General features: G+C 39.7%; 1 protein-coding gene across 2 annotated transcripts; it reads right to left on the bottom strand.

Moving 5' to 3' along the window:
- Positions 1–13,548: 13,548 nt before the first annotated feature.
- On the bottom strand, positions 13,549–65,583 carry LOC116710734 (anoctamin-1-like). 2 transcript variants are annotated; one of them, XM_032549927.1, is made up of 25 exons: positions 65,178–65,583; positions 60,387–60,716; positions 54,851–54,949; positions 50,750–50,901; positions 42,873–42,927; positions 42,400–42,448; positions 40,623–40,678; positions 40,183–40,224; positions 35,717–35,781; positions 34,085–34,219; positions 28,450–28,610; positions 28,260–28,342; positions 27,467–27,478; positions 25,671–25,745; positions 25,186–25,254; positions 24,869–25,070; positions 24,494–24,605; positions 24,337–24,394; positions 23,819–23,919; positions 22,925–23,067; positions 22,042–22,194; positions 19,162–19,214; positions 16,787–16,971; positions 15,133–15,238; positions 13,549–14,184 (listed from the first exon to the last, which is right to left on the bottom strand). In XM_032549927.1, exons 1-25 carry the CDS (start codon positions 65,271–65,273, stop codon positions 13,927–13,929), a joined length of 2,850 nt encoding a protein of 949 aa, XP_032405818.1. In that variant the 5' UTR covers positions 65,274–65,583; the 3' UTR covers positions 13,549–13,926. The 2 variants fall into 2 exon arrangements, with proteins under 2 accessions (XP_032405818.1, XP_032405828.1); XM_032549937.1 differs by lacking the exon at positions 27,467–27,478.
- Between the last annotated feature and the right edge of the window lie 6,506 nt (positions 65,584–72,089).

Raw genomic sequence — 72,089 nt, 5'->3', positions numbered from 1 at the left:
GCTTTAGGCAGATGTTAGATCACACAAAAGACCTTGGATGGGCTTCAGCAGGGCCTTTCTTGTATTTACAGAACATTTACATTTCATGAATTAGTCTGACCTTATTATCCAGATCAGCTTCCACGAGTTCAGCAGGAATGAGCTTAAGTCACCAACATTACAAGCTTACAGTACAGGGAGTTAAACTCTACATCACCGTGTCTCTATTCAAATCACTCTGACAAATTGAGAAAAAATGTATTGTTTGAAGAAAAAAAACAAAAAAAAAACAGGTCAAAAGTGAGTTTCAGGATTTCTTTAAAAAATGGCCAGGAGTGTTGATACACTACCGGAATTATGATGCTAGACTGATTACCAAAAAGTAGCTTTTTAAAAAGATTAAATAAATCATAGATCTACTGAACTCCATGGGGACATTTTGTTGTTTTCTCAAGCTGCAATGAATCCTGTTTTAAATCACATTTCACATTAAATCTCAATGTTGTGACTCGGGGATTAAATGGATTGCAAAGTTGTTCTTTGCTTCTTTTATAATTGTGCTAAAACTTGTAACTTACAATAGTTTTTATTTAAATGCATAAAATTGAATAACTGAAAAAAAGAATGACATACAGAAAGCAAGCCAAAGCAGCTGAGAATATACCTCAGGGTTTCAGAAGAGGGTTGATGTTTTGTATGAAATATGATGCACAACACAACCAACACCAAAGACAAAGATAGTGATATTTTAAGCTTACATGTGAGTTCAGAATTTGAAAACGTACAACATGATTATTATGTGGTAAGCTGTAAAAGGTCAGGAGAATTGTTGTCTGAGGCCAGTCCTCCACATATGGATGTAAAAGTTACGTCCAGTCAAGTCTGAATGAATGACACTTATGAAAAAAACTCAAGTTCAACTAAGTACTCAAAAGCTAGATCTGTTATCCCAATCCATTGTTGATGACAAGGATGGCCCACCTTTCACCCTTTCTTCCCCTTTTCTTACTAGTTGTTAACATTATCTTGATCTGATATCTATATTTTACTTTTATCTTTTCTTTAACATTCTAAATGCAGTTGAAACACTGAAGAAATCCACAGTGATAACTGCCAAGTGCAGTTTCACACAAGAGTCTATCTTGTATGAAACTATCTATCTATCTATCTATCTGTCTGTCTGTCTGTCTGTCTGTCTGTCTGTCTGTCTGTCTGTCTGTCTGTCTGTCTGTCTGTCTGTCTGTCTGTCTGTCTGTCTGTCTTACATAAAATGGACATTCAATGTATTTTATCCAGATTCAGTGTGGCAGATAGACAAAAGAGTTCATAATAATGATCTGGAAGAAAAATGTTATAAGGTTTAAAATTATTTTTGAAATATCAAAATCAGCATGTAAATGTATCCTGGTTTTAAAAGCATTTTCCACTGCAGTTAAATCTGTAAGTCATTTGTGGTTTTGCCCATTGTTTTATTTTTCCTATTCTTTTTCAAATTGTTGTAGCTCAGTCACATTGGATGAAGAACATCTATTGTCAGCCATTTTGTGTCTGGATTTTGACTGGGTCATTCTGACATGGGACTATGCTTTGAACTCAACCATCTATTGTAGCTCTGGCTGTATGGTCAGGGTGGTTCTCCTGCTGGTAGGTGAACCTCCATCCCATCCTTAGGTCTTCTAAAGTCTAACAGGTTTGCATCCAGGATTGTACTGGATTTTGCTCCATCCACTTCTCATCAGTACTGATCTGCTAATAAATCCCTGTTAGAGAAAAGCATCCAAACTGCAGGTTGCTGCCACCACCATGTTTAACTATGGAGACAGTATGTTCAGGGTAGTCTTATAGTGTTCTTTCAACATAAGATGGTTTTCTCCTTGCTATTCTTTATAAAGGCCACATTTATCAAGTGCACTTCTTGTATATATCCTGTCAACAGATTCTTCCACTTGAACAGCGGATTTCTGCATTAGCTGACACTTTGGAGGAGCTGCCATCTTCTCCATGGTTTTCTTCCTGGCCTGTCTGCTGTGTTTAGAAGCCTTTGCTCTCTAATATTATCTAACAAACCTCTGAGGCCTTTATAGAACAGCTGGTAACTCATTCTGAGATTCAGTTATACATAGATGGATTCTGTTTAGTTAGATATTATTGAACTAGATTTTATTTTTGGAGTGTCTGGATACAGGAGGCTGGATATAAATGCATATAAGACTTTTCTTTTCAGAAACTTTTCTTTTTTGTGAAAAAAAATTAAACTATGTAAGACTCTCCTTCCACTTCATAGTCATGCATCACTTTGTGTGGAATGTGGAAAACCTTTGAACGTATAAATACTTTTACAAGATCTATATAAATCTAGAGCTGGCATAAACAAATACAATTTTAAATAAAGACACTCGTGTTTTAATTGTATAACTAATCAGGTCATCATTACAAGCTAACACAGCTAAATGGGACACCTTGCTTTACTGTGTCAAGGTTAGAGAAGGACAAAGAATGAAATCCATAATTTCCTCTGTGTCCCACCCCCCGCAGCCTTTTTCAATCTACTCATTCCTAAAAATAGTCTTGCATCCCCATGGCACAATCACAAAATGTCTGCCTGTTAATGAATGGCACTGGTGCTGATGATGTTTGCCCTCTCGCACTGAAGCAGCATGATGGCTTCATGCAAGTGAAAAAGCAATTAGTTCATGGCAGCAGATGAGCAGCTCCTGCAAGGCGGCTCCTGATGATGAAGTGCTGACATGGTGTGATGGCAGCATGAGGAGGCCGAGTGTCCTGCAGAGGGACAGAGGACAGCTGAAGGGTAGTTGGAGCAGAAGCTGGTCCCTTGGTTTTAGTGTGTAAATTTCTGTCCATCCATTTTCTTACACTCTTATCCCGTTGGGGTCTGGAGGGATGCCAGCTGTCAACAGGCCAGAAAGATGTATAAATTTGTCAAATGTATGTTTTACCTCTTTCTTAAGCTTTTTTGAAATTGATTCTCTCTAACAGAGGTTATGTGTTGGTGGATCATCGAGTTTACAGTGAATCTAATTTATTAATTGTTGACTGAAATCTCTTTAGATAGTCTAGCTATTTACAGTTCAACTCCAGTGTTGATAGTTGATAGTGCCTATCTCAAACTGTGTTGCAATTCTCAAACTGCAATACTGGGGCTTTGGAAGGTTTTCTTCTCATTTCAAATAAGATCATTTCTAATGGTATTAGAGAGCTGTGTTGTAAATCCAAACTTGTTGTGCACATGTCTCATTTTATATTTTAAATTACAACATAGTAAGCCAAAAACAGTGTAGTGGGCAAACGAGAATGTGGAGTTCATCAGAAAAGGAAGTGCTTTAATATTAATACGCAAAAAATGAACTTCACTGATTGTTAGTAAAACAAAGCAAATGGTGCAGTTGGCAGAGGACAGGGCGAGCTGTGAAAGATCATTTGTGATGTCATTATCGGGGTATTTAAACAAATATATCATGATATCATTTTTTGGCAATGTTACCCACCTCTAGCGTGGCCCCCCTCCTGCCATCTAACTTCTCACTTCTTCTGTTCTTTTTTTCTTTGTTTGTTTGTTTATGTTTTTGGAGGAGCAGCAAATAACTTACTGGTGTATAATCACCAGCACTAGGCATGAAGTGTGGTTTAGCCTATGACTCTATGACAGGGGTAAGCAACCCCTGTCATAGAGCCATATTGGACAAAAAAAAAAAGAAACAAATCTGTCTGGAGCCTCAACAAATTTAAAGCCTTATATAAGGTTTATAATGAACGCAAAACAGTCTTTAAGTGTTTATATTAGCCTATTATCAAAATGACTGTGTATACATAATTAGCATTCATGATTAAACGTTTATTTTCCCTGCAGTGCGTCCGGGAAGGAATGACGCACCAGGTGACTACTCTGTTGCATGATGGTGCTTTACAATTTTAATGTATTATGTTTCGTTGCATTGATAAAATTAAAGAAATGCAAAAAAGAAACCAGATTTTTGATGTCATTTTTATTATGAAGATCGACAGGGACAGGGTCATTTCCCTGTCTTTGTAAATAATCACCGTTAAGTGTGTGATCGAAAAAACAACAAAACAGAACTTGCATAACGTGCTCCTTCTCTGGGCAACAAACGGAGTGCAATAAAACGCAAAATGCAGTTATAAAAATAAAGAAGTAGCCTTTTGAAAAGGTAAAGTATATAAAATTAAATTAATACAGTTTAAGTTTGATTTCTGTGCAAATGCCAAGCAAGTCAGTGCAAGGATTCAGGTAATCCTTCTGCAATGGCAATGAATGCAAATGTTTCGGTCCAAGAATTGCAGAATCTCTCCTCAGCTATTTTTCTCTTTTCCCCTTTGCTCTCCATGGCCCACCACACACCCATCAGGTTGTTTACAGCAGCCACCAGCCTGGCACCCCGCCCAGCTGAAGGAAACATCACAGGCTATGATGCAAATCTTTGTTGACAGAAATGTTGAAATTTAATACTTATTCTACACATTTTTATAGCATTGGAAAACGTTAAGAATAATTGTGTCATGTTTGTCCTACAGAAACCATATTAAAACAAAAAAATATATTTCCCACCCCCATCTTGTTCCATTTTTAAAAATTTTTGAAAAAGCTCTAGAGAGCCACTAGGGCAGCGCTAAAGAGCTCTAGACCCCCGGCCTATGAGTTGCATCGCAGCGCAGCTTAGGAGGAAAATCCAGCAGAGCAGTGGTATCAGTTTGGAGTATTGGCTTGTTTTTACAAGTATGAGTACTTGATGCTGGCATTTGCCCCAATACCGATACTCATATCAGTATCGGGACACCACTAATTTATTTTTACATTTCAATTAATGTGGTAACATACAAGGTCAATTATTTCTTAAAGTTGAGGAATTGAGCTGTGCCTTTAAGAGGAGCTGTTCCTTCTTCTTCTGGCCCTCTTTTTTTTAAGAGGGTCAGAGAACAGTTTTGCTCTGTTGAATGAAGTCTGAATAAAGGTCTGGACAGCTATGCTATTCCCTCTCAGTGTGCTGCTAGTTCTCCACCCATCACTTAATATTTTGTGGTAACACATATTTACCCCACATCATAATGTTACACTAGTTTGAAGAATGGGTTAGAATGGGTTTCCATGGTGGAGCAGCTGCATCCAAGCCATACATTACCAAGAGCATTGCAAAGCATTGGATGCAGTGGTGTAAAGCACGCTGCCACTGGACTCTAGAGCAGTGGAGGGGCGTTCACTGGAGTGACTAATTGCACTTCTCCATCTGGCAATCAGATGGGCGAGTCAGGGTTTGGCGGTTGCCACGAGAACAGCTCTTTTCTGACTGCATTGTGCCAAGTGTAAAGTTTGGTGGAGGGGACATCAAAAAAGTTAAATAATTTATACAAATTCAGTTTAGCTTAATCTACTTGACAAATTTAAGTTCACTTCACTTAGATTTTCTTTTTCATGTAGCAAAATAAGTAAGTACTTTAAACAGAGAACAGCCTTGCTTGATAAACATAAATAAATTATGCAAATAGCTGCATTTTTTAAAGTAGATGGGGCAGAATATTTTTAGTTAAATGCAATTTAAATGCAGTTTTAGCCTTGATTTAAAGGGGCAATATTGTGTTTTCCAGGTACATCGTGTAATTTTATATTATGTAACTATGTTCAATTCAGTTGTTAAAAATAATTCTGAATGTATCACTAATGACTGAAAAGAAATTTGACTTTGCAATGTAAGATCTTGAAATTGTACCTCTTCTCTTGAAGAAGCTTGTATCTGTTCTGACATGCCACCTTCAGCTCATCATCACAATATCTTTCCTTTATGCCATTTACAACTGTTCTTAGGAGCATTGGACTGACAAGCAGTTGGTATGATGAACTCAGCAGACTCACAGCTCCATTAGGTGTTTGTGAATTGCTGCTGTCACTTGTCTGGTAGAGCTGAGAAGGGAAGGCACAGGGCAAGGGACCTCTGTGAAGATGAAGCCCGGAGAAGAGTTGTGGAAATAGCGGTGTTTTGAGAGAGCAAGCGCTTAGGCACCCCCAAATGGATTTCTGCTACTAGAAATCCAAAAATACTGCTCTACTGCATGATATAAAGCTCAAAAATTTTGATTTTTACATAATACCTACCCTCTAAAGCAGGGGTCTCAAACTCGCGGCCCGCAGGCCAACTGCAGCCCTCGGGGCGATAGTTTGTGGCCCCCACCTTAATATGAAAGTTTAATGTTAGTGCGGCCCGCGAGTTTGATATAATTGGCACTTTTCAGTGTTGTGTGCGGAGCTGAACGAACTTACCAATCACGGTGGAGTATATGCTCTCGGGGGCGGACATCGGCCGGGCCTATTTGCATTTTATTTTTTATTTTTTTAAAGGTTTTATTGGCTCTAGTGGCCTTTATTTGATAGTGAATTGACAGGAAAGTGGGTAATGAGTAATGAGAGAAGGGGGAAGACATGCGGCAAAGGTCGCCAGGCCGGAAATCAAACCTGCGACAGCTGCGACGAGACTAAGGCCTCCTTGTGTGGGTTGTGCTTAACCCCCTGCGCCACCACAGCACATCCCTATTTGCATTTTCTATTTGTCATTATTTGCATGCGGTACATGCGCAATTTCCGCGGCCGCTCCCGCTTCACTTGCTTTCAGCATCCCAGTCTAGACCCCGGAAGTTGCTGATCAGTGTAACATAATTAAGGTTAGGCGGCTGTAACGCTTGGGTTGTGTTTAAAGGGAGGAGAGGAGGCGGCAGATTCGTCAGGACGGTTCAAAACTCACAACCCCACTGGTACTGGGAATTCACAGTGTTGTCCTTTAATAAATACGCTCTTCACCAACCTTACAAGCCCGTGTTGAACTGCTGCTATATTATCAGACATGAAATTGAGCAGCGTCCCAAACAACCCGTAACATTACTAAAAAGTTAGGGAGCTAACATGTCCGTCCAGCACGTTTCTCCCACGCTCTCTACAGAGAATCGTGGCGCATACTTCTGACATCATTAGCAATACTAGAGTATCTTAAGAGACACTACACAATTACGGCTGTTACAGGGCCTGACTACGGCCAAATATGGTAATAGGCAATCAGAAAGTTTCGGCTGAGGAGACCGTGTGTGTGAATGCGGCCCAGCCTCACCCAGACTCTACTCCAGCGGCCCCCGGGTGAATTGAGTTTGAGACCCATGCTTTAAAAGCAAGGATGGTGAACCAGTTCAGCATTAAGGGCCATACAAACTCATCATCACAGTAAAGAGCCACACAACAATTTCGAGATTAGCCTGACAGTGTTTTTTTTTTTTACAACTGTCATTAGACTTGATTTGCACTAAGTTATAGATACTAAAAGCAACTCCTTCACATGTTCCATATAAAAACTGTTATATGGAACTGTTATTTTGTTCCATATAACACAGTGTAAACCTTTTATGGATGCAAACTCGACTGAGAAAACCACCTGTCTAGGATTGTATTTAAACGTAATCAATACAAATTTATTGATGGAACCTGACTTAATGTCGTGTTCTGATTTTTGATTCTATGTTGCATTGTGTTCTGTGTTTGATATGATGCAATGCACTTTGAAATGCCTTGTTGCTGAAATGTGCTATACAAATAAAATTTGATTGATTGATTGATTGATTGATTGATTGATTGATTGATTGATTGATTGATTGATTGATTGATTGATTGATGTGTCTCAGTGAACAGTCATTCACAGACAAACATAAAACTTTTTAGCTCTGTCTGCCAAACCTTGTGGATATGGTGTCTCACGCAGGACATTTTTGTCATTGTGGTGACCTATACTGTTGGCATATTTTATACTGTAATTTAAACATTATTCAGTATTCAGTATTCAGTAAGATTATCACTGGCCCCCTTTTAGCTCTCTTTAAAAACTCCCTGGATTCACCCCTGCTCTTATTTCTTAATAATCATATACAAACATATTCAAGCATTAATACAAATTAAACCTCACTCAAATATTGTTATTTAACAGATAAGTCTCTATTTTTTCAAAATTTTCTTACTTTCTTTCTGGGTTTTTTTTGTTGTTCAAAAAAATCGCTCCATATCTGAAATCTGTGAACCTGCCACTCTGAGCGTCACTGCAATGCTCACAGCATTGGTTGTGTTCATGTGAGAACCGGTTTGTTATTTCCCTCAGTGCCATCAGAACCTGCTGCTCAAACTCTGACTTCCTTCTATCTTATCATTTAAGCAGCAGCAGTTTGCTCTGCTTCACTCCCACCTCTGCGCCACAATTTTCTGAGCTTGTATGTGGTGCAAAGTGCACCGACATGAAATTATGCAGCCGACAGAAATACCTGTTGAGGAAAGCTGCTAACATGGAAGCAGATTTCATTCTTAAATGATTGAGCTTCCGTCTCTCACCTAAAGTCTCTCCTCTTAGACCAACAATTTTGGACTTTGGAAAACTTGTATTCTTAAAATTGATATTAAATATCTGTATGTCTAAATATGTTGTAAAACTTTGGGATGAAAATGATGGCAATAATCTGGATTTTAACAATTAATTTTATTTCAAACATATTTTATTAATTCCAAAAATAAATGTTGTAGTAATTCATAATATACAATATTCTCCTGAGTTGTTGTAAAAGTTGGTGGGATCTGCTGTAGCGGTGTAACAGGATTGAACCTCTATTAGACCACTGGACCCTAAATACAAGTAGCAATTTAGACACCCTACAGGCATCATTGACATCAGTCTTTATGAGTGGTTACTGAAACAGGAGCAGCTGGAAAAGGATTTTACAGCATTTCTAAACAGGATCGCCTGACTGTCACATGACTTGTAGAAAAAGAATCATCACTGTCATGGACAGCAGATCATTGGCCCTGCAATTGCCGCTGCTGTCAGAGGTCTGCTGCATTTCTGTAAATGACGGGGGATTAATGCTGTGCTTTTCACTCATTTATAGTTGCTGAAAGCAAAGACAGCAACCACTTGACCTCGGCTGACAAAAACACTTGTCAGTACTACACTAGAGCTCCCCTTCCCTAACTCATTATAGATCTTTACTCCTCCTCCATATCTTCCCCTCTTTAACCTCTTGTTTTTCTAACTGCTTCTGTCGCCTCTGCTGCACCTTTCCCCTTCCAACTATTTCTTCAGTTCTAACTTCCTCTATTTCTTCCTTTATTTCTTACGCATCTCCTCTTTAGGTCTCACAACCACATATTTGACGCTGGCAGTTTGCAGGTAATTATAGGTAATCATCTAAACGGACAGTAATTACTTGGGGAGGGGGAGTGCATTTGCCTTCGATTTATCTTTTCTATATTTTCTATTGATGCTTTGAATTTGACTTGCTTTGGACAGTCCTTAATTTAGCAACACTGTACTTAATAGCTGTGCTCACTCTCACTCTGACTCTCTGTCATGCACACAGTGACCAGCTTTCAACCTTAAATTCTTTCTTGAACAATTTATTTATGCTAACAGAAGCACAAGTTTGGAGCGTAAAGCTTGAGTTTCTAATAAATTGCTTCACCTATTAAAACACCATCACACAAAGGAGAGATGTAACTGTCCACCAATGATGCTACTATTACATCAGACATGGTGTGCACAGACGTTAGGTGCTCAAGAGCAGTGTGAGATTTATTACAGACACAGATTGTACATTATGTATTTTTACCTCGAGCAAATCAATAGGCATAGGTTTTTAATGTCGATTTTTAACAATTAAAAAACAATCAACTCAAAACAAAGATGGATTTTAAGTGCATTTTCAAAAATTTTTATGATTAATAAAACAGCAAAATTATTATAGATTGACTAAAAGATAAAATACGACTCACAATCAGCGTTTAGCTGAACTTTGAGTCGAATTTGAAATTTACTTTGCCCCTTTTTTGCTCTTTTTATATTATGAGCTTCGTGTATTTTTCTTGAGTACATCATTCTGTAATTTCATCACAAAATATCGTCTGCACTACATATCCTTATTGTGACCCAGGTGTAAATTCTAGTTTCCATCCCCTCAGCTTCTCCGGTTCTTCCTCTCTCTAACGCCTCTATCTCTCTATCAAATCTCTCGATAGTTCTAATATAACATCACTAACTCTCAAGAGACTACTGAACAGCCAATTGCTGTTGAGTATTAGGGTCACATGTGCTACCTAAGCGTATCTGTTAGGTATATTAACTGGAGGGGGGAAATATGAAAGATTAGGACCCGTTGGGAGGAGCAGAGCTGCAGGTCAGTTAAATGTGCTGAATTCTAGGAGTCTACTACCATGAACCGAGATGAGAAGAAAAAACCCGTTTGTGTGAGATATAAACTGCAGCTCTGGTGAGTGTTTCTGTGTGTAATTTAGCAGTTAGCTGATGTCACTGAGTGTTTGTTTGTGTAGCTGCTAGATTACTATGTAAATCCAGACGCTCATACTAGCTTTGAACAACCCATATGTGAACAATAATTATTGAGCATTTGTTTAGATTTTTTTTTTTCACATTACATGTTAACTAATTTATATGGTGCATATTTATTGGCTCTCTCATGGATGTAATTTATATTGAACTTTATATTTATTGAATATGCATATTAATTGGAAATGATTGTTGGAATTAACTATAGTGCAAAGAGTGCCATTTATTGAATTTGTGTGCACACTGGAATGATTGGACTATATTTATTTATTTGGAAAAATGGTCCTGTTTTATTATTCAGGCCAGGTTTGATGGCAAGCTGAAGGTCCAGGCCTAGAGCCCAAGAAAGATTGCACTTTTGGTGTGTGAAGACTTCTGATTTTCCTGCCAGGCTAGTAGGAGGCTCCTTGCAGCTAATGAACAATTTTGTCCCCACTCTGACCTGACTTTTGTCAGCCCATGACCTGCACCAAGCACTTTATAATTAACTTGCTTGGGACCTCTAACCAACCCCAGCTTGGGGTGGGTGAACTGAAGGGTGTGGGTTCATTAATTATGGAACTGTGGGATTGATAAATTTTTTGTTTTTTCTCTGTTCCACATTTTTATATGGCCATTTGGATGTTTCTTTTCACTGTATTGTAAATATGTATATAATTTTCCTCACTATAAATACAAGGCACTCGCAACTGCAAACATCCAGTCTCTCGCTGCTCCTTCATGAGTCGCATCTTATCTTCTGAGAAATTAGCCCATTTGATCTCTTTATTCACCAACCATTGATGTATATTGCAGTATATTATCTTTACAAATATGCTACATTATGTTGTAACAAAGAAGGCCACTCTGACAAATCTAGTTGGTAGGTCACATTAGATGAGTTGTCTTCACAAACCTGAGTAACCACTAACTATTCTACAGCTTACATCAACTACACCCAGAAAAAGAAAGTATTTATGGTACGATGTACTTTTTGAGTGAATACAAGTGTATTATATGCGCTCACCAAAATGAACAAAGGATGCTTGAGCTCCTCTCCCCAGCTGTGTGTCTGTGTGTGTGAGCAGCAGCCAGTGCAGGCAATGCCTCCCCTTCAGTGAATCAGCAAATGTGAGAGTCAGCAATTGGCTCCAAACTGCTGATCATTGTAGAGAAATCAATACGTTGTATAGAAACATTTTTCTGAACGGTGGGTGAGGTCATGGCTAGTTTCACATCGGTACCTCACTCACAGAAAGAGAGCTGTCTGCTCTGCTAGTGAAAATCTCAATCTAATCAATCAAAATGCATTGTAAAACTGATTTTCTTTCTACTTCTGTGTGACTGAAGTGAAACTGAGAAGACTGTGTGAATGTAGACCCTGGTGGCTCCAAAATAATTGAAAATCCTGACAGGAGAGAGAAACTTATTTATGAAGTAGCAAGCATAAGAAAGCTTCTCTGAAAACATGACACAATGCTACAACTACTACTATCTCCACTCGCAAAGTTTGTGGCACTTAAAGTCAGATTGTGGAAAAAATTTATTCATCAACATACCATCTTCACTTCCGAATAGGACATGGATTTCTCTACAAGTAGAAACCTAAACTGTTTCTAGGAATGATGACCACTGCTAGAAGTGAAAAGATGGCTGGATTCTCCTTGATATCATACAAATATGGGACAAAAACAAGAGCGATATTTTTACATATATCTATCAACCTACGACTTAGTAGTTTTGGTATATAAAAATGATTAAGAACAAAGTCAGTTCTAAATCAAATTCACATGAGTCAAATTGAAAGTGTCTTGGAGCCATTTTTCTTAACATCCTGTACCATTAACATGGACATTTTACCAAATGGCCACTATTTGGTAAAATACTTTTTTCTTACTTGAGTAATTTCTTGGATACTTTTTAAGTGCTATTTTTACTTGATTAAAATTTTTGGATTCTCTGTGGGTAATTCATGCTTCATAGCTTCTGCCATGTAAGTTGTTTCCTTGACTTTTATAGTTAATTGTTGTGGTCCCCTTGCTGAATATTAATTTCCTTTGGATTTTTTTTCATATTATGATCTGCTGTGTTTTTACTTCAGTTCAGATCTTACTATATTCTGTTCAGTCCCCTGTATTACTGAAAATGTCTTGCCATATAAATTATTCATTTGTATTTAGTTATTGCATATTCATGCATTTTGATCCTTGTACATTTCTATTTAGATTTCTTAGATGAGTTTTATCCTTTCTTGGTTTATCCTTTTCCTCTACAGCTTTTATCATGTCCTTAGTATTCCATGTATTTTTATTGTATTCACACTCACCAGTAATCTTCACTAATGCTATTCACCAAACAATGTGGACAGGTTTTCAAAAACCATGTAAAATATCAAAATCAATGGTGGCTAAGGTCAAATAAAATGTATCTGTCTGTCATCCTGATCTGACATTGGCACACTTTACAAAGTTTTTTACTAAGACTACCAGTTGGGATCTCACCTCTGTTTGACCAAACAGCTTAAAATTTCGCACACTTTTTAGATGAATCCTGACTACAAAACACAATAAATATTATTCAGTTTTGAGCGTTCCCTCAAAATTCAGTGTTTTTAAAAAAAAAAATCAAATTAATAACTAAGCAACATGGGCAATTGTTTTATTTTTAAAAAAAAACAACAACTTTAGATTATGGCACATTTCAAATTTAGTTCATTTTCTGGCACGGTCATCTGTAAATTGAACCTGAAGAAACTTAAACAAAAAATAAAGCATGAATGAATTAAATGAATGAATTGAAGTTTTGACCCTTGATTCCTGGCAGAAGACATGGTGCTGTGAATTGCAGTAAGATGAATGGAACAAGGCAGAATAAATCAATGCTTCATCTTAACAAATTGAGTGAGATATGGCTGAGTGAAAATGTCAATAAATCAGTATAGTTTCTGAAAACTCAGACCAGAATGTCTGGCATCAGCCATGCAACAGTCAGCCGCTGTTTACTTGTTTTTGTGCTGAGCTGAGCTCATATCATCTTCACCTGTCTAGATTAGTAAATGCATTGGGTTGCTGCCATTTGAGTCACTGCTATTTGAAAGTATTTGAAGTAATAAAGTGGCTAATAGATCTATAAAATTAAAACAATTACACTGTCAAAAGTTGTAGTACCAACTACAAAGGCAAATCCTTTTCAACACATACAAGATTAAACATGTTATTTTATTATTTGTAAATTTTATACAAATTGGGATATCTTCATGAGCATTAATAGATTTATATGCAAATGTTCTTTATGTTATTATGCATGCACAGTTGAATAAAAATATAATGAGCGAAGAAAAGCTGAGGAAACAGTTATGGACTGACATTTTCTATCATAAAACTTTCTTAAATGCAGCACATGGAGAACAGCTTGCTTTTCTCACACCTGATAGACCAGCCGCTCTTAAAGATGTTGGAATGTTTTAGACGTCAACAGAAACAGTGACTTCAGGATGACCTGAGTGATTAATGAAAAAATATACTCTCTGTAAGCTTTGACTTGCTAAGACTGATTAATGAAGACATCCTTGCTACACTCAGAATTGTTTGGTGCCATTGGGTTGCTCTTTTGAGAACAGAGGGGCCGTTGTGCTGTTGTTGTTGTTGTTGCTTCTTCTGTAGGTTTCCTTGATGCTTGATGACCCCCCTCTCTCAAGTATATTGATCATTCCTTGTTCTTGTCTCATGAAGAGTTCAACCAGCAGAATTTTCTCCTTGTGGATCTGTTGGCTGATATCTTTGGGGATGTCCGGGATTAGCCAGTCAACAATGTCATTCATCAGCATCACCACATTCTGGCAAAGAATAATGAAAGTAATTAATTAAATAATCAAGCAAAATATAAGAACAGACAAAGATAACCTGTGTAAATAGAAAATCGTTTCTTTTTTTTTTTGCATTCTGTGTAAAATAGTCAGCCAAACCAAACTGGCCATAACCAGAAAATGTAACTTTCCACTAAAACTAAACTACACTGTAAAATCTAATTAATTCACCTTACTTTAAAAGATTATACAAACTAATTGCCTAAAAAAAAAAAAAGTAAAGTAAGCTTAAGGTTAGTGAATAAGAAAACTTCATTTATTTTAAGCGAGCAGTACTAAATCAAGTAGTACAGCTGAGACAAATATTTTAGTTAATAGAAGAATTACAACATATTTAGGCCTACTTTTGTTTAACCATCTACAGTCAGATTGTGGAAAAAAATTATTCATCAACATTGAATGCTGATGAATAAACATTCAATGTTTATTAGATGGTTTTGTTTAATCATCTACACAAAAGTAGAAGTCAAAAGTAGAATTCATTAAGTGCTGCAGGTCCTATAGAAGCAATGAGCTGGGTGAAGTAGATAAAAACAGGACCTAAAAACAGCTTTTTTAAAATCATGTTCAGATGTTAGAATTTGTGATCTGAAACATTTAATGTGCCAAAAAAAGCAAAAATAGAAGACGTGTACATTTTTCACAGCACTGTAAAGTCACAGAAAAAAGAAAGTTTGCCTTTCAGTAGGAGGCTTTGGATGTTGGGACATAAACAATAACAGTGTGGAATCTGTCAGTTTATGTGCACATTTTATATCCATCCAATATTTCTACTGCTGACATTATTTTGTTTTAGATTTTATATGTTATGATCTATTTTCTTAGGTGTTTGCAAATAAATTTTTAAAATAAATGAGATATCATGAGCATTGTTCTGATAAATATAGAAAAGAAAAAAATCCTGCTTTCTCTTGTTACCTGAAAAACAATGACAAAGGCAAGTCGTACAGCCAGCACCGCCCAGAATTCTTTAGAGATCTCATATGGTGTTAGAGACCAGGGAGGCTCTCTGTAATCCTTATACCTGTGAGACACAAATAGTAACAGTCCGGTATAATCAGTGCAACCTACTGTTTAAAAAAGACAACATCTGTAACCCCAATTCATTCACCTGTCAAAGCTTTATGGAAGAGCAGTGATGAAAAAGCCACTGTTGGGAAAACTCAGATCAAGGCTGGACTGAAGTCTGCCTTGATCTGATTGGTGGAGTCAAGTCTTCACACAATTATTGTTTTTATTAATCACCAACTACAGTTCTCTTGTTTGTTCCAAAATGTCAGTAAACCCCATACATGAACCTTTAAGAAACTAAAAGTGAGGTTTTCTGTTTCTATGAAAATATCTATGTGCAAAATTATTGGGAAAATAATATTGTGCAGAATGATTATGCAGCTAAATGACACACATTTTCCCATCTCACATATTTAGTTTCATCTGTTTAAATAAGAATTCAAAATTTACCAATTTTGGTAAAATCACAACATTTCTGATGTGAAAAAAGAACACTGAGCAACTAAAATAACCTCTAATTTTTTTCAATAACAATGATCTGCCTCCCATTAATGGAGGTTGTTAATTTCTTGATGTGTTGATGAACTTTCTGTGCAGCAACATCCATACCAAGTTCATGGCCTTTTACTCCACTGCACTAAAGGAGAATAGTAATGCACACTGGCTGGTTAAAACAACTTATTTAACCTTGGAAACAATTAAAAGCAACCATCTGATTCATGCTGCAGTATAATTGAAGTATTGGTTAATGTATACATTGTTCCCATAAGTCAAACTGGAAGTGATCCACACCATTTTAGTAGGCAAGTGCATGCTCAATGCATAATGGACCCATTTCTTCAAGACCAATGAAAGCAAAATACTGTATGTGGATGATCTTGGCCAATGTGCAAGAGAAAGAAACAAACAGAATGGCTGCTGTCAGGATCGACCTGTATAAGACAGAGAGGGAAAACTTGTACAATATCGACAAGCTGCCTCTGATCTCATACTACGATATAGATGGAGTGTGTACATCATGGAGGAGCTAAGCAGCCTGAAATCCATAGACTCATACAATCAGTGTTTCAACAGCATTGCAAAGAACATCCAAACTCTTCACATGAATAACATGGTTCTAACGACTGGCACAGTGAGTACATGTGGTAACATCCACATAGGCTACATGTTAATCTTAGTTTGCAGATAAAAGCCACATTAGCTACGCTAATTTTGCTAGTTCAGCAGTAATTACTACAGTACCACAAAGGTGGGTAGAGTACTCAAAAATTGTAATCGAGTAATAGTTGTAATGTACTTATATTGTTCATAAGTTAGATGGGAACGAGGTGGGAGCTAGTTCTAAGTGTGTGGCTTGTTTATTGTTGTCATAGCAACTGCCTGCCAAGCTGACTGTCAGTTACAAAGTTTACAAAAGTGTGACATCACATGACTGGTTAGTTATTCCCGAACTAGCCAGTAGACACATCCTGAGAAATAGTTACTCAATTTCAGAAGAAAAAATAGTGAAGGGAATTGGTGGATGTAAACAGTGAAGAGACAAAACAAGACTGATGCTCACCTGCAAACTTCAATGGGATAGCCATAAGGCATTGGATCCATAGTTTCTTTGCCATGCTCAAAGTGACTGACATTAAAGTAGGACAGCGTATGGTTGACAAATCCATGCAAGGAGCCATCAGGGCTGTACATATACTGGTAGACCATCCGAGGGATGAAGTCTGATGTGAAGGAGATGACAAATGCCTAGCAGAGAGGTGGAAGATAAAAATTTTGTCACACCAGGGGAATTTAATGTAACAGTGGCCTATGCAACTTCAGTTACCCATGGGCTGTCATATAAACTTCCATTCGATTCAATTCAGTTTTATTTATATCATGCCAATTCACAGCAAATGCCTTGAGACATTTTACAGAAAATAATTTCTATTCAACATACATAGATTCCAATTGAACCCAGTTATCAATTAATCAAATTGAGCTTATTAATTGAAACACAAGTAATTGAAAACACTTCAAACAAAACCCAGCAGAGCATCAAGTCATTGACTTGCAGCATTCACTCCTCCTGGACAAGGCTGTAGCGACGGCAATCACTTGGTTTGTGGTGTTGACTTTAGAGCAAAATGTAGCAACAGTAAAGAAGAAAACCTCCATCAGCCATCACCAACTGAGAGTAGTTTATAAATGTTACTTGAAAGCCATATAAACACACTGGAGACTAGACTTGAAGTTACCCAATACAATGTATTTCATTCTGCAAATCATATCACTATATGAGTCCCCCCTGAGTCACTCCAGCATCATCAGTCTATAGCTTGTGACACACAACAGGATGCTGATGGAGTGACAGAAACTGGCCTCAGCCTCTTCTGTTTCTTTCTGTTTTGCCTTCTAAATGTGCCGCCACAGCCTCACTTCTCTTCCTCTTCTTCTTTCTGGCTGTTGACCCCGTCCAAATCCTTTCCTTCCATCGCCAGAAATGTAACATTAGTTGTTCTTCAGCTTCATGTACTATATACTTGCCAGTTGATGGCTTATGAGATGCACCTTTTATCTGTTTCAGAAAACTGGATGATTCTTGGTTGATCTAATGCTTCACACATTTACCTTCACCTACTGTGAAGGTAAGCTCCGGTAAGCAGCTTTCACCTGGGAGCAATTTACCAGTTCAGGACAGATTTAGAAAAAAAGTCTAAAAGAAATATCCAGATATATGATTATCATATTATGACAACTTGTTGTTGAGGTCAAGAATATTAAACAGAGATCGATACAATACATTTTGATCAACATGACGGAAAAACTGAAAGTGTAGGAAAAGGCAGAGAATGGTACATAGTAACTTAAATGATGTACAAACGCATTTGCAAGTTGTTGAAAGGAGCAGGAAACTTTTTGTTGTGCACAAGTGACAATTTGATTTGAAGATTGAATAAGTAGTTTTGAGAATTTCAGTTGTGTTCTGAGAAGTGCACCAAAGCGACTGAGAAAAACTGTAATGAAGAACTGAATATTTAACTTTCCTGATTGTTTTAATGGCTGCATATAAACCAGTGATTTGAGAAGTCTAAAGTAATAAACAGTACAGAGATGCTAATCATGGCAGCATGGTCACCATGCGCCACAAATAAACACAAACTAAGCTGAATGTTGCGCAATTCTGCTTGCCAGTTGATGGAACAGTCCATTCCATAACAGCTGGTGTAAAATGCTTAACCTTAATGCCATAACTATTCAATAGGATAGCGTGCAACATCTGTATCATATATACACTAGAAATTTCACAATTAAAATGGTCTAAATGCTGGCTGGCTGAGAATCACTTGACTAAGATTGACAAATATAATTGTTGAAGTAAAGTAAAAGGTGGACAAAGTAGACAAGGGGACAGTTGTAAGTGACATAGTAATTAAACATGAACACAACATTAAAAGGCAAACATGAGAAGTTCAAGAAATACCAGAGACTCCGACAGCAAAGGGAGACGTTGTGGTCTCAGTTTTTGCCAGTGATCATTGGAGCACTCAGGTCTGTGACACCCGAACTGGGACAGCGGCTTCAGCACATTCCCAGTCACTGAGATGTCTGTCGAAGATACTGGGGAGAGCAACCCCCCCCCGTCCCACGTGCCATGACAGTCCACAGCTGCTTGCTCTAGTGGCTTTTCCAGGAAACCAAAGACTTCAAGAATCTAGTCTCTTAAAAAGAGATTTCTGATCTTGTAGCAGTAATCTATAATAAAAATTCTCAGTTCTGCCACTCAAATTACCTTTGGCTTAATTTTTGCCTACTTTGGCATCCATCTTCTTCCTCCTCCTTTCCTAGTTTTATAGTCTCTTTCCTCTATGAAAGTTGGCACTTATAGAAACACATTTCACTTGATCATAGTTTGAACCAAAGCATTTATACTTACAGATAGGTGTATTTACTTACATTAATGACGACAGCAACTTTTGCTACCCCTCTCAGAATATCATACCATATACCTGCAAGCATAAAAATAAGAATGATCACATAATTATATGGAAGCGTATTTCTGTCACGGAGGATAAAAAAGTTTTGAGCACTATCACATTATAAGGTGATAATAATATTGTACAAGCTTCATACTTACAATAACCTCCAAATGTATCGGAACAGCAAGGCAAATTTCTTAGTTTTTGTTGTACAGTGAAGACATTTGGGTTTAACAACAATAGATTAGAATGAGACGAGGGTTAAAAATGTCAGCTTTTATTTTCTGGCATTTACATGTAGGTGTGTTATAAACAACTCGGGACATACCACCCTTTGTTTGAATCCACCCATTTTTCAAGTGAGCAAAACTATTGGAACATGTGATGGATGGGTGTTTCTTGTTGACCAGGTGTTACCTTTAATGTTGATTGTTCAAACATTAAATAGTCTACTTTTTGGCCTATGCTTAAAACTATTGGGAAGGCTTACGCATAAACATAGTCGTTTATGTTTATGCTTAACCTAAACATAGTCTATTGGCCTACTGGCCTATGTTGGTTTATCCTCTTTAACAAGAGGAAGCACACAAGCTCATCATTGACAGACCAGAGAGCTGTCTATGGGAGAAAAGCAAGCCACTTTGAACCTGAGAAAAGAAGTAAAATCACTCAGAGCCATTAGACAAACTTTGAGCATAGCAAGCACAACAACTGACAGGTTATAAATAAGAAAGAAATGACTGGTGCACAGAGCACAGAGCAAGGTTGGCCAAGGTTGGCCAAGCTTCCTTGGCCAACCTTGAACAGGTTGGCCAAGGAAAACAACAGTAGCTGGTGAAAGAAATATTGTGAGTTGTGAAGAAAACCCCAAAAGCATCAATAGTATCAGGGGTGAAGGTATCACAATCCACTGTTCGAAGAGCAAAAATATAGAATGTATACCCAAAGATGCAAACTACTTATCTGTAGTAGGAATCAGAAGGCCATATTGCAATTTGCAAAGAAGTACAGAGATAGCCAGAAAAGTTGTGGAAAACAATCTTATGGACTGATGAGGCCAAGATTAATCTCTACCAAAGTGATAGAAAGGCCAAAGTGTGGAAAAAGAAAAGAACTGCTTTGGATCCGGAGCATACAAGTTCATTTGTAAAGCACTGTAGAGGTAAAGTCATGGCTTGGGCAAGCATGGCTGCTTCTAGAACAGGTTCATAAATTTTTATTGATGATGTAACTGATGATGGTAGCAGCAGAATGAGTTTTGAAGTATACAGAAACATTTTGTCTGCGAATTTACAGAGAAATGCATCTCAAGTAATTGGGAGGAATTTTATCATGCAGCAGGAGAATGACCTAAAACAAAAGACTTCATCAAAGAAAACAAAGTGGAAGGTTTTAGACTGGCCACGTCAATCACCTGACCTTAACCCGATAGAGAACACATTTCACCTCCTGAAAAGGAGACTGAAGGGAGAAAACCCCCGAAACAAACCAGAACAGAAAGAATCTGTAGTAAAAGCCTGGAATGACATCACAAATGAAGAATGCAACAGTTTGGGGATGTTGATGGGTCACAGGATTGAGCCAGTCATTGCAAGCAAGGGTTATGCCACCAAATATTAAATACTATTCACTTTAAGATCATTTATTCCTTTACTTCTGCTCACCTTAACATGCTGTGGTGTAACACAAATGGTGAGATATCCTAATTTACCCAACACACTTACATATAAATGCTAGAAAATAAAACCTGACATTTTGAACTCTTGCCTCATGCTTATCTTTTGTTGTTGAGCCCAGATATCTTCAGTGTACAACAAAAACAAAGGAATTTGCCTTGCTGTTGCAATACTTTCGGAGGGGTCTGTATATTGTGTAAATATGATCACATATTGTATAAAAGTGATCTTTATAAGCGTGATATGTGGTAGTATGCTTTTAGTGCAGGTATAAAGAAGGCTAGTACAGTGGCTAACAGGAGTTGGTCAAGTTTTTCTTCATGCTAAGTCTAAAATATGGAGAGATACTGTTACTGCTGCCTGTTATTTAGGAAATCATTAATAGTATGTTCACTCTGAGCAGGATCCTAAACAGAATGGGACTGCACAGACAGAAAAGTCAGTCTGCTCCTCTACATGCTGCGTTCCTAACTGATTGTCTGGAATGAAGCTGAAGTTGGCTTCCGATTGTAGCTTCTGATTCGAGAAATGTTCTACTTTAAAATGTAAGTACATTAGATTTTAAAGTAGAACAGATTAAAGACGCTCAAGGGAGTGAAAATGATGTGGAATCGCTCTTTAGCCATTTCCTGAATCGGAAGCTACAATCGGAAGCCAATTGCAGATTCATTCCAGACGGTCAGTTAGGAACGGCGCCACATCTACAGGATCGGACTGACGATTCCTCCTGTGCAGTCCCATTCTGTTTAGGATCCTGCTCAGAGTGCACATACTGAGCAGGATGTGCATTCTGTATTCTGCTTTGCCTTGTGGTTTCAAACACAAGGCAAAGCAGCATCAGTAAATCTTGACCAACTCCTGTTAGCCACTTTAATAGCCTTCTTTAGCATACTACCACCACCATGTGGATGGATGAAATCAAAACATTTGTACAATATAATTATCATGTTTGCACAATATAAGTATCATGTTTAGACAATACAATTCTGACATGTATACAACATAATTACCATGTTTATGCAATATATTATATTGGGGTTAGTTTGAACAATGTAATTAACATGTTATAGAGTGATGGTGCTCAAAAATGTATTTTCCTTTGTGACAGCAATATGCTTTTGTATCATTAACCTCACCGCGTTGATTGTGTTGTAACTTAATCATATCATAGAAAAACGCACCAATATCTTTGGCTCTTGCTCCCACTGGTCTTCGCAACTCGGTCACAAATTTCTTAGCATCAAGCCGTATTTCGATAATGTTGTTGAGCAGAGCAAATAGAGGAGCAAGAGGGAAGGATGCTACAAACAATGTGACAAAACCAAACTGGATAACTGGAAAAGAAGAGAAAAGAAAAATTTTATTTATTTATGTAGTGCTCATCCAAAATAAGGTGGTCTGCTAGGCTTATAATACACTGGGGGAAACCTTGCATGTGATACATGGTTGCTTTCAAATAATACTGCATAAATTAGACAACAAATGTCTCTAATAATACACTAATTGTTTCTAGGTTAATTTAAGATGTTAAGATGAAGATGAACACACATCTCTCAATGACCTCTTTGCTCAGTGTAAAGAAGCAGAAACTCTCTGGAAGGAAGCAAGAAAGGCAGTTGCAAAAATTCTGTTTTTATGTTTAGTTTAAAAAACCTCACATATTAAATAAAATGATCAAGAAATATTACATCTTTTTCAATCTCAAATTGGGATCAAGTCCTCTCCATTATGGTTAAAGTTCATCATTCTTTGTGTATGTGGTGGGAAACATTCAGTTCTGTGCTTGAGTGGATGCCGACTTCACTGAGATCTGCATAATGTACTGAAATATGAATGGTAAATGGACTGAGTAAATAGATTGGTCATACGGACCAATCAAAGCACACCAACCACACCAGTGCTACGTTCACCCCGTCTCGCTTATAAAGCAGAAACATTCATACATTTACCAAACAATAAATCTTCTGATTGAGCCACATATTGCCATTTCCTTTTCCACACCACATCTCTCTCTCAGTCACTTACAGAAAATGATTGCATGCAAGGATTTTGTTTGCTACTGACTCATTTCCATATATTCAGGTGTCAGTCCACCAAACGGTTCCAAGAAGTGGTCTGTCTCATATCTCCGCAGTTTCTTCTGTCTCTCTTCTTCTTGAAATGCTCCTTGTTCCGACTGAATGTATCGAATTAGCTTCTTCAGTTTGCTGAGGAATGTAAAAAAAACAACAACACACACACAAGTTAAGCTTAGCTCTAAATTGACTTGGATGAACAACTAACAAGGTTTAACAGTTGATTAAAACTTCCTTGTTTAAAATGGTCTTTTCAGTCACCACCCCTTTTAACAGAATCATAAAATGGACGTTATTTTGTGCCAAATTAGCCTGGTAAAACACAACCCCTTGTCCTATGCTATTTGTTTCATTCAGAGGGCTCTCAGCTATCGAGAAACGATTGATTCTTGGAGGCGTGGACTCTGATGAAGTTTTAAATTTTACCCAATCACTAACTTTTGTCCATGATGTATGTAATGCACCAGTTCAACACTATAAATCTAACAGGAGACTACCTGCACTGTAAACAATTGCCCTCCACTGCAAAGAGAGAAGCACCGAGCCCAACAAGGTGACTTTTGATGTTAACTCAATATTTTGAAGCATGACCAACACAGACTGAATGACTTCGTTCACTTCCTCCACTGCCGTTGAGGCCTACAGGCAGACTACAATTCTAAAACAGTGCAGAAAATCAACAACATTGCTCAGAACTTGTCCTTCTGTCGCTGATTGACCAGGTCAAAAATTGACCGGAGAGAATCCGAGTGAAAGGAGAAAACCCAGACTGTGCTGTAAGTGAGGTATTTTTCGAGGGTATCTGCACAGGAACTCAATGGCAGTGCCAAATCCTTGTTAATCAGATCTAATAAAATAAATGCAGAAACGGAACTGTACTCACGGTATTCCAATCTCAAAAAGGTTATTTTGAATTAGCTGCTTCCCCAGCATGGTAATACTCAGCTGGATACATAGCTCCATCAGACAGCTTCCATCAGAACACTGGAAATCAGGAACACAGAAAAAAAAAAATTAAACCTGAACAAAATAATTGGGCCCATGTTCTTAAAGACCAGGAGCCTTATGAGTGTGTGTTCAGAGATCAGACTGAACTGCAGGAACATGATGATGAGCAGTTTATTAGCCACTTCAGATTTCCCACAGACCATGGAGCTCTGCACAGAACTGCCCTCCTACAAGCCCACCTTGCATTGGGAAACTATGGAGCCTGCGTTCCCATTTCAAGTTCTCACAACGTTGGAATTCCTCGCAAATAGCGCTTCATAACATCAGGTCCTAAAAGTTAGAATTCCTCAAATTGGGTCCTACTGTTTTTGTTTTTTGTAATTTGTTTAAGAAAAAGCAATAATATTAATTCATAGATTTTGCTTGCAGATGTAATAAAGACATAAAGTTTACCTCCTCCATTCTGTAAGACTCAAACACATATAAATATCTGCCTGGTCTGCCCACCAGTCTACAAGGAAAGTGAAATGAAGAAATAAATATTCAGCTGATGACATAAATATGATATACTGAAACAACAAAAAAGAGCATTAAAAATTAGAGTAGCAACCTTCCCCTGAAGAAAGCGATGTAGATGATTGGGGTAAAAGCGTTGACAAACTTGAGAATGAAAGTCTTAAAAATCAGCCGTTCCTCGAAATTCTTCTCTGTTTTAGGGGCCTCTGCCACAAAACAGGGACACAGAAAAACAATTATTGAGAAAGCTAAAAGAAAATAAAAACTACAGTATCTATCTATATATCAATGTATCTAGAGATCTATTAATATAGATCTATCTATACATACATACAGATATATATATATATATATATATATATATATATATATATATATCTGCCCACCAGGCAGACCAAGAAGAGGAGTTGGAGACATTAGACTCTAAAGTTGCCATAGCTCTAACCTACTATTTAGGTCTTTTCCTTACCTAGGACAGTAAGCCAGCGAGCCACAGCTCCATACACTTCATCCAGGATCAGAATGACCACCAGGTTAATGATGGCTGCAGTGGTTTTTACTGTCAGTTGTACGTGGCTTCTTGTGGTTGGACTGGAGCTCATATATAGGGCAGCTTTGGTGGAAATCCGGTAAAGGATCACACCAAACACAATGGCAAACGTAACCCCGATCTGTTCAGGAAGGGTTGCAGGAAAACAACATGAAGACATTCAGATGTCTTATTATATTTCACAACATTTATAGGCGACATTGTTGGATCACAGCATAATGACAATTATGACTTACCATCAGCAGCATCATGACAATATTAGTCATGTATGCAGGAAGACGGTCTCTACATGTGAGCTTTTCAACCTAAAATAAAAAAAAAAAAAATGCTTTACAAGCCCAGCTGTTATAATCAAAATTAAGCCCAATTTTGTGTCGGTAACATTTTTTGCAGAATGTGTTGTGACACCAGTAGATGGCAGCAGATACTGTGACTTGAAAATAATGGAAAGAAGGTTTGCAGAGGTTTTCGTGAGGCCCAGATGGTTTTTGAAGTGAGATGATCAGCAGAGGTCTACCGCCAACAGGCCACAATGATCAAACTACAAGGATTTTTACTCCATGTTTCTATTAGTACGAGGTACTAATACCGCTATTTATTTTAATATATGATTTAATTTGAGGCTTTTGCGAACAATTCAGCAACAGAACACAAACACACACACATAGGAAGACAGATATCCTTTACTGACACTCTCAACTTACAGCAAGTGATATCTTACTTTCTGTGGGGACTTTTTTTCTTTCTTCAGGGACTTCTGCATCACTCTGAATTCATATTCAGCCCTGGGATGATCCTTTGATGGTGATCAAAATGAAAAATGATGGAAATAAATTTCATTTTATTTCATTTTACTAGGTTTATTTGCTGGAGAAATCACTGAGTATAATATTTCTTTCAAGATAGGAAATAAGATTCTTTAAAATAACCTACATATTGACAGCTTAATCAGAAACTAAAATGTCAGAAGGCCATATCATGGATGTAAGAGTTCCTGTTAGTGTAATAGACATGTAGGTATGTAAAGCATGGCAGATAACAGCTGTTCAAAATAACATGTTTCTACTATAAGTCACTTTAGAGATTTGTACTGTTGTAGTGTTGGCAGCTAAACTCACAGACTCTTCTAGTACTTTCATTATTGTTCAACAGATTAGCTGTGGCGCCACCTGGAACTCTTAAGATGCAATCTGAACTTTCTCAAAAATGTTCCATTGCTGTTATTCTTAACTCTAGAACTTGAATCCTGTTTGGGCAAATGATGACCAGAACAGTTTGTGAATCATATGTAACCAAGCTCAAATTGCGACCAGTGCGAAGGGTAAGAGAATGTGAACAGGAAATAACAGAAACAGTTCAGAAGTTAAAAGTTGCAAATCCATCTAGAAAATTAGAACAAATATGAAATATAAAGTAGCCACAGTCATTGTACAAACAAAGTATACCCTTTTAATTACCAATCTGAATCCAGAATGTTCTGCCTCTTTGGGGAGTCAGTAAAGTATAGTTTTATGGGTCTTATGATCCCAACCCCCAGACCCTTTAGTCCAAATCCCAAAGCAGTTTCTAATTTACTATGTAGTCGAATTTAGACATTTTATTCCTGTGGACAAGGTGTCTGACCTTTGAACTTTTCTTTTTACTTTTAACTTTCCTTGGCAATGGTGTATGCTAGTTATACAAATACATTTAACTGCTTACAAATCTGATTTGGCTGACTTTGTGTTTTTAGCTGTCAAACTTTTATTTTAGGGGGAACCTAAAAACTCCGTGTACACCGAAATCTGTATCTGGTTCTCTTGCATAGTTCTGTGAGCTTCTGTTATTCACAATATCAAACTACAATTGAATTGTAGATGAGTTTGACATATGTTAACTTCAGTAGGACTGACACAGGGTCTACTCAAAATGAGGAGCACACGCTGCATCATGTGATCTCCTTTGATGTTAGTTTATTAATGACTTTGACCTTTTTGTTGATGGCAAGAGAATGTTTGTCTCTTCCTCTGTAGACTAGCATCCTACATCTGATTCTGGCACAGTCCTGAGTTATTGTAATAATAAATGTGCTACATAATCAGTTCAAATTGCACTTTTTAAACAGAAAGTGCCCCCAAACATTTTTTACTTAATACAGTTTTTATCACAACTTTTCTCAATTTTGGCTTCATCTCTGCTTAACAAGTAATAATGTTCTAAGTTTTGTACAACTTCAGATAGCTGTTGATACCTTTCCAAGCTGGGATCAATTAAAAAAAAAAATCCTGCATTAACTGAAAAAATATTGTATAAAATGTTGAGAATTGAACTGAGAAAGGGTGTACTTTTTCCTTACCATGACTGTGTTTGGCTGTCATACTCGACATTGTATAAAGTGTAAAAAGTGAAAATTGTTGGATTGGAAAACAAGGTGATTTTAAAGAAAAATGCCTTGCAGTGGTAGCAGAAAGGCTGTGTAGTACAGAGTGACCTTGACCTAGAGAAGAAATTAGTAACCAGAAAGAAAGTTTTCCAAACCTTCAATGCTTCCTGTAAAAAAACAACAACATAAAAACAGAACAAAAAAAACAACAGGGACAAAAGGATTGTCAGTCAAGTATAACAAGAATAATCTTAGTATACATTCACACTAATGCCATCATTTCTTCCCATTTGGTTTAGGCATATATAGACAAGGTTGAAGCAGTCAGTGTCTTACCTGCAGCAGAGAGCTCTTTTAGTAACCCCAGTTAATAAAACTTCTTATTAGATATTATCAGATATAACTGTTTTGATAATGGTTGTTTATTAAGGCTGTGTTTTCTCAACCGAACAGTGTGAACATTGATACACCTATATTTGTGTACTGGGGCTGCAGAAAATTGGCAAAAACGTACTAAAACAAAAAGACACAGCTTACTGTAATAACTGTATATTATTGACAGCCTAAAGAATTCAATGATGACCAAAGTGATGATTCAAAGAGCAATCTATGAATATTTGCGTTAGTATCACATGACACATTGTTTTATCAAAGATCTAGCTGACAATATCACATTAAATGTAGAAAACTACAGTGGACTTCTGCCAGGTTAGAGAAAATATGGAGGACTTTATAATACTTTTCTATATCTACAGTATAATGCCCTTTTCGTCATGAGATCTCAAGGGGCTACTAAGGGCTAAAAACAGAACAAGCAATTATGTTAAATAAAAAATTAAATACATAAGAGATTTAAACAAACATGTAAGAAAGTTAAATAATAATTTGCTGAAAAGGAACGTAAAGTCTTTTTAAAGCAGACAAAGACAGACAGACAGATGGACTCACTTCTTCATCTTCAAACCCAGTGAGGTCCCACTCATAGTTTAGTCTCATCTGCCTCCTCTTCCAGTGCTCCATAAACATGGCAGCTATAAGAATATTAGACATGCAATAAGTTGGACCTCAGCAGACATAATAGGGTATTAACACAATTTTTGTACTTTTTGATGCCTTGTACTCAGACTGGTTTTCTCACCCCACAACGCCATGAATATGGAGAAGAAAACCGTGGCTGGGTTATCAAACAGGTGACCGGCGCGAGCAGTTCCACATGCTGTACTGAGTTTCCAGTAGCTACACACTCTGTCACACAGGGGACACATGGTGATGTTGTTCTTTGGATCACAGATCTCCATGCTGGAATTCAAACACACAGAAAAACACATTTCTTTTACTTCAGAGGTTGTCGATTTCTAAACCTCATTTAACTCCAAGATCTTCAAACTGCTTTATCCTAATGCTAAAGGATCCAATAACTCCAAAATTGTACACAACACACATATGAGACATGAAAATCATGACATGAAATACATCACATTATGTTTTTTATTGTTTAAACTACAAACCAGTGAAAAAGCCTCTTTGGAACATCGTAGTTTAACAGTATATTTAAAACAGTGTCATCCTAAGACGTATTCTAGTACTATTGCTGTAATCATTGTTGATGGGTGGCAGGGCAGTACTGTTATTTAACACTTTGGGGGTTTTTTTTTAGCACTACTTCACATCAAATGTCATCAGAGTCCTATAAAATTTTGTCCAATAAAATCACGTTTTAAATTCGCCTGTCCCAGTCAACCACATCCTCCTCCAACAATAGATAGTCCATTTCAGACCAGAAGTCAACTGAAACTATAAAGGCCTGCTTCACATTTGTGTCTTGGGTGTTATTTTATAGTTGAAGTAAAGGACACATCCTGGTCACTCCAACATCCCTCACAGTAGAACAAAAAGCTGAGGCGATGCATTTAGCTGAATTGGTTCACTAGATAATTCAGTCGATGAGATGTCTCGACAAAATCTTTTCACTTTTGCTTTTGGGAGAAAAGGAAAACTCCACAGCTGGTTGCTGTATACTGTCGAAGAAAGGTTGTTCTGGTATACACTGGCCAGATTCACTAAAGGACTGTGTTCTTACAAAACCCTTCATCTGTTCATCTAACTCACAAAACTCTCTCAAAACGTGAGCACTGATGGCACATGGAAGGGTAGTTGTCTGGCAGTCAGATGGTTCTGATTTTGCTTCCTACTAATCTGTGTCTGCATATGAAGACGGGAATCACCAACCAGTATAACGACAAAAAGGTCTCACCTCGGAAAATGCCCAAATGACCAAATAGTCATTACAGTTTGCACACGTTTAAGTCAACTTTTATGTAGGGATTGGACACGTACCATCCACATGTAAGTAGCTATGTAAATTATTACTTTGTCAAAAAGAGTTTGATTCTCAAAAACCAGCACATTTCTTCAACCAGAATAAAAGTGAAATATTTTCCACCTCCAGAGAACTGGAAGAATTGCAATCACAAAGAAAAGGGAAGGTCTGAGTTCAGCCTGATGAGGGACTTATGGCTACAAATTATATATGTTATCCACAAATCATGTAAGTTGCCATAAACTAAACATGATCTTCATGTTGTCGTTTTATGATGAGAATACAAAGATGGCAATGTGTGACTGTGTACTATATGCTGAGTCATATGCAATATCGTGTTCATATTATTTATCCACTAGGTACAACAAATCAGATTATTGCAAAACTATAACAAATGTAAGAACTGAGAACAGACTAAACCTTAATCCTTCCCTTTAAAGTTGGGAAATATCCTGAACCTGGTTCTGTTCTGGTACAGTTTCTTTCTCATAACTGTGATCTGGTGTAAACTTCTTGTTCCCAAATGTTTTTTTTACAACATTCTGTGACAGGTGTGATGAGAAAGGAAGGTCTGTTTTTTATTAGATTTTTTTTTTTTTATCATTCAGCTTCCTCTAAGTACATGTAATGTACACCTTAGTTTGCTAAACTGGCCTGGCAGCAAGTCATAACATCCTGTAGATGATGAGGAGCAGGTAAGGAGGAGGACAGATTTATCAAACCCTTTTGTCAAACATTCTTCATTTCCTCTTTTTCATTTTTTTATTGTCTATTAATGAGTGTTGTCTCATCACTAACTCTGTCCAGTCACAATAGAAATAACTTTGCTGCTAATTCTCTTTCATTAAATTTGCACAATAAAAAGAGCCAATCATCTGCTCCTCAGTGCATCTCAACTCATATTATGAAATAAAGAGCTGTGGTAATGGTGAGATTAGGGAAAATCTGAAACCAGAGGTGGTCACTAACTCTCTGATGAATGTTATGATTTTGGATTGTTGTAAATAGGGAGATGGTTGGCTAACTCAAATGTGGTGTTTATATTGGTAGTTCATAGAGACACACTGAGCAAATGGCAGCTCACCATAAATGGATTGTTTTATGCTCAACAGTCCTTTGGATGTTTGACAGCTTAAAATCTGATAATTTTATCAAGATGCCACAAATAAGATCTACCAGGCTTTAAAGCCTCTGCTACTGTTGTAGCTATGGAAGTAGAAGTTTGTGACAGCAAGACAAATTTTCTAATTTCATCTGTATTTTAGAAATTGTTACATTTCAAACATTCTGCTGCTCAGATAGTTAAATGTTTTATCTTACAGGAAAGTTAAAAAGCAGTTTTAGTCTTAATTATTTGTCTTAAAGAATGAACATGTCAACTGAAAATTGGCCACAAAATGTCTTATTGGTGCATCGGTAGTTGTTGGTCTGGATAAGCCCTCCTACAACTCTGGATGAAAGAAGTTCTGCTTTGGCTCAGCAAATTTAAAACAATTCCAAAGAATCCACTGTTGGTACCAATCAGTGTTTCCAGCTTTCAAACTAAAAATAATTAGATTTAATCAAGTTCTATGTTGGGCTTCCATTTACTCCAGCTAAATGGTTGGACTGCATCTTCCAGTATCCATCATTGATGGCCTCCAACGCTCCAACGCATAGACTGTTCTTCCAACCAGCAAGGAAGGATGAGCTGGACAAATTAGACTTGTCTTTGGAGTCAACTTCCAACAAAGACACACACTCACAAACTGTCCCTTCTTATTCTGTTGACTGGGGAAAGGACTTCTCCAACCTTTGAAGTGTAACCTGGAGAACTTTTAAGAATCTCTTTACATGACTCTGGCTTCTAAGTTCTTGAAACTGAGACCTGGGAAACCGCCCGCCATGTCCAGTGCACCGCCAGGGTTTCCCCCAGTGTATTATAAGCCTGGCAGGCCACCAGGCTTTACTAGAACCCCCCCAGGCTAAATGTTTGTTTATTTTATTTTAATACATCAGTAACAGTGACAGCAAAGATGGGTTAAGCTAGATTTAGATATAATAAAACATTCTATATATTTTAAAAAAGGATAATGGTATTTGACATACAAAAGGTACAGAAAGGCTGGTTTTATTTAGTGCACTGCTATATTTATATCTTTGTTGTTGATGTTTTAGTTCTCAAATTTCTCAATTTTTAACTTTTTTTAAACACAAAAACACTCTGGGGCGACTGGTGGACTTCCCTAGCACCCCTTCCACTGGGCTAAGCTAGTCTTCTGGGGAATCCTTGGCACTGCAGAAGTCCTTTGGGAGTCGCCTCGACAGTAGGCTGACTCACAGTTTTCACTTTTGGTCCCCAACCCAGCGAGGGAACCATCAGTTCTCCCCAGAGAGCCATCCAGCAACTGAACTGTTTGGACCAGCCCCTGGACATCTCTTCAATGTACTTTCAGACTAATCAGCTCACGGTAAAGTTGCATTCAAATCCCTTATGTCCCTTATTATCCTCGAGCTTTGTTTTACAGTGTATTGATGAGACATTTTTACTATAATGTTGAGGCTGTGATAATAACTTAGTAAAATCAGACACTGTCTTTTTGTATTTTTGGCTTAATCCTTTTCACTTATGAGTTGTTGATTGTATGCTGTGCAATTCAGACAATCTTCTCTTGTGAAAGTCGCCATGTGTTGGAGCGATGGTATCCAAGAAAGGCTTTGAATAACACGCAGAAGCAGATTTTTCTTCTCCCTCCTCTTCTCTCGCTCTCTCTTTTCCTCTCACACAGTCATGTAGTTGTCATGCAGTAAAGAGCCCAGAAGCCACATTTTCCTTTGCCTAGTTTTAAATCTAGACCTGGTCACATGGTCAGGTTTTTTATGGTTCTTTGTCTAAAGTAGCGGTTTCTGTCTGGGTCTGGACATCATCTCCATGTGACATCAGCCCCTCTCGCCCCTCCCCTGTTTCCTGTACCTTGACTTTCTCTCTGATGGAGTCAATTTGGTCTGTGATGAATTGTAATTTTCTGCATTGTTGTTTTCAGATATTCTACTATTGTTAATTATGAATTAATTGAAGACTTAATTATTTAGTCATGAATCAATTTTTCAGTATTCCTTTTAATTTAATCATAATTTTCTAACTGTTTGATTTGATCATGGTTGTTTTTTTCTTTTTTGCTTAGCAGTTACACATAATTGGAAAATTAAAGAAAGTAGGTGCACTGTAACACATTTAAAGGTGGTTTAACTTGGAAATGAAAGTCAACCTCCTGCCTTGAAAATGCAACTTAAATCAGCAATAAAATTGTATTGGTTTTAAAATAAAGTTCATGAAGTTGATTTAGCAACAGGAGAAAAGTTGTCCGAACATTGTTTTTAAGCTCATTAATCTTGAATTGTGAGTTTTAACTTAATTCTGCAATTTAAACCAAAAAATTATTTCACAATGTGCAAGAAAGAACTGCCCTCACTTAGTTGGACAGTACACATTTCTCTGTTATCTTTCTCACAATATTAATTAAATTCTCATTTCAAATTGCATGAACAAAATTTCTGACTTGATATTAAATATTGTAAACCATCACAATGATTTCTGCTCAAAAACACCTGGTGTTTACAGGACATTAATCTCAAAGTTTGCAAACTGTCGCACAAAAGTCACATCAATGTAACACACTTCCATCTCACTCATGGTGCAACACAGGATACAAAATTATGCCGCTAAGCACTCTGGGAAATAGTTCACACTCCTGTCTTTTTCTTCTTTTGCTAACCTAAAACCTCTAGTTCATTAAACTCTTTGCGGTTTGACAAAATTAATAAAAAAAAAGTTAACACGACTTACAAGTTTATTTTTCACAAACACACACATTTCAAAAACTTGCTAAATGTATTTGACTAAAGAGTAGAAGATAGAAGATACAACTAAATGCAGCTCAAATGTTTTACAGTGTATTGATGGAACATTTTTACTATAACGTTGAGCTATTTTGTTAAAGTGTGTGTGATCATTTTGATGTCTATGTCAGGAGTATCTGCTCATCTGGTAGAGGTGAATTCATTCATTCATTCATGAGACTGGCATGTTTGGATAATCATCCCATTCAACTATGGAAACCCAAACTTTATTAATAATTTCATTAATAAGGAATTATTAATTCTAATTATTAATAATTACACAAGCAAAAGATTGATTCCCAACAACTAGCACTAACTTGGCACTGAAACCAGTTTGGTGGTGGTAAAGCAGCAGGGCAGGTGGCAGCCATGCCTCAGCTCTCATGAACAAGAAGTCATTAAAAGGTTAGAAATCATCATTCCAAAGATTATTTTTCAAGATGTCAGCAGCAACTTCCTTCCACTACATTCATGATCAAACTGTCTCACATACCATACTATATGTGACCTTCTAACACATATCCCTTCATTGTGTAATTCTTTATCAACACATTTAGAGTGTGTTTGAGCTTACCTTGGTATATTGTCATCAACTGTTGCACATCCATAGAGAAACACAATGACCCCCACTAGTGACGCAGGAATAAGCATCTGGGTATACAGGCCCAACCAGGCAAAGTAAAGGCCAATCTTCTCACCAAAATATTTCCTACATGACAGAAAGTAGAAACAATTATATTTAGTGACTTTTTACATATTTCTGTATTTGCTCATTAAAAATATAAAAGTGGGGGTTGCATTACAACAGTTGAACACAATCCTCATTGGGCCATGTTTTGTTTCCAGAGACCACAAACTTCAATAATAATAACAACCAAAAAAGTCAACATGTGTGAATTATTAGATTTTCCTGCTTACTTGGAAAGCCACCCAGTGAAATGGAATTAGAGTCTCTCCTTTTTCTTTTTCCAAAAAAATTAAAAAGCACGTTTGTAACAAATGTGCTTTTTATTCTTTCACCGCAGTGAAATGCTCCAGGTAAATCTTGAAGGAAAATCTCAACATAATAATAGTCAAGTCAAGTTTATTTGGAGTCATTTAAAAGATAGACCATGGTCAAAAGTCAAAGAAAACAACAGTGACTTTTCTCCAACATGCTGATGGAATATAAAGAACTAAAAAAATCCACAAGGACTTTTTAAAAAAAATAAAAAATTGCCCCCGCTATGACATGTTAATAAATATAACCTGAATTGAAAACATTAGTCTCTTAACTCATTGTGTTTGCTCATCCTAAAGTGAAGGGTGGCATTGTTATGTAAATGTAACCACTGATATCTTCAGATTTTCTTTTGAGTGACACAGATTTAAGCTATTTTACCCATTATTATTTTTAAAACTCTTTGGTAAGCCCACATCACGGCATGCAGTACCTTGCTACATGTAGTACCCTGCGGACCACCAGTGGTTCGGGGGACCACTGGTGGTCCCTAACAATAAATTGTACTTTATTTTCAATTTTTCTCAATGATAAAAATAAGATTTTTAAGTGAAATGGTCCTTAGGGAACTTCTATCTGTGCTAATATCAGAGAGAGGGCTGTTCTGTGAGACGGAAGCTCGGAAGCTTTGAAACTGCAGCTCCTAGGAGAAGTTTCATTGTCGAAGGTGCTGGTTGGTTGGCCCAACCGTTTTGCATAGGTCAATTGTTGCCATGGGAGATGAAAGTATTTCTCTAACAGGAATGAAAAAGATCAAGGCAACACTCCAGATATGTTTTTGATAAAGGATTAACATTATAACATAATGTACAGCTCAAAAACGTTGATTTTACATTATACTGCCCCTCCAACTTTTGAAGTAAACAAAGTAATAATCCAGGAATGATTTCAAGCTGACTTACCTAACATTGACTGAAACTGTTACAAAAATGAATAATCTAGAAGGACTAACATATGTTTGGTGACAAAATTATGATCTGTACAATGTCAGTTGATCCAAATGGAAGAGACGCTGTTCAACAGAGATATAGTGGACAACTGATGTTAAATGCTTCTTTCCTCTTTCTTTACTGTTGTTTCCTTTACCCTTATAATATAAAATATCTATGACCAATAACTTTGTTTGTATACAATACATAATCTGCACTATACAGTCAAATCCCAGTGCAGTAGCAAAAAAAACTGAAAAAGAAAATGTTTGCTTACCGAACAAGTCCAATGGGCTGGTACTTATAAAAGACACTGTAGTTTGCCCACTCCTCGTACAAAAGCTGTTGAGATATTACAATAATTAGTTGTGTTATTGTAACATTTTTGTCAGGCGTTTTTCTCATTCTGTTTGTCACAAATGTGTAACTGTCTTCTCCGTTATGATTAATTTTTATATTGTCTGTGAAAAAATAACCACTCCAGACTTCTGTGCAAATAAGTCTGATTTATTCAGTGGGAGACTCAAACACCTTTTCTCACAAAAATTTAAGTTTCTGACACATTTCTTATTCTGATCCATCCAATAGATACTTTCTTGTTATGTACATTGGTGTATCTAAAATCTTGTGCCATATTAGACTAAATAAGAGGAAATAAAGCACATTTTTGATCAAAGTATTTGAATTATGCATGTTAATTGTGATTTTTCCTATTTCTCTAATGCATATTCAGAGGAATAAAGGCTATTGAATTCAAAGTTGTAGTGTAGGGTGTGTTACTTTTGCCTTGATGTCATGTGTTTTTCATACCATCCAGAATATTTGTTCAGTGCTGTTTGACTGACTTTAAATGGACAAACAGTGTGTGTCTGGTAAACAGTTTAGGAAGTGGAGGAGAGTTCATTTGATTCAATTCAATTCAGTTTTTATATTGAATTGTTGTTGCGCCAAAACGCAACAAATGTAGTCTCGAGGAACTTTGCAAAAAAAAAAAAAAAGCTTTTAATTCAATCGTACATACATTCCAACTGATCCTAGTTATCAAACAGTTTATTAAGACCAATTAATTATTCAAAGTAGTCTAAAACATTTGTATCTAAGGAAACCCAGCAGGATGCATCGAGTCATTGACTTGCAGCATTCATGCCTCCTGGATGATATAATTTGGGACGGCTTCATTTTGAATTGTGGTTCCTATGAGTAGAAAATCAATGTTAGAAATTTGTACACTTCCTATACTGACTCTTATGGCAATAAAATGCAAGGCACATAATAGTGCAATCAGAGTAAAACAAATACATTTTCTGCATAAGCAGTAATACAATAACAAAATGTTAATAAAAGCCTGTTTTTTATTTTAATTGTATTTTAGGACACTGACTGTGGCATTGTGTAACACAGCCTTCCTGGAGGCTTGTTGCGTATAGTGGAACAATTTTCTGTTGACTAACCTGTTGAACCAGGTTAGTCAACTAGATTCAGGAACATAAAGATGCTAGAACCAATACAGCAAACCAGACAATTCTTTATTATTATTTATATATTTTTAAAAACTCTTTATGAAGCAAAGTGCCATATTAGACAATGACGATCTGACAAAGACAAAGTCAGCCATCTACAGCAGAGGACCAAGTCAATAAAACATTGTGACAAAAACCCCAACCAACCCTGTTCACACTGCACCAAGATATGTGATTCTAGAATTGGCCAATCATCTACCTGAATACTTAAAAGTACAAAGAAGAAAGGCAGACATACTCAACAGCATGTGACCACCTACCTAATCTAATTGTCTTTATTGTGAAACCTCTCAGTTGCTCAAACACCAACGCTCCTGAAAATCCACTTTACATCTGGAAACGTTTTCTTATTCCACAGGAATCTTCTCAGTGTGTGTGTTTAAAGGGAGCAGTATTAGTAATATTTTATAGCATAATCAAGTAACTGTTTGCTTCAGTTATAAAAAAATGCTATACACAGAAAATATGACTTAAAAGAATTTTGATTTTGTAATTTAACACCTTGAAATAGGGCTTCTGTCTCTCTTAAAAATTCCTGCTCTTTCTGACACTTGGCCTTTAGGATGTCATCAAAATTACTCCTCTATTAACCCTTAATGTTTTTACTAGTTATGCACTGAGAAGTACAGTAGCTCCTATAATAAGCTCAATAGATGTGCAGTTCCACCAGGTGTTTGCTATTTGCTGCTGGCTAGTCTGAAGGAGCTGAAGGAGGGCTGCTCTTTGAGGCCAAAGCTCAGAAGCTTGGCGCTTGGAATCTGCAGCTTCCAGAAAGAGTTGCTTCTCGAAGTGGCATTTGGGCCACCCAGGGGCTTTGCACAGCTGTATGGTTGCCATGGGAGATGAAATGATTTCTCAAATACGCATGAAAGAAACAAAGCAACATTCCATGTATGTTTTTGATGAGGAAATAACATGATAACATGATGTAAAGCTCAAAAAGCCTAAGGGGGCAGTATTTTACAAAATACAAAATAGCTGGCTGAGCATTAGCAGGGATCTCTGTCTCACTCTCTCTTTCTACAGCTCTGCCTAAGTCTCCCTCTCTCTTGCTTTGTGTTGGATGGTTTAATTACTCCTCTGCCTTCTCTAACTCTAATTGTGCTGTGCAGCAATGATGTTCAGTTATTATTGATAAGTGGTGATAGACACATGTTTATGCAGCATACTATATTTGATGCCCTTCAGAAAACCTAATCTAATGTTTAAGATATTGTTGTCATGAATTGGTGGATGAGGTGGTGAGGCAGACGCTTGAGACTCAGGTTGAAATGAGAAGATGATGGTTTAATGGTGATAATCCAGAAAGTAACACAGTCCAAAAACAAAGTCCACAAAACCTGGCAGCACGACTGAGCGGAAGCCTGGGCTCAACGTCGGTAGCGACAGGATAAACGAGGGACATAAAGACAGACTGGTGCGACAACAACGCAGAACTGACAAGGACCCGACGAGGAACAAGGAACACAGGTGGGGTTAAATACACAGGGAGTAATCACAGAAACGATACACACCAGGGAACAATCAAGGGGAGGACAGGACAACGAAGAGACTCAAGGGAACAGAAAACAATAAATAAATAAACAGAAAAACTCGGAACATGACAGTACCCCCCCTTAAAGGGTGGCTCCAAGACGCCCAAAACAAAAAACACACAACCAGGGTGGGCCGAGGGGCGCTGGAACGGGGGGCCAGAGTCCATAAAAAACGAAAGACGACCCACAGGGTGGGCGGAAACACAGGAAGGGCCAAGAGTCCAAAAACAACAAAAAACGACCCACAGGGTGGGCGGAGGCACTGGAGGCAGGAACCACGGAGGTGGTCCGGCGGCCGTCCGCGGCTCTGGAGGTGGGAACCACGGAGGTGGTCCGGCGGCCGTCTGGCGGCCGTCCGCGGCACTGGAGGAGGCGACGAAGAGTCTCAGGGGCCACCCGGAGGCGGCGACGATGAGGAGCACTGAGAGGCGGGGTCTCGGGAGGAGCACTGAGAGTCTCGGGAGGAGCACTAAGAGGCGGGGTCTCGGGAGGAGGGACAGAACTAGGGAGCTCTGGAGGCACACTGGGAAACTCTGAAGACACACTGGGAAACAACGAGGGAACACAAAACCCGCTAACTGGGGCTGATAACCTGCTAACTCTGGCAGGAAAACCTACTAACCGTGCCGCCTGTCGGCCTGGAGATAGGCGGGCCGCCTGGAACCCCATCACCATGGGGACAGTGACTGGAGCAGTCTCTGGAGTGGGGGCTGGAGGCTTGGAAAAGCCGGCAGGAGAGCCGGCAAGAGGTGCAGAGACAGCAGCGGCTGGAAGCCGAGAGGATGTAGCGCCGGAGACTGGAGATGGTGCCGGCTCCGGAGACGCAGGTGCTGGAGCTGAAGGTGGTACTGGTTCCGGAGATGCTAGAGCTGAGCTGGCGGAGATGGCGAGAGGTGTGATGGGAGCTGGAGTGGACGCTGGAAGGAAGGCTGGAACGGATTGTTTTCTCTGCACGAACTCGTCATAAAGTTCAAACACGATCTCTAACATGAATGAATCCTTTCTGAACTGCTCGAAAAGAAAACAAAAATCCTCCTCGGAAGTTAACTCAAAAATGTTTGTAGATAGCGACGATGTAGCGTGGGTGGTGGCTGTCGGGGTGTGAATCTGGTTCTTTAATTTATCATAGTCCGACTCCAGTCCCTCTTCCTCCAGCAGCAGTGGAGAGGGCAGGACCTCGACGTCCTTGTAAAGATCCTTTTGCGCCAACTCCAACTGCTGCTGGATCCATTCCTCACGGTTATTTTGGGTCATGAGTGCCGTGACCTCACCTCATTCTTGGTCGGGTCCTTCTGTCATGAATTTGTGGTTGAGGTGGTGAGGCAGACGCTTGAGACTCAGGTTGAAATGAGAAGATGATGGTTTAATGGTGATAATCCGGAAAGTAACACAGTCCAAAAACAAAGTCCACAAAACCTGGCAGCATGACTGAGCGGAAGCCTGGGCTCAACGTCGGTAGCGACAGGATAAACGAGGGACATAAAGACAGACTGGTGCGACAACAACGCAGAACTGACAAGGATCCGACGTGGAACATAGGTGGGGTTAAATACACAGGGAGTAATCACAGAAACGAGACACACCAGGGAACAATCAAGGGGAGGACAGGACAACGAAGAGACTCAAGGACACAGAAAACAAATAAATACACAGAAAAACTCGGAACATGACAATTGTAACATTCTTACCTTTCTGTCATTGGGTTCTGCACTCTCCTCCTCAATGGCTCCCTAGGAAAATATGGCATAGTTATTTCACTGACTTCAGGCAGCAAAGCAGTACCTAACCATCTCAGATGTCAGGATTTGAATTAAAAACTGTTTGCTAAAGTCTCTGCTACAGCTGATGTCTTTTATTGACTACAAAAGTTTAGCTTTTTAAAACAAATTCAAAGAATACAAGGAAAAGGATAACTGGGATACGCATGACTAACAAGCTGGTAATCTTTCTAAAATAAAGAGCTTAAGTTTATCCATTGTAATTTGGGATCACAGTAGACAAATATTTGCTTCTGCTATGTCCTCTATGAGAATATACCCATGCTGAAGAAGTTGTGCTAATTTCCATAACTGTGAGACCTATGAATTGAAATCCAAATGAAAAGCTTTTCTATATTTGCACTGCTTACATCATGAAGAGGATAGGCTGCTGAATAAACCCCACTACCAAGGAGACTGGTGATCCCTGTCAGGCAAAAACAAAGAACAAAGCCATCTCAAGGTAGATACTCAAGACCACATGAAAAGAGAACCAGATGTTTATTACCTTCATTTTTCCCTAATCTCTCTCTAAAAAAGGATTTTTTTTTATTACAACAGCAATCACTTAGCCTTAGACTGTTGACATGAATTGCATTTTGCCTAGTCTCCTTATTATTGAATCATCAACTCTGAATTGTGTGTGTCATCTGTTCTTGATTTTTTTCTGATGAGGTAATAATATTTAACATTTTGAGATGCTGTAGATGTCAGACAGGTTCTCTTTAAGTTATTTCTTGATTTTACGATCCGACAGTAATCATACCTGTATGTTGCTAGTAAACTAAACCAGAAAAATGTGATTTGTCACATTTCAAGTTAAGTTAATATGGGGTAGGTTGCTATTGAATGTTGCGTCCTGTCTGAGTATGTCTGTGAGGATGAATACAGGTCATTTTTAACGTGTTGGCGATATTCAGTGGAGCACAGCAGACAGAACGGATCAGGAGAGGAACACTGCAGACATGTCAGAACCCCGAAGACTCAAACATCAATCATCTCCTGAGACCAACATGGTACACAACATTTTAATATAATTTATTCAGTTTCCTATTATGTTTTTAGTAGACAATTATGGTTTGATTGTTTACAATGTTGAGTTTGAATGATACTTTATCTAATATATAACAGTATTAGCCAAACTAATATAAGTAATCATTTAAATCTAAATTAGTTAGATTTAAATAAAAATCTAACTAATTGGTAAACGGTAAATAAATGTTGTGCGGAAATAGTCATTCATTTCACTACATTTAATTTCTTTTTAGTACTTTCTGTGTGTGTGTGTTTTTAAGAAGTGATGATATATTTTATGAACACAATATTCAGTGATTATTAAATAAATGTATTATTTCATTATTGTGGTTTACCAGTTTGGATAACCTGACTTATATCAAGCTATTAGAATAAAGAAAAAATATGCTAACCGAAAATGCGGCAGACAGAAACCTGCAGTCTCAGGGATCAACAAGGGAACTGAGGATATAATACTAAATACATTTATTATGTTAATATTCACTGGGAACTTTTTAACCTTCACTATTTTACTTTAAGAATTAATTAAAATTATGGTGCTGCACTTTTAGCTTTAGAATTATTGAGATTGGATTAAACTTTACATCTGCTGCATCAGGGGTCTGCAACCTGTAGCTCTGGAGATACAAGAGGCTCTTTGGCTCACTTAACGTATCAAATGATGAAACATTGCCCTGATTTTTTGTTTCATTCTTTTTTTAAGTGCCCCCCATGAAAAAGCCTGACCACTCTTGCCCTTGTGGTAAATTCGGACTGCAACCAGCCTCAAAACCTAACTCCTTATTTGTGTAGATTTTTGGAATTAGTCTTTAAAATACCAGAATTTGCACATAGCTTTATATTTTTAGCAGTCTGATGACATAAATGTAAAATATTAAATCAAGTAAAAACCTGTTGAGGATACCCCACTGTACTGTGAATGATTGCTCTATTGTTGTTTCTTTTGTTTGGAAAAAAACCACACATAAAATAATACGACTGCTGCGGGATGATGATGGGCAGTTTACAGTTTATAAACACTTTATATTAAATAATTGCATGAAAGAAAACGTAGAAAAATGTTGGTCATGATAAAAGAGTATTGTGAAGCAGAATAGAATGGTTTGGACTCACCCATGCTGAATTTAGCCTTGCATTTGGTTCTTTTTAATATTTCAAATACCTAACATGGAGTCAAACAAAGTTATAAAAGAAGAGCATTAAAAGCAGTAACATAGTAACACACAATTACAAACTGTCAGGGCTTTAATGTAAAAACAGTAAAGGACTTATTATATTCAGAACCTTTGCCAGAATTTTTCAAATTGTTATCATATTAAAGAATATGATTTTATGCTGCAGGCTGATAAAAAGTTACGTTTTTGATACATTTATGACAATTTCTGTTTTAGCTCATCTTTGAAAACCAATTAAGGTTAAAATGATTTAGTTGGGTCCCCATGTGACTAATAGCTTCATCATATATTATTATTCATAATTATCACCTTTACTAACCTCTCTTTCTGTTTCATACTGTATAGTTCATATGTAAAACAAACATGTTTCTTGAAGAACAGTCAAGTGTAAAATTGTTGCTGGGGACTTACTATGGAACTCCTGGTTTTGCTGTCAAAGAAGTTATCTTTGTCTGAGAGGTCAAACCTGTCAACAGAGAAACATGAAAAAAATATCACTTTGTCTTTGGCACAAATAATTAATACAGTTACAAATACAAATATCCACTTTTATCTTTTAAATAGCATAACAGCTACCAGGCTGTGATATAAGTAATTAAACAGCTGAGTTTGCAGTAAACATTTTCAAACTTGTTGTACAAAACTGATACCTGACAACAACTCTTCTGCTTAAGTCAGATTTTAAAACATTTAACTTATTTAGTGCTATTTTCATTTTTCATTAAATGTACAGAAGCAATATTTCTTAAAGACAACACTTATCTGAAAAAAAGATTACACCAACATGATAATGACACCAACTCTGCTCTGGACATAGTACATAACTGTGTTTTTGTCTTTAGCTGGCAGTATTTTATCCTTGGGATCACAGTGCTCTGTGTTTATCGTCTTTGTTGCTTTGATCTCAAGATCCATCCCATAGTAACCCTTATTGAATAAAGGCGCCTCTGCAATTGTGGCTTTGCATAGTAATAAACACATTGTTAAAAAAAAGTGTTGCCTTACCAATGGTTTTGTCATTATCCTTGTTTCAAAACGCAAACCTGTATGTCGGATCTGTGTGACTAGCTGTGAACCTTCCACTGACGTCTTCACTGTTACTGAATCAGCTTTCTGCTACAGACAAGCATAACTAGTGACAAGCTCACTACAAACACTTTTCTCTGTCCCTTTTAAGATGAAGACACATTAGTTTGCACTAGTTGAATTCAGCTGGCAGGAAGAGTACAATGTGATAATAAAAAAGAATTCTCTACGGTAATATACCGGCAGCTGTGGTTGCCAGGATTTTATCATATATGGTAAAATGAGCGGGTAGCAAAATATGGTAAAATACTGTATTTAGTAAACTATGGTAATATACAAGCAGCTGTGGTTGCTGTAGTAAATACTGCATTACAGTGTAATATTTTGGCAACCATCACTTTAACAGTTCAGAACTGTGTTTCTGACAACTTACAATAAAATCAACATATATACCATAAACATAATTAGTCTACCAAGTGAAAGACATGGCAGAATTGTGTGATACATTATAGCATTTTATTATAAAAATCAACTTTACAGTAAATTACCTGCAGCTGTAGCTGCCAGAATTTTACAATAAACATTACTGCACAACACATAACGAAATGTAGTTTGTCAGCATTTCAATATGGAAAATTATAAGTACAAAGTAAACAAAAATACAGACTATGATTAATCCACTTGAAGAAACAACTTCTATTTAAACATTCAGTTAAAAAATGAACTGATTCAGTGTCTTATCTACATCTTCACAATTCTTCCTTACTAAGATCTTAAAAAACAGCATGAATCCATCAGTGATAATCCATGGTGGAAGAAATCCATGTGACAAAGGAACTCCTGCTCTGAGTTGGTCAGAATAACAAGTCACTGAGTCCAGACTCTGCTGAGGAGGGTGGCCTACATGCACATGGTCTTCCAGTCACTGCTGCAAGATCCTCTCTACAGATGGAAAGTAGAAAGAGAGCAAAAGTTAGAAAGATGCACTGCATGAACATCATATAAACTCAGCATTCGTTTAAGTGTTTGTTTCACCCTTGCTGAATTGTACACATGCATACATGGAGACTGGAACTGAAACAGGCAGTGCTGTCATTTCTGATCAAAAATCTAGAAGTTCATGAACAAACTATTTTATGTTTACTAGCATGATTCTCTCTGCAACCAGACCAAAAAACAAAACAAAGCAAAAAAAACAATAAACATCAGATAAAGGCCTGTTATTTTTTCCAAGGAATTTTCTATCTTCATCCTTCCATCCTCCCTTTTGGGAGAAACATTTTTCTCTTTACCACTTTTCATTTTTGACCACTCATTCAGCACAGATGACACAAGACAAACCCAATGCAGAAAGAGTGGTCTAATACCACTGTCCAACAACAACATAAAAATACCAACAAATTCAAAAACAAAGGGCTGATTATTTAAAAACAGCCCTTATTTGGTGAGTATATCACCATCAATTGCTTAGGTTTGAGCTTTATCCATCCATCCATCCATCCATCTTCTTCCGCTTATCCGAGGTCGGGTCGCGGGGGTAGCAGCTTCAGAAGGGAGGCCCAGACTTCCCTCTCCCCAGCCACTTCTTCTAGCTCCTCCGGGGGAATCCCGAGGCGTTCCCAGGCCAGCCGAGAGACATAGTCCCTCCAGCGTGTCCTGGGTCTTCCCCGGGGCCTCCTCCCGGTGGGACGTGCCCGGAACACCTCACCAGGGAGGCGTCTAGGAGGCATCCTGACCAGATGCCCGAGCCACCTCAACTGGCTCCTCTCGATGTGAAGGAGCAGCGGCTCTACTCTGAGTCCCTCCCGGATGACTGAGCTTCTCACCCTATCTCTAAGGGAGAGCCCAGCCACCCTACGGAGAAAACCCATTTCGGCCGCTTGTATCCGCGATCTCGTTCTTTCGGTCATGACCCAAAGCTCATGACCATAGATGAGGGTGGGAACGTAGATCGACCGGTAAATCGAGAGCTTCGCTTTTTGGCTCAGCTCTCTCTTCACCACGACGGACCGGTACAGCGCCCGCTTGACAGCAGACGCTGCGCCAATCCGCCTGTCGATCTCCCGCTCCCTTCTTCCCCCACTCGTGAACAAGATCCCGAGATACTTAAACTCCTCCACTTGGGGCAGGACACCCCCCCTGACCCGGAGAAGGCACTCTACCCTTTTCCGGCTCAAGACCATGGCCTCGGATTTGGAGGCACTGATCCTCATCCCGGCCGCGTCACACTCGGCTGCGAACCGCTCCAGCGAGAGCTGCAGATCACGATCTGATGAAGCCAAAAGGACCACATCGTCTGCAAAAAGCAGAGATGAGATCCTAAGGCCACCAAATCGGATCCCCTCAACACCTTGGCTGCGCCTAGAAATTCTGTCCATGAAAGTGATGAACAGAATCGGTGACAAAGGGCAGCCCTGGCGGAGTCCAACTCTCACCGGAAACGAGCCCGACTTACTGCCGGCAATGCGGACCAGACTCTGACACCGGTCATACAGGGACCTGACAGCCCGTATCAAAGGGCCCGGTACCCCATACTCCCGGAGAACCCCCCACAGGGCTCCCCGAGGGACACGGTCGAACGCCTTCTCCAGGTCCACAAAACACATGTAGACTGGTTGGGCGAACTCCCATGCACCCTCCAGGACCCTGCCGAGGGTGTAGAGCTGGTCCAGCGTTCCACGACCAGGACGAAAACCACACTGCTCTTCCTGAATCCGAGGTTCGACTATCCGACGGACCCTCCTCTCCAGGACCCCTGAATAGACCTTGCCAGGGAGGCTTAAGAGTGTGACCCCTCTATAATTGGAGCACACCCTCCGGTCCCCCTTTTTGAACAGGGGGACCACCACCCCAGTCTGCCAATCCAGGGGGACTGCCCCCGATGTCCATGCGACATTGCAGAGTCGCGTCAACCAACACAACCCTACAACATCCAGAGCCTTAAGGAACTCCGGGCGGATCTCATCCACCCCCGGGGCCCTGCCACCGAGGAGCTTTTTAACCACCTCGGCGACCTCGTCCCCAGAGATTGGAGAGCCCAACCCAGAGTCCCCAGGCTCCGCTTCCTCAGTGGAAGGCATGTTGGTGGGATTGAGGAGGTCTTCGAAGTACTCTGCCCACCGGCCCACAACGTCCCGAGTAGAGGTCAGCAGCACACCATCCCCACTATAAACAGTGTTGGTGCTGCACCGCTTCCCCCCCCTGAGACGCCGGATGGTGGACCAGAATCGCCTCGAAGCCGTACGGAAGTCTTTCTCCATGGCCTCTCCAAACTCCTCCCACGCCCGGGTTTTTGCCTCAGCAACCGCCCGAGCCGCATGCCGCTTCGCCCGCCGGTACCCATCAGCTGCTTCCGGAGTCCCACAGGCCAAAAAGGCCCGATAGGACTCCTTCTTCAGCTTGACGGCATCCCTCACCGAAGGTGTCCACCAGCGGGTTCGAGGGTTGCCGCCGCGACAGGCACCGACAACCTTGCGGCCACAGCTCCGATCGGCCGCCTCGACAATGGAGGCACGGAACACGGTCCACTCAGACTCCATGTCCCCCACCTCCCCCGGGACGTGTTCGAAGTTTTGCCGGAGATGGGAGTTAAAGCTCCGTCTCACAGGGGATTCCGCCAGACGTTCCCAGCAGACCCTCACAACACGTTTGGGCCTGCCAGGTCTGACCGGCTTTCGCCCCCACCACCGGAGCCAACTCACCACCAGGTAGTGGTCAGTGGACAGCTCCGCACCTCTCTTCACCCGAGTGTCCAAGACATACGGCCGCAGATCCGATGAAACGATGACAAAGTCGATCATCGAACTGCGGCCTAGGGTGTCCTGGTGCCAAGTGCACATATGGACACCCTTATGCTTGAACATGGTGTTCGTTATGGACAATCCATGGCGAGCACAGAAGTCCAGCAACAGAACACCGCTCGAGTTCAGGTCGGGCGGGCCGTTCCTCCCAACCACGCCCCTCCAGGTCTCACTGTCATTGCCCACGTGAGCGTTGAAGTCCCCCAGCAGAACAAGGGAGTCCCCAGGAGGAGCACTCTCCAGTACCCCCTCTAAGGACTCCAAAAAGGGTGGGTAATCTGAACTGTCGTTCGGCCCGTAAGCACAAACGACAGTCAGAACCCGTCCCCCCACCCGTAGGCGGAGGGATGCTACCCTCTCGTTCACCGGGGTAAACCCCAACGTACAGGCGCCGAGATGGGGAGCAACAAGTATGCCCACTCCTGCCCGACGCCTCTCACCTTGGGCAACTCCAGAGTGGAAGTATGTCCAGCCCCTCTCAAGGAGACTGGTTCCAGAACCAGAGCCGTGCGTCGAGGTGAGACCGACTATTTCTAGCCGGAACCTCTCGACCTCACGCACTAGCTCCGGCTCCTTCCCCACCAGAGAGGTGACATTCCACGTCCCAAGAGCCAGTTTCTGCAACCGAGGATCGGACCGCCAGGGTCCCCTCCCTCTGCTGCCACCCATCCCACACTGCACCCGACCCCTTTGGCCCCTCCCACGGGTGGTGGGCCCATGGGAGGGGGGGCCCATGTTTCCTCTTCGGGCTGAGCCCGGCCGGGCTCCATGGGTAAAAGCCCGGCCACCAGACGCTCGCCATCGTGCCCCCCCTCCAGGCCTGGCTCCAGAGTGGGGCCCCGGTGACCCGCGTCCGGGCGAGGGAACACCAAGTCCAAAGTTTTCCTTCATCATTGGGGTCTTTGGGCTGCTCTTTGTCTGGTCCCTCACCTAGGACCTGTCTGCCTTGGGTGACCCTACCAGGGGCATAAAGCCCCAGACAGCATAGCTCCTAGGATCATTGGGACACTCAAACCCCTCCACCACGATAAGGTGGCAGCCCATGGAGGAGGGCTGCCACCTCCATGGTGGCAGCCATGGAGCTTTATATCGTGTTATAATTCCACATTCATGATGTGTCATTCCCTCAACAAAACATATTTGAAACATCCTCAAATCTCCGTGGCAACCATGCAGTGGTGGCCAAATGCTTCCTCATGCAATGCGCTGCCCATTTACACAAAGTTCTGTCTTGGACCTGCAGTCCAAAGCCGAGTTCCCGCCCCACAGAGCACAATCAGACTAGCAGCAGCAGTAATCAACCACCTACAGCAGTACAGACAGTCAAAGAATCACCTTAAATATGTCTGTCAAATCTGGGTCCGTTACATCCATCTGAGATACTAGGCCCTGAGCTTTAGGTGGCTCTTCACAAATAAAACTGAAATATAAACACTAAAAATGTGGAAAAGCCTCGCCCAAATCAGGAACACTGAAATAAAGGTAAATGTAAGGATTTCTAAAGACGTTTCGTTGGTGCCTGGAGCTGTTTCTGCCACGTCTGGATTCCATCCCATAATAATGCTGCATTTTATGAAGGATTATCTACTTCCACATATTACTAAAGCACCGAAACAAAAGGTAAAGTGTCCTTCACAGTTTTAATTTGAATGCATGAACATTTCACACTCAGTAGTTCAAATGAATGAGCGAACCAAACTTGAAATAGCTGCTTATGCCATTAACAATAACTAAACATATGCAGTCTAAAGCAGACCTGAAATAGTATTAGAAGCATCTAAATATATCTACATTTAATAACTGCTCTTTCTTTTTAATGATACCTAGGCTGTGCAGTCATTTCTACAGAAACGTTAATGAAAGTGTTGCATTTGAGAAAAATAGCATTAAATACTCCATATAGCAAAAAAAGTCTCTCTTCTAACAGCTGCAATGCATGCAAAATAAACAGTATGGTTTACAGAAATTACAGGGAAACATTTCTTTATCAGTTGCCAAAAGTTAGCCAACTTCAGTTAAAACTGTGAAAGGTGCTTACCTGGGATGCAGAAATGTGTTGCCTTTCTTCTCCCCTGAATGTGCAGAAATACAGTCTTTGAAATTAAGTGTCTGTTGTCTCCATTCAGCTCAACCATTAGCTAGTGCCTGCTAGTTAGCACATTTAGCTAGAACTTGTGCACTTGAACTGACAATACTGTGGTGAGTTCAGGAAGCCCAGAGCCACTGCTCAACGGCAGGATTGCAGAGTTAAAAATAATGAGCAACAGCAGATTTGCTGGTGATGCTGCAGGATCAAGCAGAAGTACAACCTGGAGAACTCTGTGATTACATGGCAAATTTCAGTAAATGCATTAACTGTACACCCTGCTGTTTCACATAATGCCATCATGAAAAGCTGTACTTGCCTCGCTGCTCTAAGGCTCAGGGGAACTTCCTCTTTGGCTTCTACAATACATTGCAAGCAGCAGGGCCTAACATGCAGCTGTCTCAATGTATGACAAATGTTAGTATAACATGGCATATAATCCCAAATGCATCATTTAACAATAGACTCTCATAAATTATTGTGGCGTCTGCTGGATGGATTGCCAGTTTGACTCCTGGACTGCCTGTGAGGGTTTATTATAAATTAAATTGATTATTTTAAAGAAACCAAAATATTATACCAGTGTTCTAATCTCTGTAAAAATGACTTTTGCAGTCTGGTTTATAGTTTTACATTATAGATATAAAAATCAGCAAAATTTGTAATTTTGGCCCATTAGTACCCTTAATTTTAAGGTAATTAACTACTGGCAATATTATGGTACTTTTCTATGGATTTTTACAATTTCTAAGATTTTCACAATAAATTTCTGTGTTTCCTATATTTCATAACTGTAAAAACTATGTGAAATTTATGCTTTGGTAATATGGTAATATAATGCTTTCAATGTTACAGCCTGTAACTGCAGGGATTTCAAAATTTTTTACTGTAAATTTTGCAAATTCTTTTACAGTGTAGGCACAACCATCTGTTTGTCAGGATCCTGGCTTGTGTGTGTGCTCCTGTGGTTTTTGATCTCCTTCCACAGCTGATCTCTGTTGGAGATGTTAGACCTGTTGGTAATCTGCCAATGGTTTGCCTGATGCTCAGTCTTTTTAGTGGTCCAAGCCACGAAAACGTCTGAGCTCTCAGCTCTAGAGTTTGTCATTTTATGTTTCTAGTCAACCTACCTCAATGTACCTCTTGCTCTCTCTGTGCCTCCCTGTTTGTTTACAAACCAACTGCTGGACATTTTGACCTCAATTTAATGGATCACTCACTGACCATCAATCACTCCACGATTGTCTCCGTCCTTCCTTCATTGTCAGCTGCCACCTGCCTACCTGTCCACTCTCCAACTCCCCTCTGACAATAACCATGAGTCTTCACTCAAGAATAGCCCTCTCTTAGAGAACTAGATATCAAGGTGGACTTACAGGTGTTGCTTTTCCCTGGAGAACGAGTGTGACAGGTGCTTGATGTTCTTGGAATGATGTTCCTCAACATTAGGGTGCAATGGTTCCAGCACTTTATTGACCAGGGAGCTGATTTTCTTCATGACATTGCTTGATTGTTTTACCTCATAGACCTAGAAAGCCAGACGAACCACACACCTCAGTCAGTGTTACATTGCTGCGCAAAACACTGTTTCCCAAGTACAAATACTTACCATATCAACCTAATAAGCCCAAATAGTTTCTGTTTGTCATCATGTAACATCTTACAACATCTTACTTAATTTTCATTCTTTTACACAACAGAAAATATCTGCCAATATCTGTGTCAGTAAATATCTGCCAAAATGAACTTGAACAGCTAAAGATACCTCATGAATTACTTTGTTCAGTCCCATTTAAAATTTGAATTTTGTCGTGTTTTGTTGCCCAAAGACAATAACAAAATTGTGATTCTGATTTTAAAAAAGGTGAAAGTTCTGGTAAATTATGTTTGCTAAATTAGTCCTAATCTTGGCTGTTCCCAATTTAGCGCATAAAAAACATCCAGTGTTTTTCTTAGGTTCATTTCTGCAATCTCAGATATTCTTCCTGGGTGAGAAAAAAGCTGGGGCATAACACGTCAGTAGCATTCACCAGGACTGTGCAGAGTTTGTTAATTTGGGATTATAAGGACCTAGATTACAGGTTTATCAATTATTTTCAAACAGTCCACAAAGTATTTAATGTAATGAACACTAAGTCCTACTTCATCACAGTAAATATTTTATTAATGTAGTTTGCAGCATAAACAAATGGATAATTGCATATGGTTCAAGATTTTTTTGTGCTAATGAAAAAAGTCTCATCATCTCATCCTTGAAGGGCAACTTCCTCTAAAAAGGGGTAAATCCACATAACAGACATCCTTCAGAAAAGCGCTATATTAAAGTTCATGTAAGATCACGACCTATAGTAGCAATACTTAATTCTAAATTATCACCTGAAGAACATTTCCAGAATTAAAGGACTAATGTCTCAGCAAGATCTAGAGAAGCTCATCCATGAGTTTATCATTAGTTGCATTGATATCAAGGTGGGTTTACAGTGTCTTACAGATCTGCCTAACAAAACCAATCCTCCACCTGGAGCTGATCCCAAACACTGCTGCTAGTGTTCTGACTAAAACCAGGAAGAGAGAGCACATCACCCAGTTCTAAAGTCCTTCCACTGACAGAATAGACTTTAAAATACTGTTAGTTTATAAATCACTGAACAGTTTAGCACCACAATACATTAAAGATCTGAAATTGTTCTTGAAGGTTGAAGATCAACCTTCAAGAGCTCTCAGATCTTCTGGTTCTGTTCTGCTCTACATCCCCAGAAGCAAACATGGAGAAGCAGCATTCAGCTTCTCTGCACCACAAATCTGGAACAAACTTCCAGAAAACTGCAAGACAACTAAAAATGAGATTCCTTTAAATCAAGGCTAAAACCCTGCTTAGAGTTGCTTTTGAACCATCATAAATGAAATATTTCTTTTTTGATGATGGCACTCATCAAAATATTGTTTACCAGTTTTCTCAATTGTTGATTGTTCCTCTTTTATGATTTTGCATGTTTGTGTGAAGCACTTTGAACTGCCTTGTTGCTGAAACGTGTTATACAAATAAACTTTATTGGTTGATTGATCAAGTTCAACAAAATGTTAAACAAAAAAGGTCTAGCGCTGATTACTTGAGACAAAGCTTTACAACATTTGGAACATTCAGGAACTTCTGTTCTTTAAACCTGCACCATGTGACCTGAAAAAAGTTTTTTTTTTTACACATTTGTTAAAATTAGCACCGTCATATAACATTATACTATAAGACAGATAATCTGAGAAAAAAAATCTGCTTCCCCCAGATCATCTGTCTCATACTATGCTGTTATGACGGGGTGAAAGTTTTAGCAAATATGTTAAAAACATATTTTTGTAAAAGTCATACTCCAGTTTTATTGTAGAATTGTCCTTCCTGTATCTGGTACTTCAGTGACCATAACTCCAATAAGCAGACATGTAAATGTCCAAACTGGTCAGGAATAATGTTTTAATGACTGGATTTCCCTTTTAGCTTGTCTCATTTTGGACTCAGCTGGTAGTGGGGTTGGTATCTTTCACTACCATGGTTTGAATGTTGTATTACCAAACAATGCCCCTTGTCTTTTGCACTATTTGAAGACAACAGAATTTATGAGCATAGTGTAGGATGAGATTCAGTAACCTTGCCACTGGGCATGTGACAGTATAGCAGCATATTATCACATGCATGTAATTAACATGTGCCAATATGCAGCCATATTGCCAACAAGGCACACCTATGAAATCACAGGTGTGCCTTGCTGACAATGCATACAATGAGAAAACTGATGACGTGGACATTTTTATCATGGTGACTAAATTGGGATAAATGGCAGAGAAACTTGAGATGGATTTTGGTTGTACAGATTGGAGGTAGAACTTGCTGATACTTTCACAAGTTCTACCCTGTGAAAGTATTACTGGAGTCATTTTGGGGGTGACGTTTATTCTGCAGGTTTTCAGCAGACAAGAAGTTGATCATCATTTTGTACCTGTCAGCAAATTAGAAAATCAGTAAAGTGAAACAGAAAGTCAGTGTCTTGAAGAACTTCACATTCTCTTGGAAAAAGCTGCATTTGAGCCTCATTGTTCCAACTGTGTGCTACAGTTTATTGGCTGGGTGGACTAAGAATCACATAATGCTGTGTTTCTGCTCCTCAATGGAGATGAATATTGCTGTTTAGGGATTTTTCTGAAAACGTGTTGCAGCATTATTCTGTCAGCTCCAGTGGCCACAGTGAGAGGAGGAAGTTAATGTTCTTTCAACTCTAAAAGATAGATATATTAATGTAATAACATCAGCTGTCTGCTGTCTAAGCAATTTCCAATGGTGCACAAGGATGGTACTGGCCAGAGGCAGCTGATCAAAGCATCTCATTTCGATAAGGGGAGGAGCTTGGACAAGAGCCACTTAGGTGTTCACAGCATGGCTTAAGATAGTTTGGCAGAACGAGATGTTGCTGACTATCAATACCCCATCAGTTCCTGAACTTAGTTTTCTCCTGGGATGTTGTTCAGGGCTTATATGTGTGGACTGAACCCCTCTCTAAGTTCCACCACATTCACACTAAAATACATCTTCAATTCAACTTCATTCCTGTCATGAAGTGCAGATGTAGAGGGAGGTAAGGCAGACGCAGTAGATCCAAGTAAGTGAAATGAAGATATTTTAATGATGAAAAAAGTTCTAAGCACAATCCAAAATAGTCCACAGCCAGGCAGCACGACTGAACAGAAGCCAGGGCTCAACGCCGGTAGCACTGGAGCCAAGAAGGACACGGTAACACAGCCAGACAGTATGACGCGAACAAACGACAAGGACCCGACGAGGACGCAGACACAAAGGTGGCATTAAATACACAGAGGGTAATCACAGGAACGAGACACACACAATGACGGCACAGAGACTCAGAAAACTCAAAACACATAGAAAAACACAGATCCTGACAATTCCATTCACTTCTGTTTATATAAAACATCAATTCACAACAAGTGTCATCGCAAGGCACATGAAACAATGACTCTTTTTAAAATAACCTGACAAGAAATATGGAATCACTACTCTCATAAGTGTTGAATCTTTTTACTTTAAATAAAACAATATAATTATATGCTCCAAAACCATGACTGAACAGCTGAACATTCTGGCTTTATGAAACAAAGTGCTCTGAATAGATTTCTTCTGTTTTTGCCTTTTGTTGTTTTTAAATTATGCATTTACTTAACTTTTAATTACAAAGATAACCTCAATAAATACAAAAAGTTGTATACTTGAGATGCAGTGCCAGTTTGACACTACTGATGACAAAAATAATTAGGGGTTTTGTTTTGCATGCATCAGCTCACACCATAGGTAAGTACACTTGTTGCATGGTTGCTAGAGACCTGAGATTTGACAACCAAAACTGTCAACAGAAGCATCATACAGCATTCCCATTAACCACTGCAGATCGATCACTGCAGGAATCAGCTGAACTTACCTTCTTTGTGGGCATCTTTAGCTTCATTAATTCAGCCTCTCGACAGAGAACGTTCCAGGGTGCATGAATCTTTACAAAGCCCAAACCAGGAATCATGGCCTGCCACATATAAAGAAATTTGTTTGAATTTCATATTCTATACTCAGCAGAAATTGTTGAATTATTAAAAACCATATTTTAAAATGACTTTGTCTTGATTTTCCATCCATCCATCCATCCATCCATCCATCTTCTTCCGCTTATCCGAGGTCGGGTCGCGGGGGTAGCAGCTTCAGAAGGGAGGCCCAGACTTCCCTCTCCCCAGCCACTTCTTCTAGCTCCTCCGGGGGAATCCCGAGGCGTTCCCAGGCCAGCCGAGAGACATAGTCCCTCCAGCGTGTCCTGGGTCTTCCCCGGGGCCTCCTCCCGGTGGGACGTGCCCGGAACACCTCACCAGGGAGGCGTCTAGGAGGCATCCTGACCAGATGCCCGAGCCACCTCAACTGGCTCCTCTCGATGTGAAGGAGCAGCGGCTCTACTCTGAGTCCCTCCCGGATGACTGAGCTTCTCACCCTATCTCTAAGGGAGAGCCCAGCCACCCTACGGAGAAAACCCATTTCGGCCGCTTGTATCCGCGATCTCGTTCTTTCGGTCATGACCCAAAGCTCATGACCATAGATGAGGGTGGGAACGTAGATCGACCGGTAAATCGAGAGCTTCGCTTTTTGGCTCAGCTCTCTCTTCACCACGACGGACCGGTACAGCGCCCGCTTGACAGCAGACGCTGCGCCAATCCGCCTGTCGATCTCCCGCTCCCTTCTTCCCCCATTCGTGAACAAGATCCCGAGATACTTAAACTCCTCCACTTGGGGCAGGACACCCCCCCTGACCCGGAGAAGGCACTCTACCCTTTTCCGGCTCAAGACCATGGCCTCGGATTTGGAGGCACTGATCCTCATCCCGGCCGCGTCACACTCGGCTGCGAACCGCTCCAGCGAGAGCTGCAGATCACGATCTGATGAAGCCAAAAGGACCACATCGTCTGCAAAAAGCAGAGATGAGATCCTAAGGCCACCAAATCGGATCCCCTCAACACCTTGGCTGCGCCTAGAAATTCTGTCCATGAAAGTGATGAACAGAATCGGTGACAAAGGGCAGCCCTGGCGGAGTCCAACTCTCACCGGAAACGAGCCCGACTTACTGCCGGCAATGCGGACCAGACTCTGACACCGGTCATACAGGGACCTGACAGCCCGTATCAAAGGGCCCGGTACCCCATACTCCCGGAGAACCCCCCACAGGGCTCCCCGAGGGACACGGTCGAACGCCTTCTCCAGGTCCACAAAACACATGTAGACTGGTTGGGCGAACTCCCATGCACCCTCCAGGACCCTGCCGAGGGTGTAGAGCTGGTCCAGCGTTCCACGACCAGGACGAAAACCACACTGCTCTTCCTGAATCCGAGGTTCGACTATCCGACGGACCCTCCTCTCCAGGACCCCTGAATAGACCTTGCCAGGGAGGCTTAAGAGTGTGACCCCTCTATAATTGGAGCACACCCTCCGGTCCCCCTTTTTGAACAGGGGGACCACCACCCCAGTCTGCCAATCCAGGGGAACTGCCCCCGATGTCCATGCGACATTGCAGAGTCGCGTCAACCAACACAACCCTACAACATCCAGAGCCTTAAGAAACTCCGGGCGGATCTCATCCACCCCCGGGGCCCTGCCACCGAGGAGCTTTTTAACCACCTCGGCGACCTCGTCCCCAGAGATTGGAGAGCCTAACCCAGAGTCCCCAGGCTCCGCTTCCTCAGTGGAAGGCATGTTGGTGGGATTGAGGAGGTCTTCGAAGTACTCTGCCCACCGGCCCACAACGTCCCGAGTAGAGGTCAGCAGCACACCATCCCCACTATAAACAGTGTTGGTGCTGCACCGCTTCCCCCCCCTGAGACGCCGGATGGTGGACCAGAATCGCCTCGAAGCCGTACGGAAGTCTTTCTCCATGGCCTCTCCAAACTCCTCCCACGCCCGGGTTTTTGCCTCAGCAACCGCCCGAGCCGCATGCCGCTTCGCCCGCCGGTACCCATCAGCTGCTTCCGGAGTCCCACAGGCCAAAAAGGCCCGATAGGACTCCTTCTTCAGCCTGACGGCATCCCTCACCGAAGGTGTCCACCAGCGGGTTCGAGGGTTGCCGCCGCGACAGGCACCGACAACCTTGCGGCCACAGCTCCGATCGGCCGCCTCGACAATGGAGGCACGGAACACGGTCCACTCAGACTCCATGTCCCCCACCTCCCCCGGGACGTGTTCGAAGTTTTGCCGGAGATGGGAGTTAAAGCTCCGTCTCACAGGGGATTCCGCCAGACGTTCCCAGCAGACCCTCACAACACGTTTGGGCCTGCCAGGTCTGACCGGCTTTCGCCCCCACCACCGGAGCCAACTCACCACCAGGTAGTGGTCAGTGGACAGCTCCGCACCTCTCTTCACCCGAGTGTCCAAGACATACGGCCGCAGATCCGATGAAACGATGACAAAGTCGATCATCGAACTGCGGCCTAGGGTGTCCTGGTGCCAAGTGCACATATGGACACCCTTATGCTTGAACATGGTGTTCGTTATGGACAATCCATGGCGAGCACAGAAGTCCAGCAACAGAACACCGCTCGAGTTCAGGTCGGGCGGGCCGTTCCTCCCAACCACGCCCCTCCAGGTCTCACTGTCATTGCCCACGTGAGCGTTGAAGTCCCCCAGCAGAACAAGGGAGTCCCCAGGAGGAGCACTCTCCAGTACCCCCTCTAAGGACTCCAAAAAGGGTGGGTAATCTGAACTGTCGTTCGGCCCGTAAGCACAAACGACAGTCAGAACCCGTCCCCCCACCCGTAGGCGGAGGGATGCTACCCTCTCGTTCACCGGGGTAAACCCCAACGTACAGGCGCCGAGATGGGGAGCAACAAGTATGCCCACTCCTGCCCGACGCCTCTCACCTTGGGCAACTCCAGAGTGGAAGTATGTCCAGCCCCTCTCAAGGAGACTGGTTCCAGAACCAGAGCCGTGCGTCGAGGTGAGACCGACTATTTCTAGCCGGAACCTCTCGACCTCACGCACTAGCTCCGGCTCCTTCCCCACCAGAGAGGTGACATTCCACGTCCCAAGAGCCAGTTTCTGCAACCGAGGATCGGACCGCCAGGGTCCCCTCCCTCTGCTGCCACCCATCCCACACTGCACCCGACCCCTTTGGCCCCTCCCACGGGTGGTGGGCCCATGGGAGGGGGGGCCCATGTTTCCTCTTCGGGCTGAGCCCGGCCGGGCTCCATGGGTAAAAGCCCGGCCACCAGACGCTCGCCATCGTGCCCCCCCTCCAGGCCTGGCTCCAGAGTGGGGCCCCGGTGACCCGCGTCCGGGCGAGGGAACACCAAGTCCAAAGTTTTCCTTCATCATTGGGGTCTTTGGGCTGCTCTTTGTCTGGTCCCTCACCTAGGACCTGTCTGCCTTGGGTGACCCTACCAGGGGCATGAAGCCCCAGACAGCATAGCTCCTAGGATCATTGGGACACTCAAACCCCTCCACCACGATAAGGTGGCAGCCCATGGAGGAGGTCTTGATTTTCTCAATTGGAAATTATGATTCTCTTCTCCACGTGTCTTGCCAATTGTCTCAGATCAGAAAGCACAAGATTACTTGTCGTCATGCAGACAATACTCAGAATTTTTTTCTCCTATAACAGGAAGATCACTGCATACATCTCTTTGTACCGTGGATTTAATTTGTTTCTGTTTTGATCATTTCATGGCTAAAGTGTCTGATTCTGAGGTCCACCATGAGCCTCAGCCTCCTGAGCCTCTAGTTGGGTCTTCGGCCTCCCTCTGCTGCCCACACCAGACTCCAGAGACTCAGCTCCTTCACCAGTGGCTTCCTGTGTTCGTCAGTCGTTGTCATCAGCCTCCAGTCTTACATTGACGACCTCCTGTGTCTCTAGGCCTACAGTCTCCAAGATTCCACTGCCCTTCAGACTTTGAGTTCCTTCTTTGCCAGCTGCTTGGATTTCTTTGCATTTGCCAAGAGCCTACAAGGTGCCTTGGGTGTTAATGTCAGTATGCTGATCATTGGCACAGCTTCCACAACTAACCACTGGACATCAAGCTCCTGCACCACCACGCCTCTGGGGTCTTTAGCTGCTGCCATTTTCCTACAGTTCTCTATTATCATATTTATGTCACTGATAAATGTTTACAGACCCCTTCTTTATTTTCAAAATACTGTAGATAAAGAAAAAAAAAAAGAGATTTCAGCCATGTATTATTTAATTTTTTTAAGTTCATGACTAGATAATGACATTTTTGATTTAAGCATTTCATTACTTTTTTATTCTTGGTTTTTAAAGGGTCAGTGTTTTGGTTGGCAGGTAATAGCATAAATTAAAAATAATATCATCACCCCTTCTAAACTATTGTTGTTAATTCCCCTCAAGTTCCCTGAAGTGTTTATGCACACCAATTAAGCATGAGTGGAACCTCCCCCAAAAGTAATAAATTTTTTTAAATTGACATTTTTATAGAGGACAGATGAGGAGAGAATCTTCAGCTTTGAGACACTGTTGCATAGGGCTTGTTGTGGTTCTGGTGGAAATGATGTTTCATAGTGAAACGTTTATATTTTCTGGCATTTCTACATGATCTACTGACTTTTGCACTTCTTATTTTATCTGAGCTTTGACCTCTTTTGGATTATTTTGGTTTGCTGTAAACCTATTGTGCAGGTCTTGTCTAAATAATGTCTAGAACAGGGGTCTCAAACTCCAGTCCTCGAGAGCCGCAGTCCTGCAACTTTTAGATGTGCCTCTGCTGCACCACACCTGAACAGAATAATTAGGTCATTAAAGATCTGGAGAACTGATCTACACAAGGAAAAGGTAATTAAGCCATTTCATTCCAGTATTTTGTACCTGTGGCACATCTAAAAACTGTAGGACAGCGGCCCTCGAGGACTGGAGTTTGAGACCCCTGGTCTAGATGCAGTTCCATCATTAAAATGAGGCCTATTGCGCAGTGGGAATTTTTCTGTATTTTTTTTTTAATAAGCTGTATTGACAGCGCAGTTGGTAGAGCTGTTGCCTTGCAGCAAGAAGGTCCTGGGTTCAATTCCCGCCCCAGGGTCTTTCTGCATGGAGTTTGCATGTTCTCCCTGTGCATGCGTGGCTTCTCTCCGGGTACTCTGGCTTCCTCCCACAGTCCAAAAACATGACTTTCATGTTCAACTTTCTCTAAATTCTCCCTGCGTGTGAGTGGGGGTGTGCATGATTTTGTGTCCTGTCTGTCTCTGTGTTGCCCTGCGACAGACTGGCGGGTGAGTAGTGACTCCAGGGTGACCCCGCCTCTTGCCCAGAACGTTAGCTGGAGATAGGCACTAGAACCTCCTGACCCCTGACTAGGGACAAGGGTGTACAGAAAATGGATGGATAGAAGCTGTATTGACTGTTTTACCAGTGTAAAGCATGTACAGAGATCAGAGCAAAACACTTTTAAAAGCAGGTGACAAAAGTCAAAATATAAACTCACTTCCTCATCTTTTTCCAGCTCTAGTCCCATTTCTTTCAGATTTTTCTCAAACTCCTCCCTCCTGAATGTTTTGTGATCCTCTTGACTGTTAAGCGTTTCTCCCAGACATCCCATTTCCACATCAGCCACTGTGGATGCACCTTGGACCTGCTTGCTTTGTCCTAGCGTGCGGGAAGCAAAGTTCTCTGTGAGACTGTGGTCTGACTGTCGACTGGAGCGCCCTCCACCTGACTTCCTCACAGGGTAAGTGAGAATGTAGTCGACACGCCGCTGACCATCCTGGAAGAAAAGTCCATGATAGCAATTGGTGCTTTCCTCTGGACTGAGAGCCTGAAATCAGCAAACACAAAACACAATGATAGAGAAGATGGAGAAACCAGATTCCACACGGCAAAAACAGTGATTCTTTGTCTAGATTCTTGTGCAAATATTTAAAAAGACTTTAAAACAGACAAACTAACTTGCAAGTAATGTTTCAGAAAAATATTAAAAGTTTTCTTTAAGTAAATAATTCCTTACTTTTGCTGAAAAAGTGCTAGTTTCATTTGCAGATTATTTTACTCATAACAAGACATATTTTCTGTTACAACTAAAATAGTCTGCGAGTGGAACTATTACTTTTCCATCAGTATTAAGGAATTATTTACTTATGACAAGCACCCATGTGTGAAAAGTTACTTGAAGTTAGTTTAGTCTTTTTTCAAGAATACTAAATTATTTGTCCTAGACAGAAATATTTGGTGAGATTTTGGGCAAAACACATACTTTAAAAAAGCAACATTGTTTTGTTCAGTTTTGGGCCTTGTCAAATTCTTTCAGGAATAACCAGGACAGAGTCAAAGGAAAATGTTGCTACAGTGGACATGAGTAGATTTGAAAAGGAGTTTGGTGAAGTTGTTCTGACAAGACAGTACTATACCTGCAGAAGACAGGTATAGACTTATCAAGAGAAAATCCTGCAATGAAAGAAGGCTATTCATGTTTTTATTAAACGATTATTTAATGTGTTTTCTCAGCCACATGTCTTAGTTAGTTACTGGATGCATCTAGAGGAGCTAGGGCTGCTGTGTGTATCAGTGGCACCTGGGCATTTTACCTTTCTCGGGATATTTTGCTAAAACAATTATGAAAACATAAAAGTTTCACAACATCCACATTTGAGTGGATGTGACTCTGGCTCCTTCAAAGACAGCATCAGACAGAGAAAACATAAATCAGACAGAGAAAGCATAAGAAGAAACTTCAAAGAAAACACGGCAGCCTGTGGTTGCTACCATGAGTAGAACAAAATGATGTGAAGTCTTAGTCAATCCAGGCAGGATGCCACATATGTTCATTACTGCATATCTTTACAAAATAATATAATTAAGCAGTGGAAAGCTTCCTTAGTAAACATAAACTGGTAATATATACTAAAAAATAGTCCTAGCCTAAAGTTTTGAGGTTTATAGAAACTGCTATAGTCATGACTCACATGGGAACAATGCTGTTTTATCTGTAACTTAAATGTACCCAGACAATCAAAGAAGCATTCAGAACCCGGATACAGTTTGAAATGTGTTAAATGTCACATAACAGCCTTTATTGTATGACTCTAGAGAAAAAAGAAACAACCTGTACACCCAAAGAATCTGGTTCTCAAAATTATCCCATGTTTGGCTTTGAGTCTGTCTGGCCAAATATATATATATATTTTTTTGCATCTTCTAAATTATGAAGAGACATTTTTTATGGACAGATTAGATAAAGTAGATGTAAATTGATGGTTTCCACATGTCGGAGATCATTTGTGTACCAAATAAGTGAAGGCACCCATCATGTCTGGCATGGCCCTTCCTAGAAATTCTAGGACATATATAGGTGAATTATGAGCTGTCATAACCTCTGGCTTTTACTTTACGATTTCTAAATATAAATCTACATCTGAAGACCAGCCACACCCCTATATGACAGCAGCTGGTTAACACTGACTGCTTGGGGGACAACTCTAAGTCTAAAGTGTTCACCAGGTCTGTGAAACCCGTGAGAAAGCAATCTGATAGCATTCAAAGGTGAGATCCATCCAGACCCTTATCTCTGGGGAAAAAAGTATCAGCTGCTAACATCCTGGTGCAAGGAGCCCCAAGACATCCTCATATGTTCTTTGTGCATTTTTTCACAGTTTGACTGCATCTCAGTCACCAAAAGAAAGTCATTTAACTGACAGGTACATTGATTCAGACTCTGAGATCTAACATTTAGAACAATTTTTACCCTTGATGTTAATTGTCAATTTTATTTTCATTTAGAAATCTCTTCAACCTAAAATGCTCACAGCTTCTTGAACCCTTTTCAGTTTCAACGCTGAAACCCTGATTAGTAGGTGACTGGAAGTAAAAAGGGAAATTGTGCTGGCTATGATGTTTAGCTCAAGTGATTGTACACAAATTTATCTCGTAATAAGCTCAACATCAACAAGTGGGTTTGAAGGTTTCCTTTGGCAATTTCTCTATTATGTGCTTCAGCTGTGTCGCTAGGGCGGATGTGTAACCATTTTTTCTCTTGTCATTATTTACTTGTCACTAAAGACCTGGGGTCTTTAAGAATTTAAAACAACTTTAAGTTCTTATTTGCCAGTTTTAGCAACTATGGTGGCTGTTATGTGTGTGTGTTTTTTAGAACGAAGCCCCCCACCTCACCCATTGGTTAACTCTGTTGCCTTGCCGCCAGATGATCCCAGGGTTAAATCTGCATGAAGTTTGCATGTTCTCAATGTTCATCGTTGGATTCTCGCTGAATACTCCGGCTTCTTCCCACAGCCCAGAAACATGACCGTTAGGTTAACTGCAGTGTATTAACTAAATACACTGAGGTAGGGGTGCGTGCACGCGTGTGTGTGTGTGTGTATGGTTGCATGTTCTCTGTAGCCTGTGATGGTTTAGCAACCTGTTCTGTTTAATTTATCCACTTGTTATTTTTGAAGGCCAGAAGGAGCTCAGAGGCGACTTGTCATTATTGGTTCATGACTGATGTTTTGTGAAAGTGGACAGTGATATAACAGTAAAATCATCACACATCTTCCTCAATCAAAAAGCAAGATTTGTGATGCTTTTATTCTCACATATAAAATCAAAACATGATCTTAATTTTCAAAATTCCCAAACAATTTTGAAAATAAAGCACATACCATATAGGCAACTAGAAATTGCAATGAATGAAACAGACCACGTTTAAGACACATGTAACATGTTTAACTGAAAGTTGAGCAAACCTTTCTAGTGAGGTTTGCTTTGAAATTTGGTTGTAATAGATGAACACATTTCACACTGTGCTTTTGGCCCAACTTTTCCCCTGCGTCACGGTGGGAAACCGGAGCCTGTCTGAGAAGTGAATTGCAGGCAATAAATGAGAGAAACCAGCTGAGAGCGTCAGTCCAAATCACAGAGATATATAGTGTGTTTTCAAAGTTTTCACATCTATTGAACCTTTTTGCATCTCGTCACATTTTCAATCACAAACATTAAGGTATTTTTTAGAAAAGACCTGTAACTGGGGCTGGGGTTCACCGTCCATCAAAACAACAACTATAAACAGCCAAAAAGATGATGTGGATCAGTGCATATTCATGGGTTAGAAACGTCCAGTCAAAATCCAGCCTTAAATTGAGGACATGTTTCAAATTGTACTGTTCACAGACACTCTGATAAGACCTGTGATATTTTGCAAAGGAAAATGGGGGGAAAAATTTCAGAATCCAGTACCTCCAAAGTTGCAACTGTAATGTTTAACTGTAAAAATGTTTAAAACCAATGCATCATTTTTTTTGCACAACAAAATGGAGAAAGGGTCCAGGAGTATGAAAACATTTTCAAGACACTGTATGGGACACAGACAAATAACCATGCATTCCTACGCTCACCCGTAAAGTCAGTTTGAACTAACTAAGCCGTCACCTTACAAGTTTCCATACAGTGGGAGGAAACCAGAGCACACAGAGGAAAGTCAAGCATCAGAAACTTTTAAAACAACTTCATCCAATCGTTCAGACTTTAGTTTCATCTAGTGGATACTCTCAATATTCCGTTTATTTGACCTGCTATATAAGGGATGCCCAAAAGGTCATTTTTAAACTCTATGGACTTAATAAGGAAACCAAAACTATTTCCATCTCTCAGTCAAATACAGTAGTCTGTCGGAACTCCTTTGGTGACACTGTAGGAAATCACAGATGGCCAAAAATAGTCACATTTTTATATTTAGTCCAAAACAAACCATTTTAGAAACAGCATGAGCTTTGTGCTTCATTTTTTTAAATGATAAAAGGACCGTGTGTCCTCCTATTAGCAGATCTCTCTGACTGTAGCTGCAGCGGTAATCCAGTTTTTGGGGGGTTTTGTATGGGCTATCAATAATGGTGTGTTGGCTGCAGGTATTTGAAATGTGAGGTCGAATGTCAACAGAACAACAAAATCTCTGAGGCTGCAGCAGTGGCTCTCAGTAGAACCAACACTGTCTATGAAATATTGAAAGTTGACTGGGAATCAATACCTATCAAAAATAAATCCAAATTAAAAAATAAGGCAAGGCACTTCAAAGGAAGGATCTCTCTCATCATCTGGAAATATATTGTATTTCTTATCTCCTGAAAGAGTTGCATCATTAATATTTTTTGGCCAGATCTATATTTGTAAGACAAGGACATTTTGAATCAAACAAGTAAATTAACAAAAAAGAAATATCAACCTGTTAACGTACTATCAGAGCAATTTATTTTGTCTTCTGCATGTTCTTACTATTTAAGATGATACTCACCCTAAACTTGCCATGAAAGATGACATCTCGTAGAAAATGTTGAGTGGACCCAGAGGCTGATGACTGCTGAGGTTCTGAGTTTGCTTCCTCTGTCATAGTTTAGGCAGAACAGAGACATAAACCCACCAGGAAGACGTCTCAGAGCAAGTATTCTATGTTGTGCTCGGTGAGTTAATGTGTGTCTTCTGTGTAAAATATCCAGTTACAGGACAGTGCATGAATAAACCTTATGCTGCCTCTCCCTTTTTCTGACTCGCAATTTTTCCGTGCTTGTCTCCGTTTAGCTCTCTGTGTGGCTGTGTTTCCATCTGGAATGTGGAGTCGCTGTAGTGAGTCTCTAGCCTTGTTACTTGAGACACCGTCTGTGAGCCAAGATCTAAACTTAGACAACGATAAACCTCTGAACAGAAAGTTCCCTCCCTCACTCTCTCTGCATTTCCTCAGTTGTAATAATTAAAGGATTGAGCACCTCAAGACAAAGCCCACCTGCCAAGTCCACAGCATGACAGGTTTGTCATCTTGTCTGCCACAGCATGACAAACCAGAGGCAGGCAAGATCAAATGGGATGTGAGAAGTGTGAATTACTTTGAAAAGAAACTCCAATTATCCTAAAGAAATATTTGCCCCAAAAAGCCCAAAGGAACAAATTTATATTTTAATAATGAACTACTACCTTAAATGTTTTTCAAGCAAATGTTTCTATTTTTATTGATCTTGTTTCAGGTCATATATGACTCACCATGTTTTGCTCTTTAGGTGGTTTGAGTTTATGGATCGAAATAGGAGTTGTTTTTTTCATTGTTGTCTACTTTATTGAATGTAATTTTTTTCTACTTTGCAATGTTAGTCTCAATTTTATAACACCAAACAAGGGGATTTGCTTACCAATTCATTCCTGCAGAACAGGCAAACTCCAATTTGACAGTAGTTCACTCTGAGGAGGGAATTGCACTGCACTGTTAAATTTACAAAAAGAGGGCAGAAATGTTGCCAAAGTAAAAATATTGCCTTCTAGAGCTCGAAGTCTGATATTACAAATAATTTTGTATATCAGTAATATAGAATAAAACATAGAAGTAGAGCATGAATTCTTACTGTCATGAATATCTGACATTATTATAAAGGTTAATTAGCATGGCTTAGATGATCTCAGAGTAAGAGAGGAATAACCCAACAATTTCTATGAAAAGGGCTGCTGTTGCTGGTATTTATTGTAGTTATTCTTTTTTATTATTTTGAAATGAATTTTATAGAGATTGTTAGATTTATTACCAGCACTGCAGTTCCTAAAGTGTAACCTCTTTATCTCGAATAACATGAAACTTAAGTTTCTGCTTTAAGTTTTTCTAGTTGAGAACAGATCATCCATTCCATGGTCAGCATCTCCAAGTAATAATTCTATTTGCCTTGTAAGCAACCATCACACTACTTAATGAAGAGCAGCTGTGCAGAGCCTGGAGGAAATGGCTACATGCTAATTATTAAAATAATCACACACACAAAAAAAAACATTCAAAAAATAATGAAAACTTGCTTTGTGCAAATGATTACTGTCAATGTTTAAAGTGCAAAGGTAAATTACATGCTTTTAAAAGTGTTTTTAATAAAGGACACATGTGCTTTTAATGTGCTGTACAATGTACCACAGCAGAAATGGTACCAATAACCAAAAAGAAAGACCTTTTCATAAAAGGCTGAAAAAATGGCATAAGTGCATACAGACAGTAGTTCTATTCAAAAAAATAAAATAAAAAATCTGGAATCAATTGGAGGTTTGTAAGCCTGGAACATATACATCCTAAAGTCACAAACTTTCCTTCAAGTTATCATTGCCCACAAACGTTCCAGCAAATATAAATTAAGTTACAATAATTTTTGAAATTATTAGTAATATGTTCCTCTATATTTCTAATATGGAGGAACATATAATTAGTTAATGTAGGTGCAAAAACATTACATCCACATACAGACATTTGCATGCCTGAGTATTGGATTCCATTATGTAATCAGCTACTGTCCTTTGGTTCCATGTGAGGGGAAATGGTGCACATGTTTCTGGACAAATAGGATCAAACACACTTTAACGCAGCTGAGAAAAACTTAAATGAGCAACATAGAAATCCTTCTCCCACTAATAATTTATCCTGTCAAACAGCAAATATATCAGAGATAGAGAGACTAAAAGTAGAAGGCAGGCTTAGAAATTGTAAAACAGGAGAAAGCTCAAACAAATCCTCCTATGCCAGCCTGAGAGGAAACAAACATTTTTCTTTCATTTGACCTTCTGTTTTACTATAGTCAGAGTTAGGTGACTAAGCAAAACGAAAAAAATAATTCAATTTCAATCAAAGATGGGTAACTAGATATTAGACAGAAGGGTGTACTACTGCCAGCATGGCGTTTGTTTTTAGCTTGTGAATGTTAGAGCTTTTGTTAGTTGACTCAAAGTCTTCTGAAGAGAAATGTTCAGGTCACAAATGTAGGTCCTTCGGAAGTTGTTTTTGGCTCTGGCTCTCTCCCACTGAGCACTTCTCTCTCTTTTTTATGTGGGTAGCTATCCATATTCATCTCACTGTTTTTTTTTTTTTTTTATTACAGCCAATAGTGACCAGTGTGGCATTATCTAAAATTACACCAGTAAACACAACATGATAAACAACAAATCAGGTAAAGTTAGCCGTCATGTGTTTACTCTGTAGATCCCAATACAGAACAGACCTAATGACGTCATCAACCCATCTGTGAAAAATGATGACCTTCATGGGTTAAAATATGTAACAAAAGATATACATTTGTAAAGTAATTATGAGTTTTGGTGTATCACAAACAGCAATGTTTTAGTTAATTAAAAAATTACAACATATTTAGCCCAATATGTTCAACTAGTCTTGGATCACTTTAAGGGATAAATGAAAGTAAAGATTAGCCATGGGACGTCCTAATCTCTCATGTAAGAAATAACAAAACTTTCCTAATTTAACATTTCTAGTCTCTTAATTCTAACACTCCACCATATGTCTCTGGTTTTGTTTATAGACAAAATTATCATACAGCGCTACTACAAAACAAATCCTGCTCTGGGAAGGAATGTGGAAAAAAGATATGGTGAAGAGAGAAGACTTTCTTTTTAACTGTGTTGCTCTTTTACTCAGTGTGACAGCTGGAATGAGTGACTTCTTTTTTATTGATATTGGCTTTTGGAAGGAAGGGACATCCCTGAGAAGCTGATGACATTTCTCTCAAGTATATTAAGAAGTGATCAGAATATTAAACTGCATAAATCTCCCTTTGTGAAGCAGTTCCAGGAAACTATTCCATTCCATAAAGACTGTTTATTTTAAAAGAAACAACTTCCAGAAAATTTCTGTGGAACCTCTTATTCGTAACATTTAATCCTCCAAGCTTATGTAACATAACAGAAACATCCGCTTGTCCGCATATTTTTAGACGTTTTAAAAATCATGCAAAGGAAGGAAGTGGAGACCTCCGAGCCCAGGCTGTCAGGCTCCCAAAGGATAACACATGTTTGACGAGGAACAACATTTAGGGTTCAAAAGTCGGTTCTCACAGTAAACAGAACAAAGTGGTATTAGTGTTCACATACAGTTCCTCAAATTTTCTAACAGCAACACTTAGCACTTTATGTCCAAGTATACCCTTTTAATGATTTACGTTTTAAAATTTCATTTTTATTGATTTGAATCAACATATAAAGATTTAAAGAACATAGATAATTACTTTAACGTGAGATAGGCAGTTTAATTTCAAATCAATTTATATTTTCTGTACAAGCAAACTTTCTTGCATAGTCACATGTATTAATTGTTACAGGGTTGCAGGCAGGTTTCCTGTTAAAAGTTCATATGAAAATAGCAATAGAATGTGGGTTCTGTGTGTCTGAAAGCCTAAAGTAAATCAACAAATTGCAGCCATGTAAAATCATAAAGCTTGATTTGTGACACTATGCACACTATGCTTGCTCAGGAAGTAGGAGTTCATTGTTTAACCAGTGGGTTGGCAGTTGAAACCCCACTCTGTCCATGTTGTGTCTTTGGACAAGACACTTCTCCAACCTTGCTCTGTGAGATGGAAGCTCAGAAACGTGGAAGCTGTAGCTCAAAGACAGCAGTTCCCTCAAGTGTTTTGCACAGCTGTATGGGAAATTCAAGGATTTTTCAAACATGCATGAAACAATCAAGCAATGCTGATTCACATATTTCCGACAGCTAATAGAAACATGTTCCATCGTTTCTGTAGTATCACACCAATTACATAAACCAATAAGATGTTTCCCCATCTTTAAGAGTACCATTCAAAAAACTGTGTCTGGTTCTTATTCTATTTATAATTATCTCCTCCCTCCTGTTTATTCCTCTAATCCTTACAACATCAACCGTATTTTGCATCCTATATAAATGCCTTCCATTTATTTCATTATCCCACCAAATTTTCCATAACTTCTTACTTTTTTTCCAAACTATACTTTTGCCTTCAGATTTAGATAATTTAATTGGCATATCAATATCTTCTTTTTTAACAGCTTCCTTAGCCAACCCATCTGCTCTTTCATTACCCAAAATGAGCAGGAGTCCAAAATAATATTAGATTTTTGTTTTGTTCACATATTCTATCTAAGTCTTTTCCATAACCTCATATAATATATTTTGATGATTATTTGAACTTCCCTTTTCAATACTCAACAATGCAGATAATGAATCACTACAAACTATTATTTTACTTATTTAGTATCCTCCACCCATTCTAAAGCTTATGGTATAGCACATAATTCTACTGCATACTCAGATAATTGAATGTTCTTTTTGAAGTATTAATCTTTAAATCAGGAATCACTACTTCTATACTATTCTGTATTCTATTCTGTATTCGATTCTAAAATTCTTGGCAAATATCTATAATATTACTTTGCTTAATATTTGTGGCCTGTTTCTTGTCTGGTGACTGTCAATAACGCTTAATAGAGCTACAAAAATATATTTTTTAAAAATGTTATCAAGTTTTGTTCTCTGCTTTGTAGTAAGGAAGTGTCCTCTTATTTCATTATCCATTAGCAGCTCTTCTCTCCTGCCCAGTTATTTGGTTTGCTGTGTTTTTGTCATACATTGTTCACACAGTTTGTCAAATGTCATTGGTAAACAAGATTGCTATTTTATTTATCCTGTATTTGATCTGTTTTTGTGGTTATTAAGACACTTGAAATGTAATTAAATTTCACTAAATAGTGCTCTTTAAATTTCCTTCCATCCACCCATTTTTTTACACCCTTGTCCCTAGTGGGGCTGGGAGGGGTGCTGGTGTCTATCTCCAGCGAGACATTTCAGGTGAGAGGCGGGGGCACCCTGGACAGGTTACCTGTAACCTTGGAAAGTCCATCCTTATTCAGGTCACCCACTATACAGAGTAACATGTACACTCTGGAGCTCAACTGAGTGGAGAGGAGGTGTAGTTTATCTGCCAAATCCATTCAGTTCAATTTATTTCAATAGTGCAAATTCAAAACACTTGTCTTCTTAATGTCATTTACAAAAATAAGTAAATTAAATCTAACCATAAAGGCAAATTAAAACTCAAATACATAGACCCCAATTGAAACCCAGTGATGAAAAATGCAGACAAATTCTGTTTCTTACTGAAATGGTCCAAAAGTTATCTAAGGAAACCCAACAGATTCCATCAAGTCAATGACTTGCAGCATTCACTCCTCGATGAGCATGTAATATGCTATATCATAAGTTTACAATGAAAAAGTTTTAAGTTGTTAGGAAGCCAGGGTTTTGGGTTCTGTGTGGTGTTTTGCAGTGCACTGTTTTGTCTGTCCACTTCTCGCAGTTTCCCACCAGAGGGAGCCAAGGAATTGCAGCTCAACTGTAGCACTCCTGCAGTCTTCAAAGCCCTTGTCAATGATATATGTGGAGGCCAAGTTAATGTACAAAATATTCAGTTACTGTTAAAACTTATTTGTTTAATTAGTAATTTAATAAGTGCATTTGTTGAGGTTTAGGTATCATTATTATATTGCATGTAGCTAATTTCATAATGTTTTATTGTGAATAAGTGTTTAATTTTAAGTTTGTATGCTTTATAACTTAATTGACCATTTTGCAATTTATGTAAATAAGGTGTGCCGCGCTGGAGCCTTACCGAAGGTTAGAGGAGAGCAGAGAGGAGGAAAGGTGCTGCAAGTAAAATTGACAGAGCCACACGGTTTTTCAACCGTAGTTTTGTTTTGTGGAGGTTTTTAGGAATTTGGTTGCTCTTGTAAAGGATGGCGCAAAAAACGGTGGAATTAATTTTTGTTTTACATCTTTACATCGGAGTGCTGTGGAAATTTTTATTTTCCTCTTCAAACACACGAGTAAAATCAGCGAAATTAACCTTGTGGCATCACAATATCCTCTGCGACTTCCTGAACGTTCCTGTATTTGTTTATTTAAACAATATCCTAAACTACTCCAAATCTATGGCTGAACACCAAAAACATGCCTGCCTAGTCTTTCAAAGGCAGAGAATTGTGAGTTCCACAAATCATCTGTACCATTCCTGGGCTACATCCTTGAGGGTGAACATGTTTTCACAGATCCAGAGAAGGTCAAAGCAGTCCTTGACTGGCCTACCCTACAAACTTGCAAACAGCTACAAATATTCCTAGGATTTGCCAACTTCCATCATCGCTTCATCAGAAACTACAGTCAAACAGCAACTCGCCAACTCTCTATTCTCCACAACAATTTTAAGGAGTATGTTCTCGTCTATCCCAATTGCACCCATAACAAAACCTCCCATAGACCTCTAGCCGGACTCCTTCAACACTTGGCCATCTACAAATGACCCTGGTCCCACATCACAGTCAATTTTCTCACTGGACTTCTATTTCCCAGATCAAGCCTGTTCAT

Source organism: Xiphophorus hellerii, chromosome 2 (assembly GCF_003331165.1).
Source record: "Xiphophorus hellerii strain 12219 chromosome 2, Xiphophorus_hellerii-4.1, whole genome shotgun sequence".
Lineage (NCBI taxonomy): Eukaryota > Metazoa > Chordata > Actinopteri > Cyprinodontiformes > Poeciliidae > Xiphophorus > Xiphophorus hellerii.
This window is presented reverse-complemented; position numbering and strand designations above follow the sequence as displayed.

Bases quoted from the DNA above. Each gene is read 5' to 3' on its own strand.
- LOC116710734 (XM_032549927.1), bottom strand. From the start codon at position 65,273: ATGACAGAGGAAGCAAACTCAGAACCTCAGCAGTCATCAGCCTCTGGG. The intron at 40,225-40,622 runs GTAAGCAGTGCA...ATATTTTCCTAG, and splicing joins CAGCCTATCCTCTTCATGAT to GGAGCCATTGAGGAGGAGAG. The intron at 25,071-25,185 runs GTAAGTCATAAT...CTTCCTGAACAG, and splicing joins TTGTCATGATGCTGCTGATG to ATCGGGGTTACGTTTGCCAT.